We start from the raw sequence: 71647 nt of genomic DNA, 5'->3' as shown, positions 1-71647 counted from the left end.
TGCGCCCCAGCGACTCTGCGCCCCAGCGACTCTGCGCCCCAGCGACTCTGCGCCCCAGCGACTCTGCGCCCCAGCGACTCTGCGCCCCAGCGACTCTGCGCCCCAGCGACTCTGCGCCCCAGCGACTCTGCGCCCCAGCGACTCTGCGCCCCAGCGACTCTGCGCCCCAGCGACTCTGCGCCCCAGCGACTCTGCGCCCCAGCGACTCTGCGCCCCAGCGACTCTGCGCCCCAGCGACTCTGCGCCCCAGCGACTCTGCGCCCCAGCGACTCTGCGCCCCAGCGACTCTGCGCCCCAGCGACTCTGCGCCCCAGCGACTCTGCGCCCCAGCGACTCTGCGCCCCAGCGACTCTGCGCCCCAGCGACTCTGCGCCCCAGCGACTCTGCGCCCCAGCGACTCTGCGCCCCAGCGACTCTGCGCCCCAGCGACTCTGCGCCCCAGCGACTCTGCGCCCCAGCGACTCTGCGCCCCAGCGACTCTGCGCCCCAGCGACTCTGCGCCCCAGCGACTCTGCGCCCCAGCGACTCTGCGCCCCAGCGACTCTGCGCCCCAGCGACTCTGCGCCCCAGCGACTCTGCGCCCCAGCGACTCTGCGCCCCAGCGACTCTGCGCCCCAGCGACTCTGCGCCCCAGCGACTCTGCGCCCCAGCGACTCTGCGCCCCAGCGACTCTGCGCCCCAGCGACTCTGCGCCCCAGCGACTCTGCGCCCCAGCGACTCTGCGCCCCAGCGACCTCAGTGCTTTGAATGGAGCCTAGAACCCACATAAGTAATTTCACGGAAAACCGACAAGGTGAAGGAAGTACTCAAACTCCTCAACAGTAACAACCACAGAACCCAGGAACACTTACCTGTAGTCTTCTGAACTCGAGTCACTTCCAAAGCGCTTCGCTGTGAAATGCTGCCATCAGGGTTTTACTGAAGAAGGCACCACCAATGTAACTGGCTCATAGAGTCTCTAAAACTCTTTCACAGAGAGGGCAGAAAACATGAAGGAAAAGCAGCCTACTGGGGAATGCTGAGCCCAATTCACCACAATAGAAAAACACGCTAGGCAGCCCAAGCCACAGTTTCTCCTGGGGAGGCAATTCCCCCCACGCATCCTCAGGCTTCCTATATAGAAAAGGCAAAATGACCCACACCTGTCCAGTTTCACTTAACAAGGGTGGAGCCAAGAGACCTTGTGGAATAAGCTCGTCTACCTGGCTTCAAAGTTTTACGGTCAATTGCTCCTTATCACTAGTAGAAATAAGCTGACAAGGGGCTTAGTGGTTAGAGTTGACCTAATGAATTAACTACAAAATTTGTACGAAGCTCATATTTCTGTTAGTCATTCTGTGAGGAACATTAGTACAGAGCCTGTTAAATAAATAAATACAAATAAATAAAAGATATGAATAAAAAATAAAATGACCTTGAAGGCAAACTTGCCATCATAGATTTTCATCTGTCTAGTCATGACAGATTAAGAATTTAGCAATCAGAATTCCTTTTCTTGATATTAATGTTATTTACGTTTTCTTTTCTGAGATCCCTTCTTTATGCAGGACTTTTCTAAATCTAGCCCCATGACCTCTGACTGCACTATTTATAGAATCATAGAATATCCCGAGTTGGAAGGGACCCATAAGGATCATCAAGTCCAACTCCTGGCACCGCACAGGTCTACCCAAAAGTTTAGACCACGTGACTAAGTGCACAGTCCAATCGCTCCTTAAATTCAGACAGGCTTGGTGCAGTGACTAGTTCCCTGGGGAGCCTGTTCCAGCGTGCAACCACCCTCCTCTCGGTGAAGAACCTCTTCCTGACGTCCAGCCTAAACCTTCCCTGCCTCAGTTTAACACCATTCCTGTGGGTCCTATCACTGGTGGTTACAGAGAATAGGTCAGCACCTGCCTCTGCACTCCCCCTTGCGAGGAAGTTGTACGCTGCAATGAGGTCCCCCCTCAGCCTCCCCTTCTCCAGGCTGAACAGGCCCAGTGCCCTCAGCCGCTCCTCATACGTCTTCCCCTCTAGGCCCTTCACCATCTTCATCGCCCTCCTCTGGACGCTCTCCAGCAGTTTACTGTCCTTTTTGTACTGTGGTGCCCAGAACTGCACGCAGTACTCGAAGTGAGGCTGCACCAGCGCAGAGTAGAGCGGGACAATCACCTCCCTTGATTGACTAGCAATGCTGTGCTTGATGCACCCCAGGATACAGTTGGCCCTCCTGGCTGCCAGGGCACACTGCTGGCTCATGTTCAACTTGCTGTCAACCACCATGCCCGGATCCCTCTCTGCGGGGCTGCTCTCCAGCATCTCGTCACCCAGTCGGTACGTATAGCCAGGGTGGCCCCGTCCCAGGTGCAGGACCCGGCACTTGCTCTTGTTAATCTTCATGAGGTTGGTGATCGCCCAGCTCTCCAATCTGCCCAGATCTCTCTGCAAGGCCTTTCCACCCTCAGCCCCTCATCCGTGTCTACAACTCCTCCAAGTTTGGTGCCATCAGCAAACTCGCTCAAAACACCTTCTAGTCCTACATCTAAATCGTTTATAAAAACATTGAAGAGGACTGGCCCTAAAACGGAGCCTTGAGGGTTCCCACTAGTGACCGTGTGCCAGCCTGATGTGGCCCCATTTACCACAAGCCCTTGAGCCCTGCCTGTCAGCCAATTGCTCACCCCTGGCATGATGTTTTTGTTAGATTGTATGCTGGACATTTTGTCCAGTAGTATCCCACAGGAAATCATGTCAAAAGCTTTGCTCAAGTCCAAAAAGATCACGTCAGCTGGTTTCCCTTGATCAACCAGATGGGTGATCTTATCATAAAAGGAATTCAGATTTGTTAGGCAGGACCTACCCCTCATGAACCCATGTTGGCTGGGACCAATGACTGCATTGTCCCCCAGGTGCTCTTCAAGAACTTCAAGGATCATCTTCTCCATAATTTTACCAGGCCGCAGTCAAAGCGTTCCTCTAGATCTGGAAGTTTGAAGATGGTTGGAAAAGCCATCTGAGTGGTTAGAAAGCTGCCTGGCAGAGAAGGACCTGGGAGTACTGGTGGCTAGTCGACTGAATATGAGCCAGCAGTGTGCTCAGGTGGCCAAGAAGGCCAACAGCATCCTGACTCGTATAAGAAACAGCGTGGCCAGCAGGACTAAGGAAGCGATTGTCCCCCTGTACTTGGCTCTGGTGAGGCCGCAGCCCAAGTACTGTGTTGAGGTCAACTGCATGAAGTTCAACAAGGCCAAGTGCCGGGTCCTACACCTGGGATGCAATAACCCCAAGCAGAGCTACAGGCTGGGAGATGAGTGGTTGGAGAGCTGCCAGGCAGAGAAGGACCTGGGAGTGATGGTGGACAGTCGGCTGAATATGAGCCAGCAGTGTGCTCAGGTGGCCAAGAAGGCCAACGGCATCCTGGCTTGTATCAGAAACACTGTGACCAGCAGGGCTAGGGAGGTGATCGTCCCCCTGTACTCGGCTCTGGTGAGGCCGCACCTCGAGTACTGTGTTCAGTTTTGGGCCCCTCGCTACAAGAAGGACATGGAGGTGCTTGAGCGGGTCCAGATAAGGGCGACGAAGCTGGTGAGGGGTCTGGAGAACAAGTCCTACGAGGAGCGGCTGAGGGAGCTGGGCTTGTTCAGCCTGGAGAAAAGGAGGCTCAGGGGTGACCTTATCGCTCTCTACAGGTACCTTAAAGGAGGCTGTAGTGAGGGGGGGGTTGGTCTATTCTCCCACGTGCCTGGTGACAGGATGAGGGGAATGGGCTTAAGTTGCGCCAGGGGAGGTTTAGGTTGGATGTTAGGAAGAACTTCTTTACTGAAAGGGTTGTGAGGCATTGGAACAGGCTGCCCAGGGAAGTGGTAGAGTCACCATCCCTGGAGGTCTTTAAAAGATGTTTAGATGTAGAGCTTAGGGATATGGTTTAGTGGGGACTGTTAGTGTTAGGTCAGAGGTTGGACTACGTGATGTTGGAGGTCTCTTCCAACCTAGGTGATTCTGTGTTGTGGTCTCCAAGCTGGGATACAACCACCTGTTAGTTCGGCATAACTGAATTTTGCGTTCCTTGCACTAGCTGTTCCTTTGCCTCCTCTTCAGAGACAAGGACATGCATCTCTTTCACGCTCCTTCATTAGTAAACAAACCAGGATAGATAAAGCCCCTTTCTTCACGTCAGTAAGATACCTGCCTTTGGTTTCAGTGAAAATTCAGGCCCTAGCACCTGAAGTTTCTTCTGGATGGTGTTTCTTCCTGTATAGGGTAATTTCATTTCCCTGTTGAAGACTTACAAGGATGTAGTAACAAAAGCAAAGGCATAAAACAGTCCAGGAGGCATAGGCTGCTTTTGAGCCTGCAGCAGACTATAGGTATGATATTATCATTTCAGACAAAACAGTCTACGTAACGTGAATGGTTCCAGCATGCTTTCAATCTGCCAAAAGCCAGAAAATGGGACCTTCATTTTATGACCAGATGGAAAAGAAAAACAACAACGAAAAAAATTAAGAGAAGGAACTTCTCCTTCACCTAAATTTTATTATTTTGCAACTCCTTCAGGTGTCCCCAAGGAATTATCAACACCCTCCTCTCCCCTCCCCAACCCTCCCCCCCAAAATAAATAAATAAATAAATACAGGGACATTGTGGCAGAGAGGTATAATTTCAGTTCACACCAGAAGACATTCTTCTCACTGAGGTACAGCTAAGCCCCACAAAGCGTCAAAACAAAACAAAAAAAAAAGAATGCCAACAAGGGATGTATCTACAAGTTAGTTTTACGTGCCGGCATTATTTCCTTGTCTGGTGTCGCATTCAGGGCAAGATCTATCTGGGGGGGAACGTGTAATGCCGTGCAAGGTTGTTTGGTGGTATGGCTGACAACATGACTTTAAAATTTTGAGCTGTTTGTATAGAAGCAAAGTACAGAAGAGTACACTATCCCCCAGGGCAACGTATAAACTACCTGTTGATTCTCAGGTTTAAAAGTTAAAAGGTGTAAGCAGCTGTTTGAGTACAATACTGACATATATACATGAACAGTTTCCTCTCCAATGTCCAAGTTGGTGCGCAACATTTTTCATCGTGCTCTCAGATCAGGATTCTGATTCTAACAATGGTTCCTAGTGCAAACTTCCAGAGAAGAGGGAAGCAAACCTGTCCCGACTGCTTTGAATGAGATGGAGAGAGCAAGCAAACGTAAATGAAGAAGATAAACCTGTAGGAATGTTTTCAGATAATTGCCACTGTCCAAAAGCTTTAAAGTGGTTGAATCCTTGAAAGTTAATTCCTGAAAACTCTGGCTGCATCACTGAATTTGAAGGAGTAAGATAGACTTGCACCATCGCAGAGCCTCACTCACAGTTTAAATGGGCACTGCCTCTAACTTCACAAGAATGAAAAAGGTCATCTTTCTACCTTGTCAGCTACTGGCAGACCTAGAGAAAGGAAAAAACAAGAGTTGTTAACATTAAGATGTAATTTTTTTTTTTTTAGGACTTCTCGCCAAAGGTGTAATATTGAGTAGAAAACTGACAACAAATGAAAGGGAAGATGAAAGAGTAGAAGGTACTTGCATGGCCTTAATTTACGTGGCAATTGACAACAACCACAATCCGCAATGATTTCTAAGTGCCTTACACCATTGACCCTTGAGGCACAAAAACGGGATTCCCATATTAGGTAAGGGGAGTACAATCCCTCTCAAAACACGGGAGTCTGGGGTACACGACTGAGTACTGGAAATCTTAAGACTACGATGTTCACATACCAGAAAGGAAACTCACATTTTAGCACTAAACAACTATCTGTAGAGACAGGCTGGGAACCGGTTCTTGTTAACCCAGGGTCCATTTCAGCATCTTCAAAGCTAAAGAAATGGTTGACTGCTCTGTTGAATTGTGTTCCAGGCAGAAAGACTCACGTTCCTATTAACATAAAGAGCTTAATACCTTGTGTAATAAATAGCTCAGTCTTCAAAATAGGACTATAATCAAAGTTTACAATTTATTAAAGGAATAGAGGTAAGCAAACCGCGCTGGGTGCAGCGGGAGTCTCTGCTCCACCAAGACGCACACCAGTTACATCAAGCAGCTGATTTTTATGCTCCTAGGCTAATACATATTCATTACTACTTCTAAAAAAAACAGGGTTATTATAATTAGATTCCGGAATCCAAACCCTCCTACTGGAGCATGCGTATCAGTCTCCGGTGGTCCCTCTGGGGGTCTCTCGTGCTGAAGGCTCCTGGTCTTCCTCCCTCTTGTCCAACTTGGCTGTATGTCAGAGATTTGTGCAACGCCCCCTGCAAGCTTTGTCTTTTAGTTGTTCTTCAGCTCTCCCCGTCTCCTTAATCTCCTGCCCAGATATCAGAGACTTGCATAGTGTCCCACGCAATAGTCATCATAGTTAGCAGTTATTCTGAAACCCCCCAGATACCAGAGACTTCAAGGAAAAGTCTACAAATACATTTCCCTTCAACTCTCTATTGACACGAATTGCTAAAACATTCCTTTGCAAGATACAAGAACTATATACATTAACCACTCTGTTTTTCTAAGACTTGTGGTTATACAAGGGTATGTAAGACAGAAGGTCACATTCATCATACAATGCGGCCCTAGCATTGTTCCATACTGACACAAGTCAGGTGAGCATATCTCACACTTGCTTCCGTCCTAAAGATGAGTTTTGGATTCAAATGTACCCCCTCCAAGATGAACAACTACCTTAACTTTGTGGGGTTGATATTCTGCATAAGACATTTGTAACGTCAAGCTTCACAGCTTCTCCTCTGGATGCAGGAAAGAGGTTACAGATGTATAAAAGGGCAAGACATCTTCTGTGTGGTGATTTTACCGTGCTGGGCAGCTAAACCCCACAACCGCTCTTTCACTCCCCCTCCTTTAGATGAGGAGGGGGAGAAGTAAAGCAAAGAACAACTCACGGGTTGAGATAAGGATAATTTAATTAAAGGGAAATTATAATAACAATTAAATAAAGATTATTATGAACTAAACTATTTAACTAAAGGGAAATAAAAAGGGAAAGGGGAAAAGAGAGGGGGAAAGGGAAAAAATAAAAAGGGAGGAAAACAAATAAAATAAATGAAGGCTATATGGAAGTGCAGAGGAAAGAAATTGCTCTCTACTTCCCACAAATGAGCGATGATTGACCGCGTCCTTGAAGCAGGGCCTCAACGCACGCAGCCGGTGTTCGAGAGGAGGACCAACGTCTTCTCAACAAGAGCCCACCACTCCCCTCTTCTTCCTGTTTCCACCTTTTATTGCTGAGTGTGACATCACATGGTATGGAATATCCCTTTGGTTGGTTTAGGTCAGCTGCCCTAGTGATGTTTCTCTCCTCACTTTTTGCCCACCCCCTAGGAGGGTTAGAGAAAGGCCCGATGCTGTGCCACTGCTGCTCAGCAGTAGACACAGAATCACAGAATCACAGAATCACAGAATTTCTAGGTACACGACACTGGTGTGATAACACTGCTGTTCCAGCTACAAGTACAGAGTACGGCACTGTATGGGCTGCTGCCGGGAAAGTTAACATTCCAGCCAGACCCAGAGAAGCGCCACAATTCTGCGCCACAATTCACAGAGTCACAGAATCACAGAATTTCTAGGTTGGAAGAGACCTCAAGATCATTGAGTCTAACCTCTGACCTAACACTAACAGTCCCCGCTAAACCATATCCCTAAGCTCTACATCTAAACATCTTTTAAAGACCTCCAGGGATGGTGACTCCACCACTTCCCTGGGCAGCCTGTTCCAATGCCTCACAACCCTTTCAGTAAAGAAGTTCTTCCTAACATCCAACCTAAACCTCCCCTGGCGCAACTTAAGCCCATTCCCCTCATCCTGTCACCAGGCACGTGGGAGAATAGACCAACCCCCCCCTCACTACAGCCTCCTTTAAGGTACCTGTAGAGAGCGATAAGGTCACCCCTGAGCCTCCTTTTCTCCAGGCTGAACAAGCCCAGCTCCCTCAGCCGCTCCTCGTAGGACTTGTTCTCCAGACCCCTCACCAGCTTCGTCGCCCTTATCTGGACCCGCTCAAGCACCTCCATGTCCTTCTTGTAGCGAGGGGCCCAAAACTGAACACAGTACTCGAGGTGCGGCCTCACCAGAGCCGAGTACAGGGGGACGATCACCTCCCTAGCCCTGCTGGTCACAGTGTTTCTGATACAAGCCAGGATGCCGTTGGCCTTCTTGGCCACCTGAGCACACTGCTGGCTCATATTCAGCCGACTGTCCACCATCACTCCCAGGTCCTTCTCTGCCTGGCAGCTCTCCAACCACTCATCTCCCAGCCTGTAGCTCTGCTTGGGGTTATTGCATCCCAGGTGTAGGACCCGGCACTTGGCCTTGTTGAACTTCATGCAGTTGACCTCAACACAGTACTTGGGCTGCGGCCTCACCAGAGCCAAGTACAGGGGGACAATCGCTTCCTTAGTCCTGCTGGCCACGCTGTTTCTTATACGAGTCAGGATGCTGTTGGCCTTCTTGGCCACCTGAGCACACTGCTGGCTCATATTCAGTCGACTAGCCACCAGTACTCCCAGGTCCTTCTCTGCCAGGCAGCTTTCTAACCACTCAGATGGCTTTTCCAACCATCTTCAAACTTCCAGATCTAGAGGAACGCTTTGACTGCGGCCTGGTAAAATTATGGAGAAGATGATCCTTGAAGTTCTTGAAGAGCACCTGGGGGACAATGCAGTCATTGGTCCCAGCCAACATGGGTTCATGAGGGGTAGGTCCTGCCTAACAAATCTGAATTCCTTTTATGATAAGATCACCCATCTGGTTGATCAAGGGAAACCAGCTGACGTGATCTTTTTGGACTTGAGCAAAGCTTTTGACATGATTTCCTGTGGGATACTACTGGACAAAATGTCCAGCATACAATCTAACAAAAACATCATGCCAGGGGTGAGCAATTGGCTGACAGGCAGGGCTCAAGGGCTTGTGGTAAATGGGGCCACATCAGGCTGGCACACGGTCACTAGTGGGAACCCTCAAGGCTCCGTTTTAGGGCCAGTCCTCTTCAATGTTTTTATAAACGATTTAGATGTAGGACTAGAAGGTGTTTTGAGCGAGTTTGCTGATGGCACCAAACTTGGAGGAGTTGTAGACACGGATGAGGGGCTGAGGGTGGAAAGGCCTTGCAGAGAGATCTGGGCAGATTGGAGAGCTGGGCGATCACCAACCTCATGAAGATTAACAAGAGCAAGTGCCGGGTCCTGCACCTGGGACGGGGCCACCCTGGCTATACGTACCGACTGGGTGACGAGATGCTGGAGAGCAGCCCCGCAGAGAGGGATCCGGGCATGGTGGTTGACAGCAAGTTGAACATGAGCCAGCAGTGTGCCCTGGCAGCCAGGAGGGCCAACTGTATCCTGGGGTGCATCAAGCACAGCATTGCTAGTCAATCAAGGGAGGTGATTGTCCCGCTCTACTCTGCGCTGGTGCAGCCTCACTTCGAGTACTGCGTGCAGTTCTGGGCACCACAGTACAAAAAGGACAGTAAACTGCTGGAGAGCGTCCAGAGGAGGGCGATGAAGATGGTGAAGGGCCTAGAGGGGAAGACGTATGAGGAGCGGCTGAGGGCACTGGGCCTGTTCAGCCTGGAGAAGGGGAGGCTGAGGGGGGACCTCATTGCAGCGTACAACTTCCTCGCAAGGGGGAGTGCAGAGGCAGGTGCTGACCTATTCTCTGTAACCACCAGTGATAGGACCCACAGGAATGGTGTTAAACTGAGGCAGGGAAGGTTTAGGCTGGACGTCAGGAAGAGGTTCTTCACCGAGAGGAGGGTGGTTGCACGCTGGAACAGGCTCCCCAGGGAACTAGTCACTGCACCAAGCCTGTCTGAATTTAAGGAGCGATTGGACTGTGCACTTAGTCACGTGGTCTAAACTTTTGGGTAGACCTGTGCGGTGCCAGGAGTTGGACTTGATGATCCTTATGGGTCCCTTCCAACTCGGGATATTCTATGATTCTATAAATAGTGCAGTCAGAGGTCATGGGGCTAGATTTAGAAAAGTCCTGCATAAAGAAGGGATCTCAGAAAAGAAAACGTAAATAACATTAATATCAAGAAAAGGAATTCTGATTGCTAAATTCTTAATCTGTCATGACTAGACAGATGAAAATCTATGATGGCAAGTTTGCCTTCAAGGTCATTTTATTTTTTATTCATATCTTTTATTTATTTGTATTTATTTATTTAACAGGCTCTGTACTAATGTTCCTCACAGAATGACTAACAGAAATATGAGCTTCGTACAAATTTTGTAGTTAATTCATTAGGTCAACTCTAACCACTAAGCCCCTTGTCAGCTTATTTCTACTAGTGATAAGGAGCAATTGACCGTAAAACTTTGAAGCCAGGTAGACGAGCTTATTCCACAAGGTCTCTTGGCTCCACCCTTGTTAAGTGAAACTGGACAGGTGTGGGTCATTTTGCCTTTTCTATATAGGAAGCCTGAGGATGCGTGGGGGGAATTGCCTCCCCAGGAGAAACTGTGGCTTGGGCTGCCTAGCGTGTTTTTCTATTGTGGTGAATTGGGCTCAGCATTCCCCAGTAGGCTGCTTTTCCTTCATGTTTTCTGCCCTCTCTGTGAAAGAGTTTTAGAGACTCTATGAGCCAGTTACATTGGTGGTGCCTTCTTCAGTAAAACCCTGATGGCAGCATTTCACAGCGAAGCGCTTTGGAAGTGACTCGAGTTCAGAAGACTACAGGTAAGTGTTCCTGGGTTCTGTGGTTGTTACTGTTGAGGAGTTTGAGTACTTCCTTCACCTTGTCTGTTTTCCGTGAAATTACTTATGTGGGTTCTAGGCTCCATTCAAAGCACTGAGGTCGCTGGGGCGCAGAGTCGCTGGGGCGCAGAGTCGCTGGGGCGCAGAGTCGCTGGGGCGCAGAGTCGCTGGGGCGCAGAGTCGCTGGGGCGCAGAGTCGCTGGGGCGCAGAGTCGCTGGGGCGCAGAGTCGCTGGGGCGCAGAGTCGCTGGGGCGCAGAGTCGCTGGGGCGCAGAGTCGCTGGGGCGCAGAGTCGCTGGGGCGCAGAGTCGCTGGGGCGCAGAGTCGCTGGGGCGCAGAGTCGCTGGGGCGCAGAGTCGCTGGGGCGCAGAGTCGCTGGGGCGCAGAGTCGCTGGGGCGCAGAGTCGCTGGGGCGCAGAGTCGCTGGGGCGCAGAGTCGCTGGGGCGCAGAGTCGCTGGGGCGCAGAGTCGCTGGGGCGCAGAGTCGCTGGGGCGCAGAGTCGCTGGGGCGCAGAGTCGCTGGGGCGCAGAGTCGCTGGGGCGCAGAGTCGCTGGGGCGCAGAGTCGCTGGGGCGCAGAGTCGCTGGGGCGCAGAGTCGCTGGGGCGCAGAGTCGCTGGGGCGCAGAGTCGCTGGGGCGCAGAGTCGCTGGGGCGCAGAGTCGCTGGGGCGCAGAGTCGCTGGGGCGCAGAGTCGCTGGGGCGCAGAGTCGCTGGGGCGCAGAGTCGCTGGGGCGCAGAGTCGCTGGGGCGCAGAGTCGCTGGGGCGCAGAGTCGCTGGGGCGCAGAGTCGCTGGGGCGCAGAGTCGCTGGGGCGCAGAGTCGCTGGGGCGCAGAGTCGCTGGGGCGCAGAGTCGCTGGGGCGCAGAGTCGCTGGGGCGCAGAGTCGCTGGGGCGCAGAGTCGCTGGGGCGCAGAGTCGCTGGGGCGCAGAGTCGCTGGGGCGCAGAGTCGCTGGGGCGCAGAGTCGCTGGGGCGCAGAGTCGCTGGGGCGCAGAGTCGCTGGGGCGCAGAGTCGCTGGGGCGCAGAGTCGCTGGGGCGCAGAGTCGCTGGGGCGCAGAGTCGCTGGGGCGCAGAGTCGCTGGGGCGCAGAGTCGCTGGGGCGCAGAGTCGCTGGGGCGCAGAGTCGCTGGGGCGCAGAGTCGCTGGGGCGCAGAGTCGCTGGGGCGCAGAGTCGCTGGGGCGCAGAGTCGCTGGGGCGCAGAGTCGCTGGGGCGCAGAGTCGCTGGGGCGCAGAGTCGCTGGGGCGCAGAGTCGCTGGGGCGCAGAGTCGCTGGGGCGCAGAGTCGCTGGGGCGCAGAGTCGCTGGGGCGCAGAGTCGCTGGGGCGCAGAGTCGCTGGGGCGCAGAGTCGCTGGGGCGCAGAGTCGCTGGGGCGCAGAGTCGCTGGGGCGCAGAGTCGCTGGGGCGCAGAGTCGCTGGGGCGCAGAGTCGCTGGGGCGCAGAGTCGCTGGGGCGCAGAGTCGCTGGGGCGCAGAGTCGCTGGGGCGCAGAGTCGCTGGGGCGCAGAGTCGCTGGGGCGCAGAGTCGCTGGGGCGCAGAGTCGCTGGGGCGCAGAGTCGCTGGGGCGCAGAGTCGCTGGGGCGCAGAGTCGCTGGGGCGCAGAGTCGCTGGGGCGCAGAGTCGCTGGGGCGCAGAGTCGCTGGGGCGCAGAGTCGCTGGGGCGCAGAGTCGCTGGGGCGCAGAGTCGCTGGGGCGCAGAGTCGCTGGGGCGCAGAGTCGCTGGGGCGCAGAGTCGCTGGGGCGCAGAGTCGCTGGGGCGCAGAGTCGCTGGGGCGCAGAGTCGCTGGGGCGCAGAGTCGCGTTTAGTTGTGTGGTTTTGTTTTTTTTTTTAATTTTTTTATTTTCTTTGGGGGAGTTTGGGGGGAGGGGCAAAATTTCTTGTGGACACCTGCAGGAGTTGCAAAATTATAAGAAACTTTAGGTGAAGGAAATCTTCCTTCTCTATTGTTGTTGTTTCTGTTTCCTTTTCGATCCAGTCTTAAAATGAAGGTGCCCTTTTCTGGCCTTTGGCAGAGCGTAAGCACGCCGGAACACTTCACATTACGTAGATTATATTTGTCTGCAATGATAATATCACACCTATAGTCTGCTGCCGGCTGCAAAGTAGCCTATGCCTCAGGTACTGCTTTCTGCCCTTGTAACTTTTGTTACGACACCCTCGTAAGTCTTCAAAAGGAAAATGAAGTTACCCTATTCAGAAAAAAAAAACACCACCCTGAAGAAACTTCGGTTGTTTTCAGGGCCTGAATTCTCACTGAAACCAAAGGCGGGTATAGAATCATAGATTATCCCAAGTTGGAAGGGCCCCACAAGGATCATCGAGTCCAATTCCTGGCACCACACAGGTGTACCCAAAAATTCAGACCGCGTGACCAAGTGCGCAGTCCAAATGCTTCTTAAACGCTGACAGGCTTAGTGCAGCGACTACTTCCCTGAGGAGCCTGTTCCAGTGTGCGACCAGCCTCTCAGTGAAGAACCTCTTCCTGATGTCCAGCCTAAACCTCCCCTGCCTCAGGCTGACACCATTGCTGTGGGTCCTATCAGTGGTGACTGAAGAGAATAGATCGGTACCTGCCCCTCCACTCCCCCTTGCAAGGAAGCTGTAGACTGCGACAAGGCCTCCCCTCAGCCGCCTCTTTTCCAGGCTGAACAGGCCCAGTGACCTCAGCTGCTCCTCGTACGACTTCCCCTCTAGGCCCTTTGCCATCTTTGTAGCCCAGTATCTTACTGACTTGAAGAAGGAGGCTTTAATCTCTCCTGCTTTGCTTATTAGCAACCACCCCTCACTGAGCATGCACTCTGAATTTCTCAGAGCCTATTACTTTAAACGGAGACGGGAGAACTTTTCACCAATCATAACTAAGATATGCTTGGCTAGAGCCACTCAAGCTCCACCAAAAAGAGAGAAAATAATATAAATCGGCCTAAGAAAGAGGGGATGTTAGGGAAGATACCACCATCAGGGGAGATACCACCCCGAGGGATTACAACATCCTTAGGACCCCCTGACTCCTGGGACCAGTCGATGGGCTGAGACTTTCTCTCCCCCCCCCCTCCACCCCCCCCCATTGGGATGCCTTTGGGTGAGATTTGAACACTTGGTTATTGTTATAAATGAGGTCTCAACTCAATCTGAATTTTGTAATATTTATAAAACAAATATTTCTAAAAGGTATAAAAGCTATAAAAGGCATAAAAGGCAAGTAAACAGTGCTGGGTGTGCAAGGAATCTACGCTCCACCAACACTCACACAAACATCAAACGTTCTAAATATACAGCGCATTGCTTTACAGACTAAACGCAAGTATGCCTCTACATACGTACAATCGGGAAAGGTAGCAAACAATCCTCTAAGTTCCATAACTTAATAAAAATCGAGTACGCCTATACATGTGCATGATCAGAAAAGGTAACAAACAATCCTTTAAGTTCCATGCCTTAACAGTCTCCATTTTCCATTCCTTTTGAGCGATGTGTCTCGCTTTAAGTCGTCAAGCAACTCGGTCTTCAGGCCTTCTGTATCCCGTTCTTCCCAGATCGAAGAAAAGCATATCCATCTCCTGGCGAAGGCCAATAGGCCTGGGTCAAAAGGCACGTTCAGGTCAGCAGGGAGCGCAACAGCAAAAGCCTTCGATGGCTGTAGCAGCAGAGGGGCCCATGACGTAGCAGTCGGATCAGTAAAGGAGCCTATTTTTTTTGCCTATTTGTCTGAAATGATAATATCATACCTTTAGTCTGCTGCCGGCTGAAAAGTAGCCTATGCCTCGGGTACTGTTTTCTGCCTTTGTCACTTTTGTTACTCCATCCTTGTAAGTCTTCAAAAGGGAAATGAAGTTATCCTATTCAGAAAAAAACACCATCCAGAAGAAACTTTGGTTGTTTTCAGGGCCTGAATTCTCACTGAAACCAAAGGCGGGTATAGAATCACAGATTATCACCAGGCATGTGGGAGAACAGGCCAACACCCACCTCACTACAGCCTCCTTTAAGGTATCTGTAGAGAGCGATAAGGTTGCCCCTGAGCCTCCTCTTCTCCAGGCTGAACAATCCTAGCTCCCTCAGCCGCTCCTCGTAAGACTTGTTCTCCAGATCACTCGCGAGCTTCGTCGCCCTTCTCTGGACCCGCTCAAGCACCTCCATGTCCTTCTTGTAGCGAGGGGCCCAGAACTGAACACAGCAATCGAGGTGCGGCCTCACCAGAGCCAAGTACAGGGGGACAATTGCTTCCCTAGCCCTGCTGGCCACACTGCTTCTGATACAAGCCAGGAGGCTGTTGGCCTTCTTGGCCACCTGAGCACACTGCTGGCTCATATTCAGCCGACTGTCCACCATCACTCCCAGGTCCTTCTCTGCCTGGCTGCTCTCCAACCACTCATCTCCCAGCCTGTAGCTCTGCTTGGGGTTATTGCATCCCAGGTGGAGGACCTGGCACTTGGCCTTGTTGAACTTCATGCAGTTGACCTCAGCCCATCGGTGCAGCCTATCCAGATCCTCCTGCAGAGTCTTCCTGCCCTGGAGCAGATCGACACACGCACCTAACTTGGTGTCATCTGCAAACTTACTGAGGCTGCACTCAATGCCCTCATCCAGATCATCGATAAAGATATTAAAGAGGACTGGCCCCAGCACCAAGCTCTGGGGGATGCCAACTGGATTTGACTCCATTCACCACAACTCTTTGGGCCCGGCTATCCAGCCAGTTTCTAACCCAACGAAGCGTACGCCAGTCCAAGCCACGAGCAGACAGTTTCTTGAGGAGATCCTCGAGTCCAACTCCTGTCACCACACAGGTGTACCCAAAACTTCAGACCACGTGACTAAGTGCACAGTCCAAATGCTTCGTAAACGCCGACAGGCTTGGTGCAGTGGCTGCTTCCCTGGTGTCCTGGTTTCAGTTAGAACAGAATTAATTTTCTTCCTAGTAGCTGGTGGAATGCTGTGTTTTGGCTTAGGATGAGAAGAGTGCTGATAACACCCCGATGCTTTAATTGTTGCAGAGCAGTGCTTACACCAAGCCAAGGACATCTCAGCCTTTTGCTCTGTCCTGCCAACGGGCAGGCTGGGGGTGCAGTAAGAGCTGGGAGGGGACAGACCCAGGACAGGTGACCCAAACTAGCCAAAGGGGTATTCCATACCATCTGACGTCATGCTAAACAATATATAGGGGTGGCTAGCCGGGGGGAGGGGGCCGGACTGCTCAGGGTTAGGCTGGGCATCGGTCAGCGAGTGGTGAGCAATTGCATTGTGCATCTCTTGTTTGTACATACTATTATTATTTTCCTATTATCACCATTGTGTTATTATTATTATTACTGTTATTATTATTATTGTTATTATTATTTTCCTGTCTTATTAAACTGTCTTTATCTCAACTCACAGGCTTCACTTTCCATTTCTCTCCCCCATCCCAGAGAGGGAGGGGGGAGGATGAGCGAACGGCTGCGTGGTGTTTAGCTGCCGGCCGGGTTAAACCACGACACCTGGGAAGCCTGTTCCAGTGTGCGACCAGCCTCTCAGTGAAGAACCTCTTCCTGATGTCTAGCCTAAACCTCCCCTGCCTCAGGCTGACACCATTCCGGTGGGTCCTATCACTGGTGACTGGAGAGAATAGATCGGTACCTGCCCCTCCACTCCCCCTCGTGACAAAGCTGTAGACTGCAACGAGGTCTCCCCTCAGCCGCCTCTTTTCCAGGCTGAACAGGCCCAGTGACCTCAGCCGCTCCTCATACGTCTTCCTCTCTAGGCCCTTTGCCATCTTTGTAGCCCAGTATCTTACTGACTTGAAGAAGGAGGCTTTAATCTCTCCTGCTTTGTTTACTAATGAAGGAGCACGAAAGAGATGCATGTCCTTGCCTCTGGAGAGGAGGTGAAAGAACAGCCAGTGCAAGGAACACAAAAATCAGTTGCACCAGACTAACATGCAGTTGTATCTGAGCTTGGGGACTGCAACCCTCTTCAGACTTCCAGAGAGGAACACTTTGGCTACAGCCTAAAAGCCACGTGTACAGGAGCTCCCCCAGGCCAGCCGATCTTCTTCCCATGACCTGCCAGGAAGCAGCAGTGTAGGCATGTACCCAAATCAAAGCCCAAACCTTCAGCCCAGTCCTTGACCTGAATAGTGAGTGAGGTTCCGGATCCTGGCCTTTGTACGTGATAGCTTATATGCAGCGGAAGTAAATAGTGTAGTCAGAGGTCACGGGGCTAGATTTTGGAAAGTCCTGCATCAAGAAGACATCTCAGAAAACCAGATTTAAATACCATTAATGCCAAGAAAAGTCATTCTGATTGCTATATTCTTTATCTGTCATGACTAGACAGATAAAACTCTGACAGCAATTTTGCCTTTAAGGTCATATTCTTTTTTCTTTTATTTCTTTTCTTTCATTTGTTTATTTATCTATTTATTTATTTTACCAGACTGTGTACTACTTTTCCTCACAGAATGACTGACAGAAATATGACCCTTGTGCAACTTTTGCAGTTCATTCATTAGGTCAACCCTAACCACTCAGCCCCTTGTCAGGTTATTTCTATGAGTGATAAGGAGCAATTGACCTTAAAAGACTGAAGCCAGGTAGATGAGCCTATTCCAGGAGGTCTCTTGGCTCCACCCTTGTGAAGTGAAACCTGCCAGGTGTGGATCATTTGACTTTTGCTATATAGGAAGCCTGAGGACTTGTGGGGAATTGCCTCCCTGGGGGGAGTTTGAGGCTCTAGGGTGCTTTTCTGCTGTTGTGGTGAAGTGGACTGAGTGTTCCCTGGTGGGCTGCTTTTTCTTTGTGTTTCCCCCCATCTCTGTGAAATAGTTTGAGTGACTCTATGAGCTAGCTGTGTTGTTGGTGCCTCCTCAGTACAGTGAGAGCCTGGTGGTGTGACTTCACTGTGAAGCCGTGTGGAAGTGACTTGAGTTCAGGAGCTGGCAGGTAAGTGTTCCTGGGTTCTACAGTACTTTAATGTTGAGGAGTTTGAGTACTTCCTTCACCTTCTCTGTTTTCAGTGGAATTACTTCTGTGGATTCTAAGCTCCCTTTCCAGGCCTTACACAAATAATAATAAAAATAAACCGCCACCAACTCAGAAGCTCAAGTGCTTACAGTTAAGCCTTACTTTGCAGAATGTTCCTAACTGCTTTTTAAGCTTGAACAACAGGCAGTGTGAGAAAGGTGCCTTAATGTGAACTGAAATTAAGCCCTGTGGTAAGTAGAAACAGGTTGGGATAGGTACCGGTGGCATTACTGTAACTTTCACTGAGTGGAAATAGCCAGACTGTGCTGTTCATAACAGAAATGCCATTTTCACAACATGTAAGTCAAAAGCAGTATGAAGAAAGCCTCTCCTCTTCCCTTCAGGCCTGCGTCTCGGCTGTGGATAAAGTTTTGGAAGAGGTCTGTCAACTGAAAGAACCTATCTGCCTCCCGCCTCCTCACCTGTTCAAACAGGAGTCTGAAGTATTGGGGAAAGCGTCCCTCTGTGAAAGGAAGATGACAGAGCGAGAACAAGGCCCGAGCAACCCAGTGGTTCTACCAACATGACCATGCAGAGGACGTGAAAGAAAAAGAAGGAAAACGGACGCTGATGTTAAAGGCATGGGTACTTGAGTTGTGAATAAAAACAATGGGGGGGGGGGGGGGAAGGGGTTCTCTGAGAAACCTGCTGCTCCAAAAGACCCAGATCTGGTCCCCAGATCAGGCAGCGCCAATTTAAACTGTGACTGAGGCTCTGCAACGGTGCGATTTTATCATATAACTTCTTATGTTGCAGCTTGACACCATTCCCACAGGTCCTATCACTTGTCACTAAACAGAGTAGTTTGGCGCCTGCTCCTCCACTCCCCTTGTGTGGAATCTGTACACCGCAGTGGGGTCTCCCCTCAGCCTCCTCTTTTCCAGGCTTAACAGGCCTAGTGACCTCAGCCGCTCCTCCCCTCTAGTCCCTTCACCATCTTTGTAGCCTTTCTCTGGACACCCCAGCAGTTCCACACCCTTTTTGTGCTGTGGTGCCCGGAACTGTGCTCAGCACTCGAGGTGAGGCCGCACCAGTGCAGCGTAGAGCGGGAAAATCACCCCTCTTGACCGACTAGCAATGCCGTGCTTGATGAACCCCAGGATACGGTTAGCCCTCCTGGCTGCCAGGGTACATTGCTGGCTTATATTCAGCTTGCTGTTACCCACAACCCCCAGACCTCTCTCTGTGTGGCTGCTCTCCAGCCTCTAGTCTCCCCATCTGTACATATAGCCAGGGTTGCCCCTTCCCAGGTGCAGGACTCAGCACTTGCTCTTGTTAAAGTTCATACGGTTGGTGATTGCCTGGTTCTCCAGTCTGTCCAGATCTTGCCAGAAAGGCAAGGCCTTTCCACCCTCAACAGAGTCAACAACTCCTCCCAGTTTAGTATCATCAGCAAATTTGCTCAAAACACCTTGTAGTCCTACATCCAAATCATTTATGAAAACATTGAAAAGAACTGGCCCTAAAACGGAGACCTGGGGGACCCCACTGGTGATTGGTCTGATGTAACCCCATTTACCACAACCCTTTGAGCCCTTGGATACCTATCCAACGATAAGTCCGGTAAGGACATATCAGCATAGACTAAGTTTCTCTTTTATCTTGTCCAACTCTGGCCAGGACATCTCTGTTTTCTTCTTTTTTTTTTTTTTTTTTGGATGAATTCCACTTCTAAATTAAGCTGATGTCAACATCTTCTTCCTCTAAGTGATTATATTTACGTTTCTTTAACATGGACTGAAAGAAATCCAGTGGCAAGTTTTGTGATCACTGGTTTACTGGTATAACGTCAGCAATATATTTCAACAGAAGTTAGATTACATTCACATACCTCAGCCCTAAAGCTACTGGTGTGACATAAAAGATAGAGAGGCACGTGTTTTTATAGCAATGTGGAAGGGAAAAGCAAAGGTGATTGGGCAGGCTTCATAAGGCATCAATCTTATTTAAGGCACAAACCTTTGTTATATAAGTTCCTTCCAGAGACTGTTGAATTGCTGCTAATGACATTTCAAGGGTGCCATACATACATATGTATTATAATAATAGTCTCCTTGGCTCAAGAAGTAATCCCTTTAGGAAGCTAGAAGCAGCATCCTTGAGAAATTTAATTCATTAGCTGTGATTCAGAGTATCAGAAAAACTAGGAATTGTTGCAAGCCATATTTTCTTCCATCTCTTAAACTCATTTGGACTTGTAAAACTTATCAACTTTAAACCAGTAAACTTGGGTATTCTTTCTCAATACCGTTGTATGAAAAGCATTCCTTTTGAGCAACCCAACATTATTATCTAAGGAAAAAGGATTTTGGTTTTATTAAACTCAGTTTACTGTTTAGAGCCTACATCCAGTCTCCACAGAAGACTTTAAGCAATTAATAGCTGAAAATTAAGTGTTTTGCTTTCTCATAAAAGGATCATGAAAATGTTTCACCTGTACTTGATCTAATAAAGAAAAATACTTCTGTATCTGCCTGTAGGTTGTTGATGGCAGCTGTAAATAATTAAAGTTGTGAAAGATAGAAAATAGGTCAGTATTTTGATTCACCATTGTATGAGATTTATTCTTCCTCCACAAACAAGGTAGGAACTTTTCTTCTTAAGAGGCACTATTAACTCAGTTGACTTTTATAGTACAAATTAGGTATAATGGAGATACTCTGTTATGTTTTTTTTATCTATTTGTTACAATTAACGAATTGTAACAAGAGTCTCAAATAAGTAAATAAATAACTAGAGAGTAAGTTCATAGAAATACACATATATAAATGTGTATATAGTTCTAGTCAGTACACATTGTGGCCATAAAGTACATACATTCAAGTATTGACACATTATATAAGTCTTGTGGTTAGTGCAAATGCCCAAATTTTACCTCACATTTAATACTGTGGGGGGAAAAAAACACACCACAGTTCCAGTAAGTATACACAGTGATCCTACTAGAACATAACAGCAGAGCTAAATCAGAAAAGAGTAGAAGTTATAGGTGTTGATGTGACAAGCACATCTCTAGTCTGATGCCTAGAATTTCTAGCCTGCTCAGTTCAATTGCTCCAGAAAGTTCTTACATCAGTCCTAAAAATAAACTCCATAAATCACAGAAATGATACATATGCTTTATAAGTGGCTGAAATTACATATTTTCATAAAGTTTCTACAGTAGTGAAATAATTGTCTTTCACAATTCATAGAAAACAAAAACAAAACTAGCTACTTTTTCCTTCAAAAGGAAAATTTTAACTTTTTAAATGTTTTCCATACTTTAAAGAAAGTAATTTGGTTGAGGTTAAAGTATATCAGCATAATTTACGCACAATACATTTCAAAATTAATGTGAATCTTGAGCATTCCTTTTTTAATAAAGTGCAACAATGAGAGAATTTCTCTTAAGTAAAAATAGCAAATATAGTTAAAAAATTAACCTAGTTACACAGTATTAATGCCTCTTTTTCGTGGCTTTGCACTTCTTGTATTTTTGGTCACACTCTCTTTGTTTCATTTGGTCATCTTCAGTACTAGTGTCACTGTCACAGCTTTGCTGTTCTCTCTTTCTTTTAGAAGTACTTTCATTCACCTGGTACACTTCACAATCACTTGAATGTGGCAAGGCCAATTCAAAGGAACTCTGTCCAGACTTAAAATTTGCAGCTTGATTCTGATAAGGAGGAACGGATAAATTTGAAGGCAGTGGCGGAGTCATCTGATAGTAAGGAAATTGTTGACCCACTGGGCTGTGAACTGTATACTGCTGTGCTAAAAAGTGGTTCATCTGGGGAAATAAGAACCTGAATTGTTAATACTGTTAAGGGGAAGTTCTGAAGAGCTTAATTTCACATACATTACAGTTTCTACAATGAAAATATTGACAGCAAATTATATATAGTAAATAAACATGAAATTTAAAGGCAAAACATTTATTTTATTAGATCAACTAGTGTAGTTGGAAAACATACGATCTTTCATGGTTGAGGTGGAACACACAATCTGATTTAAGATTAAACTGCCCATTAAGTCTTTTTGTAAGGTGATCAAACATAGCATTCTTTTCTTTTCTTCACCTATTCATTTTATAAATATTTGTAACTACAATACCACTTGTAAATATAAAGGCATACAGATCTGTTTTTTTTTCTTTTAATCTGGTTTGATTCAAATAATTTTGAAGTTAGGTATAGTGAACCCATAGATTAAAGCACTCAGAACACCACAGTAAGTGCATATCTTCTTGATACATTCTCTGAAGTATCCCAAGAGTATCTCTCATAAAAAATACACAGTCCAAATACAGAAATAGAATTACAAAGGTCAGAGGAGCAAGCATCTTTCTACTGACTGTCAGTAACCTGAAAAAGTATGGGAAGCATGTCTGAGTATCTCCTTGTGTGCAAAAGAGACTTCCAAGTAAGTCTGACACACCATATAAAGGTGAGGTAGATGCATGAAGGCATACATTCTGTTGAAGCTGCAACAAAGCAATCACTGGAGACATGCTGTGATACTGTCTATCTCTTCTAGCAAGTAGAAAATGGAATTAAGTTGTTGGTGTGTGCAGGTCTGCTGAGCGTTTGCTCTTTCAATCTTTGTGTACTGCATTGTTACTGAGAAATGGGCTTGACAGTGAGCACAGTGGGGGCAATGGTACCCTCCAAAGCATCCAACCACAACAGAGAGGATGGAAAAGTTTGTGCAGGCATCAGATCTTCTGAGGACTGAGCCTGGGAAGTGGGGAGGCAGGCCACCACCAGAAAGATCTGTGTGACAGCGAACAGACCCTCTCCACCTTCCTGCTTAGATTGCAGCTATCAGGTAGAATTTATCCAGAGTTCACCCCTTCTATGGTTACAACAGGCAGGGCCATTCCCTGGTCAGACTGGGTGACACTTGGACTGTCCACAGTCTGCACCTCAAGTTAAATGCTGGGTTTCTTCAGTCCTACCAACTCATCAGATTCAGAATTTCCATGATGTGCTTAATGAGTAAGTAGGGCATAGCCCATAGGTTACCATTTGAAGATACCAGTTCACTTGATTCAGAGAATATCTCAGAGATTAGGACACTAGACCAGTGCACCTGAGTTTGACAAAGAGAAAAGGAATATGATTCTCACTGTCTACTGCAATAAAGGAGAATTCAATGTGAGAACTGTAGAGGTATGAGAAGGTTCAGGCCAGAAACCCTTAAATTGCTGTTGCCTTAACTTAAACATTTCTCATAATGGCAGTGGTGGTTGTTGGAGGAGTTTTAGTTCAATTTTAGAACAGAACTACATTTCAAACTTCTGCTGGGCATATCTGAAGTAAGTAGAAGAGTTAAGTGACCACTGACTGAATTAGCCATATATGAAGAACCTATTGCTTTCATGGTTGTATTTTTACATATACATATTTTTACATTTACATTTTTATCTTGTCTCACCAAGGGGATTTGATTTGAAATGCAGTACAGCAATGAGCTCCTTCTATAGACTGACTTCTTAGCCTCCCTAAGCTATACCTTTAAGACATTCCTGCAGTAAGAAAACAGTTTGGTTAAGTAGATCCCTTAAGTGATACACAGACCTAATAGTCAAAGTTAGCAGCCTAAGCCAAATTTTGAGTCATTAAATAAGCACACTTGTTTGACAGAATGCAGAAAACCTTCAAGTTCAAAAAAAGTTAACATATTTATAACTTTTAACACAAACTCACCATCTTTTGAAAGACTGAGTATTCCTGAGGTAAACTACTGTTCATTGGAAAGGGAGTAACAGGAAATGGAGCATTTCCATAAGGTTCTTGATACCTAGGAATAACAAGCAAACACACAGAGACCAGACTTCCACCAAATACTGCCTAGTAGACTGCTGAGATGTAATTCTTAGGCTATAATGAGTATATCCAAGAGGAGAATGCAGATATTAACATCTGGGCTTACATGAAAGACTAGTAAAACAAGGAAAACAAAAGTAATCAACAAGTAATCCTGACATACTGAAGTGTAGACAGTCCTGGATTTTACCATGGGAATTCTGTCACACTTGTTGAAAAATGATGAATTTTAAATGTTAAAGACATTGAAACTTGGGTGTCCAGAGTTCCATTATAACAGATTTCTACCTGTGCAGTCATGTGTGTGACAGTTGCTTAAATATACACACACACAGAAAACTACAGATATAAACTCAATGGGGTTTGAAAGGATTATTTCCATTACCAGATTTTTTTTTCCCTAAGAACTGCAAACACTGCTAGTACAAACACCATACTTAAATAATTTTTTTCATGTGCCTGTATCTTGCAAAACCAAACTGGATTGGAAATTCAACTAACTGAATCTCTGGCAAGCTGAACAACCAAACATTAACTAAAACCCACTGTGAGTAAGGATGCAATTAAGTGTGTAACTGCTGATTGTTCTACCACATCAAGTCACTTTCTTAACAGGATTTCTTTTAATCATAATCATACAATTAATGTATAGATCTTTGTTACCTATATGAAGGTGAATATAAGTCAACATAGTTCTCGAAACCATGTGTCGGGCTGTTTAGTTCTGATGAGTGCGAACTCCCTGTAAACAAGACAATACTGTAATGACTATTCAGTTATGACTATTTGATTTACAAATTAAAGACACAGAAAGTGTTCTGTGTTATCTGTAGTGCACCAGTATATCAAAGTTAGCATATAATGGTGAGGTGTCAATTTATGGCTGACAACGTACAGCATCAATTTACTGCTTGAAAATATTTGTTTATCATTTAATACTCAGTCACTTACAGAAGTCAATCAGGATTGTTGAAGTAATCACAAATAAAATTGTTCCCATTGCTTCTGATTTTAGGAACCTCAGTCACTTTACATACAACCAGAAACTACTCTGTACAGCCTTCTAAGAGCAACACAGTGCATAGTGAATGCAAGTCCTTAATGTCTGGGTTGCAAATACTGCCTAATCATTAACATTCTAGAAGCTTTACTTTCATAAACATAAAATGAAGACTAAGACTTTGATTTGACTGTGTTTTTCTACCTACAATCTCTTCCACTTAAAACTAACAACTCTGTGTATAGAAGTCAAACAGCTTGAGTGTTGCTGCTCTTACTAAATGTAATGTGTCATGACAACTGTGGCCACACCAGAGTTGTTTCTGTATTCCATACAGTGTGGTCTTTGCTGGCTTGCAAGTTGTGTTGTTGTGAACCAACCCATTGTCTTTTCTTAGTAAACAAAAAATGGTGAACACTTTGCCATGCAAAAAACACAAAAAGATTTTGTTCCTTAAAAATACAGAAAAGACTGCAATAGATTCAACTATAAATTGTTATCTTTCTGAAAAACTGTAGGATTAAAAAAGTCATTTAGGAAAACAATTCAATTTTTACAAAGACTTATGTAATCATCATGACCAGTAAACCTACCAAAACGATACCGTACTTTAATTGGTCTTCCATATAAACGGATTCCATTCAGCAAAGCAATCGCGTAAGGCACAGATTCTTTGTGCTTAAAGCAGACAAATCCAAAAGACTTCGGCTTTCCTTCTTTGTCCTTACAAATTGTCACTTTGGTTAACGGTCCAGCCTGAAAGAAATTTACATTATTTTCTCACAGAACTTGTTTGTTTGTTTGTTTAATACTTATGTCATAATAATGTACATTTTGTCATAGTCAGAAACAGTGCAAGTTTCTCAGTATAAGATTCTCTACTTAATTTTAAAAATCTCTCCACATTCCCCATGCTCAAACTCTAAGCTTTCCCTATAAAACAAAAAATCATCTCTAAAAATATTAGAAGGAGAACAAACCATCACTCCATTGATGATGTTTAGTCTTTAATAATCCATTTTTAAAATTATTTTTAAAAAGCAGCAATGACAGACGCAAGGAACTTAGTAACTACTAAGTTACTGTATTCATAGCAAAGGTTACCTTATGCACGTACAGCTCCTAGTACAATTATTACAGAGCTTTTTTTGCACAACTAACACAACTGAACAAATTGATAATATCAGTTACATAACAGCTATGAAATCCGGTAATATATTTCTATTTTCCTTAAATTCCTAAAACAGGCAGCACCAAAACTGTAGGAAAGCACACCTTAATAGAGACTAGTGTTTCTGGAACCACCACGAAACACAGTTTTCTGTACTGTGTAACCTTCATCACAAATGCATGGCAAGGAATCAAGAGACTCTACCATCTCATCGGAGATAGCATACTGTTCCTGACCAAAAAAGAAACGAACCCCAAACCACACCCTTAGGTGCCTCCTGTTAGGAGTTGAACTTGGATGATCCTACTGGGTCCCTTCCAACTCAGGATATTCTGTATCTTCACTGAAAAGAAGTTACATCTCTGCCTACACTGTAATCCTTGCATAGTCCTTCTAGAGGAATCAAACTATGGCAGTGATGTTGCATGAAGACTGGTTCCACTTGCAAAGAAACTGTCATTTTCATAGTAGATATTAAATCTTCCCTATGCAAGGCTGAATGAGCATATCAGTCACGGAATTATCAATTTTTATTAAAACAAACTGTAAGGCTGATTTAGCAGAGTGGAAACAAATGGCCAACAAGTCTTCTGCCACAGATCTGGAATGTTAAGGATGGCAACAACTTATCTTTAAGAGGATATACTATCCAGGTATGAAATGAGGTGTCACTTTAAGTGACAAAAAAAATTCCATCAGATACAGTTACAAAAATTACCAAACGTTGTCTATGTTACTGTAGTAGATGGATAATTTATATTGTTCTGAATAAAAACAGCAGAACTGGCTTACACTCCTACTAGTGATATGATGCGTACTTTCCAGTAAAAGTCACTCAGAAGTCATCTGCAGCTTTAGGCAAGCACAAGTTAATTCGTTATAACAGCTTCACAGCAATTAAGTGTGCATAAACAGTTCAACATTCATAATAAACACACGGCATATGCTCAGATGAAGAAAATAAGCCATAGAAAGTGATCTACTTTATTATTCTGCACTTTCAATGATTATTGTCAAACAACAAATCTGCAATTTGTCTGCTGTGAGCATTCAGAGTGATGATTTGGAGCCATCTTCCTTATTATACCCTTTCTTATGTCAGACTGAGAATATTAAGGACTATCATCTGTGATAATAATGTCTGATTGCTGTATGCTTTTGCAAGCTGTCTATAAACTACTCGCTTAAGTAAGATGCTCTTGATGAAACATGAGTATTATTCTCCCTCTTCCCTCCCCAGCCCTCGTGAAAGCAGAAGAATCATACAGACAATAAATATTAAGGATCAAAAATAATGTACCAGTTTTTATTATTGGTGCAGAACGATGATCAGGCTATACAGCAATGGATACTACCTAGATTGTCCTGCGCAGGCAATCTTCAATATGTTGATTTTGTCTTTCCAAGTATCTTCAAGTATGGTGGCTTTATTTAATTATTTTTTTTTTTAAAGGGGATTTCAGTGAGATTCTGAACATGCTCATTTTTGCTTGAGTTGGCTTTTTAAGGCATTTTTTTGTTGCTGTCTGCACTACACTGCAGTTTTTCTAAAAACGGCATATATCCAGTCTTCTGATTGTTTGCCTAATGAGGAGAATCTGGTTCTTCAAGAACTAGAAGTAACATGCTCAAATGCTTTGCAGATCAGTCTTAATTCTGTAGTCTTCCTGTTCATAAATAAAAAAATATTAATAGTTTAGAAATAATTATAGATATTTTCTCGTAATTTGATGGGGAAAAGCTGCAGCTCAGGAGTGCATTTTTAGGGCTGTACCACTGCAGGCAGGTTGAACTATATGCTGCCTAAGAAAGGACAATACTGCAACAGGAAGCATGTGCTGTTGCAGCAAAGAGAGAAACTTGAATGAGAATACGATGAACAGAAGGAAAAAGTTAAGCAGGTATTAATTCAGATGATGTGAAAACCCAGACAGAAGTCAGCAGGTGCATGACTGAAGCAGATTATGCAGAAGATTCATACAAAACTGTATTCTGAGAACAACCACTTTTTTTCATCATTTTTATGCTGGGAATTGTGTGGCGTTACTCATACCCTCTGGTAAGACAAGCCTCGTAACTTAACTTTTGAAGTTACACAACAGAATGCTATTGGAAACAGGTAGGAATACTGTGTAGAAAATAAGAAATAAAGAAACAACTGTTTCTTAGATAATTTTAGCGAGAAGGTAGGAAGAATTGGAATCACCTAAACCACCACAAAGCTAGAACAAACCAAACAAAAATGCCTTTCAATGCACACAGAGTAGTGTGCTGATACCTTGCTTAGATGAACAAGATGAATATCAGATTAATCAGTGGAATAAAAACAGTGAGCAGAAGTAGTTCTAATTAGCAAATGGCATAGCAGAAGAACAGATTATTCTGCCCACCTCTATTTTTGTACTGTTGTGCGAAAACCCCTGAAGGAAGCAAGGTTCCTTCCGAGACCAGGTGTAATCAGTAGACTGGCAGACGCACATATATCACCGTGCTAGTGGCTGAACTGTCCAGGCTGAGCTTCATACATGCTGATTGTATCAGGCCTGGAGAAATGCCCCATTGTCACCGACTGCTGTCAATCCACCTTGCAATTAGATGCTTGCATTACTGATATGATGCTCCCTGCCTTTTCCTTACTCCTGTCAGGTTAATAAGCCTGGCTCAGCCACATTTGCTGTCTTTCAGCAAGCCCTCCACGTCCTGGGGAAAATGGCAAGAAATGGAGGCAGGGGGTGGTGACCCCACGGACAGAATCAGCATCTCCTCGAGCCTTAAAACACGAAACATTGCGTTATAAAGGTTATAAAGGTTATGTAGGTGGGAGACCCACAACCCACCACTCCTACTGCCTGTCCCACCACGTTAACTGCTGCAGCCGTACTGGACACATTGTCAGCTTTTGCACTGATTTTTCTTAATAAAATTCTTGATCAAAAAAAAAAAAAAATCTTAATCGATATAGAAAAACTATAAAAGATTTTTATTTTTTTTTTTTTAACCTGTTTAACTTCCTCACTATCTCGGGGCCCCTTTCCGGAGCGAAAGCTTGCACAAGCAGGGCAGAGGCGAGGAAAACCCTGGAGAAAAGCTGGAAAAGGGGGCAGGGAGCGGGGCGCAGCTCGGCCCGGCCGCAGCCCCCGGCGCCCCCCGCCCGCCAGCAGCAGACACGGAGCCACCCGCGGGGCCGCCGCCCCCCCCGCTCCCCACCGCCCGGGGCCCGCCGCCACCTGCAGGAAGAGCTCGTAGAGGATCTCCTCCCGCACTCGGCTCTCCAGGTTGCCCACGAACAGCGTCCTGTCCGCCTCCCCGGCCCGCCCCGGCCCCGCACACGGCCCCGGCCCCGACATGGCGGCCCCGGCCGCGGACACGGCGGCGTCGGGGCGGGCCCGGTGCCCCGGCAACGCGGCGGCTGCGGGAGGAGGCGCCTCTGGTCCAACCCCCCCGCCAGGCACAGCGCACTGCGCAGGGTGGCACCAGACGGGTTTTGGGTATCTCCAGGGAAGGGGATTCCGCGACCTGCCTGGGCAGCCTGTCCCAGCACTGTCACCCTCAGTGCAGAAGTGCCCCTCACATTGAGCCAGAACCTCCTCTGCTCCAGTGTGCCCCTTGCCTCTCCTCCTGCCGCCAGGCACCCGAAAAGTGACTGACTCCGTCCTCTTGACACCCTTCCCTTTAAAACCCTCAAGTATTGTAATAGTTACTAATAAAATTTACATGTGAAGAGTCAAAGGTTGTACTTTTCTCAAGAAGTGAAAAGAACTGGAAAATGACTGTTGTCTTTAAAGCTGTAGTTACACCTGCATGCCAGTCCACTGTTACGTGCTTACTACGTTCAGGTTTCAAGCACATACATACGCGTAACATTGAGTGTATATGTTTTAAAGTGTTATTTTACAAAGAGGCACATTTCTAGAAGTCAATGACAGAAATGTAAGGAATCTTTTCAAAGATTTATTTTTTTTTTTCCCCCAAGCATAGATAATGTGTTTTCCCTCTGCCCATTATTTTCTCATGAAGGCTTAGTTGCAGACCTGTCAAGTCTCTGCTAAAAATGAGTAAATAACTTTCTGTTTTTCTTGCACCTATTTAAAAATCAGTTTACAGGAATTACAAGTGTCAATGTACAACTAACAACGAAATGTAGTAGTTTTCCAGACACAGTCAGGGTGTTTCACTTTGTAATCTTCAGATTTTTTATTTTTTTATTTATTTTTTTTTCCATACTTAAACACAGTGCATTGCAGAACAGAGATTTGATTTTGTCTTGCCTGGAGGGAAGTAGAGTTCAAAAGCTAGCAGCTAGAGGGGAATCAGTAATTGTTCTGGAGAAGTGGCTTGATTCAAAAGAGAAATGAGAATTCTTATAAGAATGGGATTTTCCAAGATTAAGAAATCTTTGGGGTAGAGAGAAGATTAGAAGGGGAAATACGTGTGACCACAGATCAGGATATCAAGACTTGCATAAGAACTTGATCTTAATTTTGAAAAGCATGCAAGGGTTCTGTAGCATTTTTAACTGTTATTCTACCACAAACTTTTGGGCATAAAATGAAGTGTAAGACTGCCATTCTGATATCTGGAAATCATAATAATCTTGCACTGCAATAAAATGAAGGTTTTATATATTTTTTTACTTGAACACTTGGCCAGTCTTTTGGGTTTTTATAACAGCTGACAGACTGAGGGCTGTCCCAAATGCATTGTGGTTCGTTCAAGAGGTGCTACCCTTACATTTCTGAGCACTGCAAGTCACAGGGTACTTGAGAGGTACTGCAGTGATCCTCCAGTGGTTGCACAAGCCACTTCAGCAGCAGGTAACTGAATTTCAATGCAAGAAAAGTGTATCCTTCTGAGAAAACCATGGGACATAATATGCAGAGAAGAGGGACAGGTAATACCTGAAGTTTGAGGCTCTCATATCTGTTTGTGAGTGTGTATCTGAAACTCACAATCCCCTTGACGGATTTACCTGACACTGAGATGTCAGTGGAAACTACACTGTAAACAGGAACTGTAGTTAAGATTTATGAATTTCTAAGTGGCATGACACTGTTTGTGAATAATTCCCTTATGTGACAGTGGTGAGTCCCATGAGCACTCGTTCAACAAGCTGATTAACATCACAAAATTTTCTGGGTGTTCAGTTGGTGCTGGAAACCTTTTCTAATCCTGATTTCAGAGGGCTTAAATTTTTTTTTCTTTCATTTTTTTTTACACATGTTATTATATCAACATAGGTGATATATCATAGACTATATCAACATGGGCACAGTACTTACACATTAGTTGGGATTATTAGTTTTCACTTTAGAAGGAACTAAAAATTTCCTTTCTTTTCCTTGGTCATATGTAAAATAGCAAGTGTGAGCAATTTGTTTACAGCTAGTGTTATTAGGTATATGTATAGGTGCATATGTAAGATTTTCTTCTAAGATAAGTGACAGGTTCTTAGATAAATACAAGAGATGTTTTACTAGAGTTCATTACTGGTTCCAGTACTAGGCATTTTCAGTGGAGTTGAGCTCTCCGTGCTTTAACTTGTATATGAATAATCATGAAGTTTTTGTTGTAACATTGATCTATGTTAAAAAGTAGGGGAAAGGAACCAAATTTACACTACAGCATTACTTCTTATAAATAATATTTAATACCAGTAGGTCTGTGCTTTTATAATAATAGTTGGACAAAGTGTTAAAAATTTGCGATGAAGAGGAAGGCAAAGAAATAACGAGTTACCTTATTGAACATTCCTCAAAATAGACTGACAAAATTGAGAAATGGGAACAAAAATAATCAAAAGACACTGCTTAAGCTGGGTTGAATTTCAAATGAGCAGATGTACTGCATTGTCTTCTCCTTGTAGCTGAATTCAAAGGGGTAAAGACTTTGAAGAGTCTTCTTAAAGGCTATCAGCTGCAGAAAGAAGCTGTTAGCTTTTGTAGCACAGCTTTGTAGAGCTGTTCATGGTTGTAAAACCACCTGAAGAGACTTACTGCTTGAAAGCTAATACTGAATTCCCCCTGCTAACTGTTCTTGAAGAAAAATAATTATACCTAGAACACATGTTTAGAAGCACTGTGAAAGATATACTACACAGCAAACATTTCTGGGACATGTCTCACTCATATTTGGGTGGTTCTGACATCTTTCTATTTCCTACAGTGGAAATAATTGGGAGCTACATATAGACAAACTGAGCATCCAGACTTCTCATTCCAGTAATTCAGAGTCTATCTGCCTCTTTGCCTTACTGTGAAGTCCAAGAAAGTTAAGTTTGTCTTCTTACACCTACCCAGTGAAATGGTTTGTAAATAAATGAGCTTCATGTAGATGTTCATGGTAGATGTTCCTTCATTTGTTTTAGAGCAGGGGACACAGAGAGAATGATGTTCAGTGACATACCCCAAATACACAGCAACTCATTGTCTGTGTGAGATTCCTAAGCCCGGGGCTGTATGCTCCATCTCTCTCCTATAGAAATGCTGAATTAGAGATGGGCCAGTCATTGACTGCATGAAGTTCAACACAGAACCACAGAATCATCTAGGTTGGAAGAGACCTCCAAGATGACAAGGGAGAGCCATTTCTTCTCAGAAAGAGTAGTCAGGCATTGGAACACCCATAGAGGTGGTGGAGTCACCATCCCTGGGGGTGTTCAAGGCAAGGTTGGACGTGGTGCTTAGTGTCATGGTTTAGTGGGTGACATTGGTGGTAGGGGGACGGTTGGACCAGATGATCTTGGAGGTCTTTTCCAAACCTAATGATTCTGTGATTCTGTATGTATATTAATTATATACATGTATATATATTTAGTACTTGAAATTTATATATATGCATATATATATCAGAATGTGTGTATATATAATGAAGGTTATGACCCAAGGGACTCTGGAAAAGGCAGCTCTGGGACACGATGAAGAATTAACCCCAATTAAGACAGGCTGAGGGAGCAGCTGCCCCACAGCCAGTGGCTGGATGGGCAGCTCTCCCCATTCGTTCACCTTTTCCTCATGGGTCACCTGCCAGGGTGTGCCCAGAACCCTTTCCACCACCCATGAGGGGCTCCCTGGCAGTGACATGGCGGCCCAGGGCCACCCTCACAACGGGCACCCCAACCGCACCTCCCAACTGGATCCTGCTGGATTATGCACCTGGGAAAGGGCAACCTTGGACGTACATACAGATGTGGGGAAGAGAGGCTGGAGAGCAGCCCCACAGAAAGGGATCTGAGTGTTTTGGTAAACACCAACCTGAATGTGAGTCAGCAGCATGCCCTGGCAGCCTGCAGCTCCCTCACAAGGTGAGCGGAGGGGCAGGCGCTGAGCTCTGCTCTCTGGGGACAGCGACAGGACCCGAGGGAATGGCATGGAGCTGGGACAGGGGAGGGTCAGGCTGGGGTTTAGGGAAAGGCACTTCTCTGAAAGGGTGGTTGTGCACTGGAACAAGTTCCCCTTGGTCATGGCACCAAGCCCACCAGATTTCAAGAAGTGTTTGGACTACGCTCTCAGACACATGGTCTGATTTTGGGTGGTTCTGTGTGGAGCCAGGAGTTGGACTCAATGATCCCTGTGGGTCTCTTGCAACTCAGTATGTGTACTGTTCTATGATGCTATGATTATTTTCAAGTTCTTACATAAAACAACTTCTGTCACCCAAGTGACTTTTTGTTGCAAGTTTCTTTTGCCCATTTCAGTGCCTCTAATTACAATTAAATGACACACTTTAAAAAAAAAACAAACACACAACCACAGACACGGTGGATCTCTGAATATGATGTACACCTAGCTACTTTGCTTCCTAATGGAGTTCTCTGTAAAACATAATGTCAACTGCTTACGTGTAAACTTGGTGATAACCGAAGAGAGAGGGAAATAGATTAAAAAACAGTCCCAACCCTGAAGACCCAGAAATCACCCTACCTACTGAAGTCATTCAATAGGAGGAGTCATGAATTGCAGAAGCTTGAATAGAGTTTGCTTTCTGCTTCCTACTCTACATGTCACCTACTTCATCAGGGGCATTCAGTTAACTTAGAATTCTGGTATGCTATAAGGAAGCACTTAATTTGCTACTTGTGTGTAGATGTTTCGTATTACTTTTCTCCTTCTCTGTATGTTGAAATTGTGTTTCTTCATCTGTTTGGTATATGGGGTGAAATCAGGTAAGAACTATTTTTTTTTTTTTTTTTTTTTGTTCCTTTTGTGATATAGTCTCATGGCTTTATTAAAGTATATATAAAAAAAAAAAAACCAAAAACAAATATTTCTTTATGTAATTTGGCCAAAAGATTAAATCTTGTGAGAACTGTGCATAATGAAGCAGACGGTTAGTAAAGAGAATTTGATTGCTTTGAAACTGAGCCAAAGGTTCCCATTTTAAAGTAAATAGAACAAAGCCTGATACTTTATCTTTTGCTGTACTTTGGACAGAGACACACTCAGGTATGTGCACTTTGTACAAAGTAAAGAGGAAATTATAAGATAGTTTTAGTGTATTAAGCACTTAATTTTATAAGTTTGTAATTATATCTTGCTGATTTGATAGTTTGACAGCATTTCAAGTTATGTGTTATATTTTAAGTAGTATAATTTAGTTATGAAAAGGCAGTGTACACTTAAGATTTCCCTCTTTTTGACCACAGAAGACACTTATGATGCTTAGAGACATACACAGGAAAGTTGAGATTGTATATTAACTGAATTAAACTGCATATATAACTGCCCAACCCCTGTTTGTATTTTCTGACTGTATGGAACAGTGTACTTGAGTACTCTCACAAGTGCGCACAAAGGGCACCTGGACATTCCTTCCTTCCAGGTGTCAAAGAGAAAGAGGAGTATGAAGAAATTCTCCTTAATGATTCATTGTTCAACAACTTAAACTATTAAATCTACATATTTATTTCTAGGACTGATCTAATTTGACAAAGACTTTTTTTTCTATTTACTTTTCAGAGAACAATTCCGCTCTAATTTCATAGCCTTTAGTAAATTATTTTCATAGCCTTTAGTAAATTATTTTTTCTGTTTGATGTTTTGTAGCAAGTAAATAGGCTTCATCAGTTAAAATATATTCCTTGTGATAGTTTTCTCCCTTCAGTGGATCAGACTCTGTTTTATGTCAGTGTCATTCCATTGACTTTACAAAAATGAATTGTTATTTCTCCCAGTCAAATGATATGGTAAGGAATCAAAACATAAGAACACTTTTAGGCAAAAATAAAAGAGCTATGTTATAGCTCTGAATATAGAATCTGAACAGCAAAACTAATCAAGTGGCTGTTTCCACTAAATTCAAGAAAACTGCAGCTGAAAAATTCTTGATTTCTGAACTTCTTCTATAAGTCTCAGCAATGAAACTGAGTTGCCTTCCTGTATCAGTCATTAGTTAATAACCTGTCCAGTAATCACAATAAAAGTTACTTAAATTGTTCAATATCTAAATTATGAGAACTGTGACATTTATTTTGAAATACAAGTAATTTTAACTTTTCCCAGACACAATACTTGAAGTTATTGTAATTTATGATAAGGTAATGATAGGCATGAATTTTTTTTCTTTTTTTCAGTTGACAGGAAGTTTTAGACAATTTCTAACATGCTGTAACTTCAACTTTACTCTGGGTTGCAAATATCCATTATTTTTCCTGATATCCAGTCCGGTGCTGACTGCTCTAATCATTGTAGATACGTGGTTTGACCAAGAGATTATTGGTCTAGTTCCCTAAGCTAATTAGTGTTTTTACTTCATCTTTATTGCATCTTAAATTTTGCAGTTCACTTTGTTTGGCTTCATTTAGACCTCTGCTATGATATCAAACACATTTTTCAGATACCTTTTAACCCCATGCTTGCTATGCAAGCTTTTACAAACTGTAGAGGGTTCTTCGTCTTCCTCAGATTTGCAAATGTGGTGAATTTGGTTCTGCTTGCTAACCAGATGCTGGGAAAAGGAAAAGAGCTAGAACTGCCTCTTCTATAACTCAAAAGTACTGAGAAATTTCAGGTCACTTTTTTTTTTTTTTTTTTTTTTTTTAAAAAAAAAAAGGGAACTGAGTAGGCATTATTCCTCTTCCTAATTTTGCTTTCTAGAAGTTGATTGACTTTTGTTTTACAAAATTGTTATTGTAATGGCAGGAAAGTTGACACAAGTGCTATCAAATACTAAAAAAAAAAAAAAAATAAAATTAAAAAAAAAGATTCATGTAAAGTAGCCCACTAGAACCACTAGAAGTCAACAGATTGGCCCAAATATCTTTGCTCATGAAACACCTAAACCATAGAATCACAGAACTGTCTAGGTTGGAAGAGACCTCAAGATCATCAAGTTTAACCTCTGACCAATAGAGAAGGTGAACAGGTCATACAGAAAAACTATGACAGGCAAAAGAGTTATGCCTAGAATCCTGAAACCACATTCTACACATTATGATGTCAGTAGCCAAAGGTTACTTTTTAATTACTTACCTTTTGATGTTTGGGAAAAAACTAAGTCTTTGTAGACTCTTGGAAATTGCCATCCTCCTATTTATCCTGAGTGATCTAAAGCTTAACTTTGTTTAGTCCAACTACAGAAATGCTAAATATTGCAGGTTTTCTTGTGTCCTCTATATACAGCTAAGTTTTTGAAACTCAGGACAGTATCATTTTTTTCCTTGTTTCTTTGTTTCTTGATAATGCTGTCCTTATGGTGATCCAAAATTGGGTATGGATTCTGGATCATTCCCTAGTGTCAGATAACTGTTTCTTATTGCTAGATCGAACAATAAGGCATAAGGATTAGCAACTTTGACACCCTGGCTGAAAAGAGGAAGAACCAACCACAATGGTCTTCCTGTTTATACAACACACACTGGTTGTGAAAAAATTCTGAGAACCTAAGTTCGATGGTTAAGCGAACGATTTTATCAGCATTGGTTGCTAATTTTTATTTATTATGGAGAAAATATATGGTTCAGAAATAATTAGAAAGGTTAGTTTCATATTTGAATTATTCAAGGGATCACAGTAATATCTACAAAGTCATTAATTTAACTGTGGCTCCTACTCAGTCAGCACACCTTCTGGCACCTCATTCCAAAGGTCTGGAGTAAATAAAAGTCAGGTTCTTCACTTTCCATGGATAAATGTGGAAAGAAAAGTGAAGAGGTGATATTTTGTTTGGTCTGACTCATCAAATTACTGCCTAATAACATTTTCATCTTTTTCAGATGAGGAGAAAAAATGTCCTGAATTTACAGACCTTAATATAGGCAATGCTTTATCTGGAACAGAACTTGAAGTCCAGCTACTGCTATACACAAGGGAAAATCCAAATTGTTCTGAGAAACTCAATGAACATAATGTTACTGCATCTGAGTACCTTAATACCTCCAAGAAAACTGTCTTTGTTATTCATGGCTTCAGACCAACAGGGTCTCCACCAGCATGGCTAGGTGATATAAAGGAGCTCTTACTGTCTTCTGGGGATATTAATCTCATTATAGTTGACTGGAATCGTGGTGCAACAACTGTGATTTATACAACTGCTGTTGAAAACTGCAGAAAAGTTGCAGACAGACTGAAGAACTATGTTGACCAGATGCTGGTAAGGCAGAGAGTTGTATCTGTCCTGAACAAGCTTAAATAGCATAGTTCGGGTAGGAATGAATATTTAAAATATAGTTATGTCTAAAGAGGAGCCCCATGAGAATATCAAGTGATATTTCTTTAACAAAGTATTTCCTAATTTTGCATGCAGTAAACCTCACCTGAATTCTCATTTCCCTTTCACTGAAATATGTATAAGACTGCATCTCATTTCTTTAGCCAGATGGAAATTTTAAGTCTTCTGGAAAGAGTGAATGCACCAGTGGGGAAGAGAAGTAAGAGTTATTCAAATAGTATTCAGCAATAAATTAAAATATCACACTACTCTTTCCAATATTAAATTACTATAGTTACGGATCTTGAATAAAAAAGAAATCACCGACATACATAAATATTTGTCACAAATTTATATAAATTTCCTGATTCTACAGGTAGCTGCTAAAAGAGTTGCTGATGCCAGTATTCTTCACTGGACTGTAGATTTATATCCTTAATCAAATCAACAAAAAATGTAATTGTATCTTTTTTTTTTTTTCATTATTACCTGAGTTTTTATCACCTGAGTTTTCTTTTCTGCTCACTATTTCTTTTTCCAGATTTTCTCATGTTCCCAGCATTCCTAATGCTTTGTAGTAATAAAATGTTTTTGTGGATTTTGAGCTTTTTTTTTTTTTTTTTTTTTAAATACTATTAGCCTTGTAGAATAGGCCTGTTAAGACTTTCCTGCAGGTCTGCATCTGGCACCATTATTCACTATTATTCATTATTCTGTGGTTTGTTAATGGTATTATGGTTTTAATTTACTATACTGGAAAAATAAGGCATGAAGAGATTTCCCCTGCCCTCCTTGTTCATAGTTTTGTTTTGTCTTTTTTGTATCTGGTAAATGTCTTCCTCTTCCATCTCTATACTCTCCTTTTTCAAATAAACTGGTGTGATATTTTGGAAGAAGTGTGACTCAGGTTTCCTTTTTACATTTTTATAGTCAAATAATTTCATAATTACTACAACAGATAACTATTACAGAAAGTCAAACTGAAAATAAGTTTAGAATTTCCATTTGTTTTTAAAGTTACAGAATTACAATATATAGCCTGGAGTATTAACCTAGAACTAAACAATCTGCTGATGTCTGCTTAGTTAACTCTGTGTGTTTTGTTTTGTATTTTTTCTGATAGGCAGATGGAGCTTCTCTTGACTCTATGCACATGATTGGAGTCAGTCTTGGGGCTCATATTGCTGGTTTTGTTGGCCATAAGTATGATGGCAAACTTGGCAGAATTACAGGTAAGGCTTTTAATCCTGATACTTGTATTCTAGTGTACCCTGCTTTGTTGATAATGCTACAGATGACATAGATGCTGGTATTGAAATATCAACAAATAAGAACTGATTATTTAGAAGCATACAAGAGGCAAAATTAATCATTGATATAAGTTTAGAAAATTGCAAAATTATTCTTTGAGGACTTAAGTTACTGGTGAAATTTCCTATTTTTCCACTGCTTACCTCTAGTCTCTCAAATGAAAACTAAATGCTGCATCCAGATGCCACTTGAGTTAGGTGATGTACTATCTCAGTTTCAGTCTGGTGGTGAAGAAAATGAGGTCCCTCTTAAGGGAAGTTCAGAAGCTTTTGGTCAGAACACAGGAATTAGGCACAAGCATTTAATTTCACTTTGAATTATCTGAGCATGGTGCGGGCTTTACTATATTGGGCAACCTGCTACAGGAAGCTTAAATCAGGTGTGAAGCCTGTGTATGGATACTGCAGATTTTACCTAATATCTGTTGCAAATCATCGTCATCCATGGGAGTGGTGTATACAGTGAAAATTTGAATACCTGCATTTGGGTACATCCTTCAGGCACATGAGTTTTAAGAATCACTTTTCAATGCTAGTTCCTAGGGCAGAATCCACAGTGCTAATTTGGGCACACAGGCTCCTGATAATTCTTGTGCAAGAGCTAAATTCACTGCAGCTGGCATACTGAGGAGGAAGCTGATTTAACTAACTACTAGAAAAGATTGTAAGAAGGCTCTGTTACTTTCTAAGATTTAAGTGAGCAGCTATTTTCAGGCTGAAAGGAAGCACCTTGAGGAAGCACAGCTCCTAACCATCTCTTTGGGGTACTAAAGTGATTTGTTGTTTTGTTTTGTTTTTCCAAATGTAACAGAAGCCAGTAGCCAGTTTTATGAAAGGGAATTAGATACTCCTCCCCTTTTACTACAGTAATCTGAAAGCCATGGCCTTTTCTAAAAGTTTGATAAGCTATATTCCCTTGGTTAGAAGTATTCATTTCCACTTTACACAATTCCTTAGGGTTTTTTTTTTTTTTGCTTCATAGGTTGGGGACAATCTTGATGGCAATACCAGGCCAACAAGTCTGCCGCTTTTCTGACTTCTTATATTAACTGTGAGCTAGTAGATCTATGTCATTTCTGAATTCAGATGCTTAAGGGTAAATGGAATTGTATGAAACATTCCAATCACCTTCCTGTCATTTCAAATACAGATGAAGGCAAAGACTAGATAGTACAAACTCACAAGGCTCATAATCACTTGACTGTTTTGATGCTGTTTCTTTCCAACAAGTTGGGTGTAAAACTATAAGAAAGTGGCCCAAACTGGTGTTGGAAAAACTAGATTAAAAATAAATAAATAAATAAATCGAGGCTTTTGGAACATAAAACTGATTAATGGATGGAAACAATAAACTTTGTCACCTGGCATACTATGAATGTTTAATCTTGGCATTCCATGAGCCTCTGTGGTAGTTTGGATGTTGGTTATCTTGATCGTGAGAGAAAACCTTTCTAGACCAGTTCTTAAAGCACATCTGCCAGTTAAATCATAATACAAATCTGTTGGGTCTTCAATAAACTAAGGTCATATGCTAGACCCATCTCACAATTAGTGAGAATGAAATTAGGAGTCAAGTGCAAAGATACGTTTTGTCTTGACAATTAGTTATATTTTCCATCCTTGCTGCTTTTTTTGCCACCCTCTTCCCTTTGTCTCTGCTTTTGTTGTCAAGAAACTAGGAACAGAGCAAACCTCAACTAACGACTTTTCTTTCCTGCGAAGGACAGTAATTACTATCTTGAAAACTGTTAAGCTTCGTGGTTGCACAACAATAATTCTCTGTTGCTAAAAGGAAGGAGAATAAGAAATGCTTATGCTTCAAATACTTTACCACCCAAATTCTCTCCTCTTAGGTATCAAGTGCTTTTTGTGGATGTCAGCTGAAAATTCTTTTGTCATAGCTCAGTTGCGATTTGAGTATAATACTTCCAGACCTGCTTCCAGTGAAATTATGTAAAAAGATAGTATATCATTTATTTTCCTTTAAAAACTTTTTTCTATAATTAATTCCAACACCAACTGGTAAAATGATCAAGGCTTGTTTGAAATCATCTCCCATCCAAGATGACCCTATCCTGGGTTCTGGTGTTGAGAGCAGCTACATTTCATATTTTATTTTTATGAAGTAAATAATAGGAATCATATTTTCTGGGGGAAAAAAAGAAAATGAATTAACTTGATTTTATTCCTAATATAGTTGGCTTATAGTTGTTCTGGAGAATGTGGAGATGAGCACAACTTAACAGGAGAGAGATAAACTTAATAGGAGAGAGAGAAATTCAAACATGTGGCTTGGTCTTGTACTAGGAAACCTTGCTTTACTTAGCAAGTTGAAGAATAGAAACTTGTGAATAATTGTTTTGTTTTTATTCTTATTACCTCACGAAAAGGGGTAAGTCATTGATGAATAATGCTCACGTGTCAATCTTGTATATAACTGTAGATACAGACCCCAGGATTTGTAATGCTAATGTCTTTTTCATTCAGGTCTTGATCCAGCAGGCCCTTCATTCACTGGAGAACCACCAGAGGGCAGATTGGATCGTACTGATGCAAAATTCGTTGACGTAATTCATACAGATACTGATGGTAATGACATAGCTCTAACTTCCCTATTTCAGCTAAAGGAAAGGCAGAAAAGGGAAAGAGATGGGATAAGCTGTTTCGGGAACATGCATGTGGTGTTGCAGTAGTTTTAATGGGTGGATTGCTGTGCTGTTGCTTCCTAATAGTGTGCATACTTTTGAAAGCATGTTTTATGTAAGCTTGTTCATCAATAAATTGAAACTCAACTTTGATGATGATTTCAGCAATGATGACCTGTTTTTTTCTGTTCTGACATGAGTAGTCCTGTTATTGAATGAGTTAGCTTCATAACTGAACCTGAAAATACTGAAGCAGCTTTCATATCCAACAGCTAACTGAAGGCATATGTAGATAAACATAAAGATGAGTCCATTTAATGCCATGCAAATGTAATAATTTATGCTTTGTTTGTTATCGTATATTCTTTCTGAATACAAACCAAGAATTCTGCACATTGGATAAAACATGTCTATTGCATTTATTTCTGATACTATTCTTTGCAAAATAGTATCACGTAAACATTCTTTTACTGTGCTAGTGTGTATGAACACAGAGGTTGTAAGCATGTGAATATCACTGAATTAAAGCCTGTTCTCAGATAACCAGTCTCGGCTGTGACACATTAGTACGCTGTTCAGATCCACTGCCTAAAATTATGTATGGAAACACATTACTGTAAGGTTGAAGGACATTGTAGTCTGATTTCTTCATACTATAATCTGGTTTAATTTTCTTCTCAAAATATAAGGAAACCTTTTAAATCTACCACACGTGGCCCATTATTTGTGTAGTTTCATATCAGTTCCTTTAATGGTATTAAAATTTATTATTTTATTATACAATTTTATATGTGAAGTTGTAAAATACCAATGTTTGCAACATTCCCATTATGTGAATAAAGGTAAGGAAGGTAGAAAGGAAGGTAGGTCAGATTGAGTTAAATCTTAGTGAAATCAGTCATGTTTCTTTTATGGAACATGAGAAACAAAGATTTATTTTTTTAGTGTAGTTCAGAATCCAATGTCATATGCAAAAAAAAAAAAAAGGAAAATCTTATTCTAGTTAAACATTGGCAAATAATTGTCATTCATAGAGAAAACATGAATTTCATAAATTTATTCTTGCAAATAATGTTTCAGCTGCAGTACTAAAGAGTTGCTTCTGTTCTATCCTTTTTCTTTTGTAGAAATAAGAGTCATGCACACATTTGTAGATTGCAATTTACATTTTAACAACTTTTCTTAGAAAGAAAAAAAAATGTGAATTTTAACTCAACATGAATTCCACTTAAAGAACAAAAGAACAATATATTTGCAAATATTTTCTTTTAAAGATCCATGTTATTTTGTAGTGCAATCTAATGATAAATTATTCACTGGATAATTCTGCTTATGTCTTTGTTGTTATTGTTGTTTTTTAATTTGTGATGTCTTTAGTACTAGGTTTCAAGAAACCTTTAGGAACCATTGATTTCTATCCAAATGGAGGAATGGATCAGCCTGGTTGCCCACAAACAGTATTCAGTGGTAAATAAAAATGTGTTCAGTTAATGAGAAAAGAGTCTGAGATCAAATCAAAAATGACTAACCTGAATTCAGTGGGCACTTCCCATTCACAGTACTATTGGGTCTGAGGGCACTGTATTCTTTCTTTTCCCTTCTCATTCACCAAAAAGGAAAACCAAAGACATTGGGCATTTTGATTTTAATAAAAATCTTCCCTATGCATACATAGTCCATCGTACCATTATTACTGTCTATATAACATGCATGTAGTGATCATTATTTTCTTGTGTTTATATATGGTCATGTATGGGAAAAGATGTTGTAGGGGAAGATGTAAGTGATTTGGACATCACCACTAGCAAATGACAAGGCAAGGGTTTCAAGTCTCCACTATATATCTTAGGTTTCTACCTGATTGGCAGTGATGTACTAGGGTTTGAACAGGTCTTTTAGACCTGTTTTCTTCAGAAAGAAAACAGTTTTATTGCATGATCTTTTGCTGCAGAATTTTGCTTATTTCAGCCTCCATAAATTTTAGGCAAAGTTGCTACCCATTGTTTGATTGTTTGTTTGTTTTTTAAATAATTTTGAATATATGTTTTTTGGTATATTGTATTATTCTTTATACATTATATATACATATGGATTATATATATATATATATATGAAGTAGTGCTCACAATAGTGTTTCTACTTAAATATTACACCTGATCAATTGTGTCATTTGTGGCAACAAAGCCAATTGCAATACAGGCTCATGCCTGATAACAAAAATTGTCTAAATTTGATAGGACATAGTAGACAGACTATTTCTTGCGTATAAAAACCTGAATGTTTTTCTCTATACCTGTAATACTCAAAACAGTCTTTATTTTCTTCTTCTTGTGTGTGCATCCATTTTAGTGGTCAACGAAACAGGTGGTCCACATTCAGTGATCATCTAAACAGGGCATAAAGACATGGTTAACAAAGAATGATTTAGTTAAATGAGATTATTTGAGTAACATCTTTTCTTTCCTGAAGAAAAATTATGACATATTCTTTGTATATTTCATTTTTTCTTTCCTGAAGGATTGCAGTATTTTAAATGTGACCATCAGAGATCTGTCTTCCTCTTCTTATCATCTTTGAAAAGGAAGTGCAACATAATAGCATATCCTTGTGACTCTTACTCAGATTATAAGAGAGGAAAATGTGTTGATTGTGAAGCTTTCCAACCAATGTCATGTCCAGTAATGGGTAAGAGTTACCATATCTGGTCTGGGATGGGTTTTTCAGAAATTCAGACTTCTCCTTCTGGGCCTGCTCCAGGGATCTTGCTAAGGGATCTGATTAGATAGACTGAGGGTAGAGCTGCACACTGTTTTAAACAGTTCAAAGCTTAAGGCTTTGTCTGCTTTATAGTTAGCTCTCTAAGATAGGGTGCTGAATGTTCCCAATATTTGATTATTAGGCTTTCTAGTCTGAAACAGATTCCGAATGCATTTCCTCTATATAGAGAAATTGCTTCTGCTTAAGTGTGTCTGTCAAGTCTGCCACTTTGGGTAACTTGCTTTTATGTAATTGTACATGTGTTGGGATACATCTCTTTAGGCTTTCATAGTGTGTTATAATTCCTGGAGTACCTGTGGTTTTTGATTAAGAGTAATAATGTTTATAGCAACTTCATGGAGTCTCTGTCACTTCTTTTGGAATCAAGCTCATATTTGTAGAGATTGTTAGTTGTTTGGGCCTTTATTACTTTTAGAGAAGATCTAGGGACAGTCTGAAAGCAGCTTAAATAACGTGAGCATTTCCCAGTTGGCAAAGCAGGGTTTTCATAAAAAGGAAATATTTAGAATATTTAAATAGAAGTTAACTTTCAATTCATACCTTGTCTTCTGACGTATGTCCTTGAACAGTTATATTAGTTAGGTCTAGATTGAAGAAAAAACATAGATAGGTGTGTCTGTATATTATTTTATAATAAGAACCAACTATAACAGGACCTTAGTATAGGGCAGGAAGACTCAGGGACTAGAATGGTTATTAGTCATGCCTGATGCACTTAAGCAGAATGCCTGAGCTAGATGTGGAGAAATATATGATCAATCAGCTGCCCTCATTTTTAATTTTTATTTTAATACCCACAAGGAAAGGGTTTTTTAATTTTATTTTTAATACGTATAAAGAAATGGGAGGCAGCTGAAACTGGGAACTTGGAGGAGAAACAGCATCCTTCTGCTGCAAGCTTTCCCACCTGCTGTCTTGCAGTGCCAGCTCTGCAGCCTGGAACTAGCCCTCACTGTCTATTCTAGATAAAGAAGTCAAGAGGGACTGAATAGCATCAGCCACTTTAGAAACAAAGACTTTTATCAAGACCCAAAGACAAAAAGCATAATTACATTAATAATAATAATAATACATTGCACCCAAGAACTTAGGAGATTTAAAGAGCATCAAATGTTTTATTGACTCATATCCACAATTATAGAATACAGGATTTAAAAATGCTTACTGTAATGACTCAAGCAAGAAAGGAAGACACTTTACTAAATGTGAAGCTGTTCCGCAATTGTTCTCTGCAAATATGTTAGCTACTTTTTCGGTTTTGTTTTTATTACCTCTGCAGGATTTTGTTGGCACTAAACACATTCTTTATATCAATTATTATTTATATTAATTGTATCAATTGTTTGACAGTAATATATTAGAAAAATGAAATACATACATATGTTATGCTCTTCTGTTCTTGCATTTTCCAAGTCACTTACTTTCTAAGTGAATGTTTAAGAAAATTAAACTCAAGTCTGTCACTTTGAGTAACTTGCTTTTGGGTAACTGTATGTGTATTGTGATACTGCTATATGACTGAAATAAAATGTTTAATCTTTGAATTTCAGGTTATTATGCTGATGGCTGGAAAAAACATTTAATAATGAAGACTTCACCAACGAAAGCTTATTTTGATACTTCAGACAACGACCCATTCTGCAGTAAGTGAATGAACACACACATATACATAACAGACCCTTTATCACAGAATCACAGAATTTCTAGGTTGGAAGAGACCTCAAGATCATCGAGTCCAACCTCTAACCTAACACGAACAGTCCCCACTAAACCATATCCCTAAGCTCTACATCTAAACGTCTTTTGAAGACTTCCAGGGATGGTGACTCTACCACCTCCCTGGGCAGCCTGTTCCAATGCCTCACAACCCTTTCAGTAAAGAAGCTCTTCCTAACATCCAACCTAAAACTCCCCTGGCGCAACTTTAGCCCGTTCCCCCTCGTCCTGTCACCAGGCACGTGGGAGAACAGGCCAACCCCCACCTCTCTACAGCCTCCTTTAAGGTATCTATAGAGAGCGATAAGGTCGCCCCTCAGCCTCCTCTTCTCCAGGCTGAACAAGCCCAGCTCCCTCAGCCGCTCCTCGTAGGACTTGTTCTCCAGGCCCCTCACCAGCTTCGTCGCCCTTATCTGGACCCGCTCAAGCACCTCCATGTCCTTCTTGTAGCGAGGGGCCCAAAACTGAACACAGTACTCGAGGTGCGGCCTCACCAGAGCCGAGTACAGGGGGACGATCACCTCCCTAGCCCTGCTGGTCACAGTGTTTCTGATACAAGCCAGGATGCCGTTGGCCTTCTTGGCCACCTGAGCACACTGCTGGCTCATATTCAGCCGACTGTCCACCATCACTCCCAGGTCCTTCTCTGCCTGGCAGCTCTCCAACCACTCATCTACCAGCCTGTACATTTTATGAAATGTTATGATTCTTAATTTTTTGCTGACTTGAAAGGAACATGTGTTAAAAGTAGAAAGTTATTGTTAGCTGCAATAGAAAACGAACAAACCATGAGTGAAGTGTCAGTTTGCAGACTGGGTGGAAGGAGAAGAGTTAATATGGCAAAAGAGTAAGCAATATGTTAACTGATACAGAAATGTGACTTTAAAAGTAATGAAATCTCTTCCAACCTAGAAATTCTGTGATTCTGTGAAATGAACTGACTGCCAGAGTAAAAAGAAAGACAAAAAATGAGAATCAAGTGACAGGGAAAATGCTGAGAGAATCTGCTTAGATGGGATTGTTCTTGCCATTTTCAGAGAGTAAAAATTGGCAAGAGTTCCTTGGGTGGAGGAAGGAAAGGAAACACTTGTATGTTGTACCCCCAGGGTGGTTAGTGACCTACATTGAACTAAAGCTATTCCAGCTTTTAAAGATCCACGAGGAAAACAGAGAAGGAAAAACTGACTTTATCGGGGTTATGCTATATAGGGATGAACTCTTTTGGTGTGGACTTTAGCAACAACAACTTACCTCTCCATTTGGAGGTCTATCTTAGATTCTTATCCTATTTCTGATTTTATCTGTTTTTATCAAGAGACTCTTCTAATTAGTGATGTTACAAAATCTTTGGTTTGGGGTATAGGGATAGGCTTATATGGAATTCAAGTGAAATCAAGTTTTCCCATTGGCGTTTTCCATTTTCTCAGCAAACTTTGTGACCAGGGACTGAGTTACTTTTTGTTACTGTGGTAATTGTTCTTGCTTAAATCACTGTTTCTTCCAAAGGGCCCAGAAGAGGTTAACAAAGGTGTTACAGATTTTATATAACCTAGTGCTAAGGTTATCGGTGCAGCTGACTAACAAAATGAAGTGGTCTTGGTGTGCAGAGAAAAAGACTTGTGGAGCAAAGCCTAAGGCACAAATTTAAATTTGCTTACATATATGTATTCCATAGTGGCAGATGAAGGAGAATGAGCATATGGGTAGCTAACTGCATTTCAAGTATATTGATTTTAATGTTACAGTGCCTATTTGAGTGCCCTTTACACACTCCAGAGTTTTCCCAACCGTTTTTCTCTAACTGCCAAGTCAAATCTTCTTCCTCTCATCCTTCCTGACCCAGAGAAGAAAAATAGACCCGTCTCTTCCTGGTGTTATTTCCACTCAACACCTGCTACTGCTGCTCCTCTCCCTGTCAGGTCTGCTTGGACTTTGCTCTTTCATGCTTTCAAGGCTGCACAGGCTACTAGGTTTCCTCATTTCATTCCTCTTGGAGAAAAATATGGCTTTGCTTTCACTCTCACACATATTAAAGTCTATCAAAAATCCTGATTCTTTCAGGCAGAATCCTTATTCTTTCCTGGTGGAAGAAGTATGTAGAAGAATAAAAGATTATATAGAGTAGTCTGGGACAGGGGTGGTAGAAGAGAGAAAACAGAGGGATTATTACCAAACATAGGAGGAGATACATGGAAAGGAGTAAAAAGATCTGTAATGACAGGATGGAAAATACGCAAAGTCAAGAAGAAAAATAAGTCTAATAAAGCAGTCTGAAAAAGAGGGTGTTTATTAACTAAGCCTTATTTTAATTCACAGATGTTTGAAAACATGAGGAAATAGAGAGAAAAAAAAAAAAAAAAAAAAAAAAAAAAACTTGAACTAAATAAAACTATAAACCTGAGTAGGACCAGTTTTTCATTCAAGGTGAGGGTTTGCCTTTTAGGAGAGACTGTTAAAGAATAACATGTCAGAAAAAAAGACAAATGGGTTTGAATTGGCTTCCCAATTTTCAGAGTAGTAATGCTGTATTTCCTCTGGAAAGCCATAGCACAGTCACAGTATGTGTGGTGGTTGCAGAAGCGCAGCGGAAGGCCAGGTCAGTGCTTCACAGGGCATGGCAGAGTAGGCCCACTGCATGCTGTCCTCCCTCCACAAGTGGGCTGGTGCTCTGAGGGCACTAGTCCCCGGCAGTAGTGTGTTTTACTGAGGCAGTGAACCCTCCCAGGGAAGGTCAGAAGAGACTGGAGCATGGAAAAGCAGTCAGCCTCCTCTCCTCAGTCACCCCCACAGCTTTTCTAGTACCCATGTGGCCTATCCCCTTAAAAGCATGTTTGGGCATGTTGGCTTCCTGAGAGAAGGGTGCTCTGTGGACATGTACTGCTGCGATTACACAGGCTGGGCAATCAAGAACCAGAATGATGTCTCTCTTCAGCTGTTAGCTCCCGACTCATCTGCTCACCTAGCTAACTGCCTGGCTTGCCTATCCAGAAAACTTGCATGAATGCTGTTCCTCCCTCTTCCTGCCAACGTACTGCACCTATTTCTGGATGCGTTACTTTTGTGGGTAGCGTGATAGTTTGTTTCACCACAATAGTAGCTCAAATATCCCCACTTTGCAGAGCTTGCCAAGAACTGAAGGTGCCAGTTAGGAGTTAATTTTGCATTGTTTCCTTAGTAAGGTCAAACTCCTCATATTAACTCTGATGGCAGTTTTCTGATGCAAATTGTTTCCATGTAAGAACCGGAAAAAATTATACGTTAAGTACAGAGACCTCCAAACAGCCATTTTGTGAAAGCTGCTTTTTGACAATAGCCATTTTGTTCTGGCTTTAGCTGGTTACTCAGAAGTAAAGGGTTGCTATTATTACCATCACCAAGTGAATACTTTTAAAAGGGTGCTGATAATAACTGTATCCTGTTGAGGTTAATTCCTTAAATCTTACTATTTCCTATTTGTTTTTGCAGTGTATAACTACTTACTGTATATTACTACCTGGAATAAAAGCATTAGGAGAGGTTTCATTAAAGTTAAGATAACCGATTATGCTGGAAACACAATAGAATCAGAGGTGAATAGGTAGGTCATGCTTTGTCTGTAAATCTTTTTTTATCTCTGTGTAGAACTAATTTCCTGAGTTTCCTAAGCCTTGATTCAGACTTGTCAACTAAGTCAAGAGGTTGTTAAGTCTTGGCCACAGCTCCTTTTCCTGGATTTGATACGGCTCTGTGTCAGAGACAATGCTTCTCAACCTGAAATGATTTTCCCTTCCTTTCCAAACTAGCCCATGATTTTGTCTGGCACTCGCTTGAATTCAGTTCTCAGTGTCCTTGTTCTGAACGTTCTCAGCTGATCCATCTTGCAAGATTTCTGTTCTCAGTAATAACTCTTTGAAATCATGAATATTTCTCAGATAAAAAACCCTGACTATAAATCATATTTTTCTCTAGTGAAGTTGCAACATTTCAGCAATATAAGAGAGTCAAAATATTGACTGGATTTTACCGGGATTTTGACAAAATATCGAAAATTTCCTTGACCTTTTCTACGAAGACTTTAATAGGTCCAAAGTACAAGCTTAGGATTCTTCAGATGAGGCTGAAATCTCTTAATAACCCAGAAAGGTAAGTGTTTGTTATGCATCAAAGTTGTGTGTCAACTAAACTGCTCAGGATGTTTCCTCAGAAATTTGTACTTGCCTCTATTACTTTTTTATCACATATTCATAAATGCAGGAATATTCTTCTAATCCTATCTAGGATAAAATTAATCTTGTGGAAGAGCTGTTTTGTACATTAACACTTACTACACAGCACCCTCAAATGTACTCTTGTGCATGTAAAAGTCATACACGCTCCTTATTACAGCAGGCTGCTGCTACGGTCTGCTCTGAAGGAGCTCTCAAGGACCACTTATGTAGGTCAGCCTGACTTACACCTGCAGTGATTGCAGGGAGAAGTTCTCTTCCTGAAGATGAATGTTATGAAGTACTTTTCTGCTTTTAATTATGTGTCTGTACACAGCTTTTCTTAGACATGGAATGGAGTACTTCTATGACTGAAATAGGCTATTAGTCTTGTTGCTGATGGTGAAGACCCTCCAAGACCAAAACGTGCAGTCTGTGCTTTCCTACACTTAAAATGAAATAATCTACATTTATTATACCAAGTGCTGTTATTACACAGCATTATTTATTTATTTATTTATTTATTTATTTATTTATTTATTTATTGAAATACTTCAGCAGTGCTGCCATAAGTTCATTTTTTACATCTCCAAAGTTACCTCTACTATAGCATTAGCAATTAAATTATACGTTTTCATCTTGTGAAAATAACATTTTACATAGAAAAGTTAAGAAATACCCTGGAGTAGCAACAATACTTTATTTTAGAGTTATTACATATATTTGCTTCACATTCATAGCAGATTCAACAAAACATGATTTTAAAATAAAGTCTGCACCGGGGAAGGTTCATACTGGATATTAGGAAAAAAATCTTTACCATGCAGGTGGTTAAGCACTGGGACAGGCTTCCTAGCAAGGCTGTTTATGCCCCTTGTCTGTCAGTGTTCAAGAGACATTTGGACACTGCCCTAATTTACATGCTTTAACTTCTGGTTAGCCCTGAAGTGGTCAGGCAGTTTAACTTGATTATCTTTGTGGGTCCCTTCCAACTGTTCTGTTCTGTTCTGTTCTGTTCTGTTCTATTCTATTCTATTCTATTTCTTATAATGGTAATCAAATAACCGATGAGAGGGAATAATGATACAACATGAGTAAGTCTTAAGTCTGTATATTTTGTTAACTTAAAATGCAACATTTGGTATATGATAATAGTCCAGAAGGAATCAGGTATGATAATTTGTAACAATTAAGAAATCTTGTTAAATTAATCTGTTATTTCACATTTACTGAGAAAGAGGAGAAGACAGGTGGGAGAGACTTAGAAAGAAACAGAATTGTGGCAATCAAAATAATACCTCCAAATATGTATGCATTAAACTTTGTTAACTTGTTGAAGGCCATAAATTTCTAGCTCTCAGGTGAACTGGAATGATTTTATTTAAAAGCATTTGGTGATGAGAGATAGTCAAAGCTCTAAATCATGTTGCAATTTTTTTCCCAACTCAATGGTGATAAATCAAAAGATGCATTTCATGCAAGCCTATCGTTATTCAGAACTTTTTCAGATTAATAATCCAGCAAATGGTGACTGCTTTCAGTGAACAATCTTTATTGTTTTTGAGTTTTCATGCCTGTTACTCTGATGGTTGTTAGTTTTAAAGTAAGATGCACTTGATTTGTTTTAATATAGGATCCCCTAAAGTCCTTGTTACGGAATCTCATCAGATGGTAGTCATACAGGCACATTAGCTACTTGAAGATAGTGATGTAAAAAAGTGTGTTGAATCAGCATGTGAAGGTAATTTAAATGCAGATGTTACAGCACCATTGGTTGTTATAATTACATAATTGCTCATTGTAATTATGACTACCTATATTTACCTTATTTAGTTACATGTAATTACACCAATTACTTGAATACAGGATAATTAACTAGAAACTACTTTTAAATATTTAAATTATTCATATAACAAAATAATAGGTAAAAAACAGGAGACAGGTGCAGAGATAAAAGAGAGTCTTACTCTCCCCAGATTTGGGTTAATAGTGGACGGTGGGAGTCTGGGGAATATCACTGAAAGTTGTTTACTGACCCATTATTCACACAGCTGGTGTGGGAGTGTAGGAGTACTAAAGGGTACATATAATTTTCAGACTCTTCTGATCTCTAAGATAAATCACTCCGGCTCATGCATAAAACCAGAAAGCTTTCATAACTTGTGTTCATCTAGGTGCCACTTCTCCCAGAAAGCTTTTGAATCTGTCACTCAGCTCAGACTCAATTGATGAGGAAGGTAAATGTTTCAGAGATACTTAGTCCAGCCAACTTATTTATTTTTAACCAAAGCAAGAACAGTAAGAGTAAAAAAAAGAAGACCTTATTAATATCTCTGTTGAACAAGAAAGCATGGCATGCCCTTGGTTTTTAGTAAATGGAAGAGAAGCCACATGGGATGAAAGTTTATGATTGCCTCACTTCACAAAAAAAAAAAATCATTTGCCTTTTGCTACTTCCCAGTGAACTGGAGAACCCTCTCCTCTCTCAGGTCTACACTCCCAGGAGACATGACTGGTTCTTAATAATCACAAACTTAGATGGATTTCACTTCAAATGAGAGACAAATGTTTGAAAAGGTGTTTTTATTTCTAGTATTTATCATCATGTCTAACTGTTCTATCCCCTGTGATTAGACAGAATCCTTCCCAGGTGATTTCTTCTGTTGGAGAACAGGGTGTGCTAACATACGCTGCTGTTGCATTGCGATTACTTTTGCAAATGTGCAGAAATACAGCACTGTAAACTGAAAGTAAATTCAACAAATATATACATATAATAATCTTATATTGTTCTTTTTGCAAATTTGTCCTGTGAATTCTTTCAGTCTTTTGTGAGGATTTTTACAATGCTGTCAGTTTCCATGGTTTTCTCTCCCTCTACAAAAATAATGGAAAAGTAAACCATTACATTCAAATCAAAACAAATTGTGGATGAAGGACTGTGTTAAATTCTACGTTTTTCATTATACAAAATATACAGAATTTCTCCTGATCCTAGTGGTAAAATCTACTGTTTTAGCTTTTGTGGGGCCTTTGAAGAACCTCAAATTCTTATATAGGAATCTGTCAGTTCTTTCACATATAGGTAGGTGGATTCGTAACTGTTTGGAAATCTCACACTTATGACAACAAAGCTGCCTTGTGGGATGTTCCTTCTCAGCCCTTTATTTTCCCTTAGGTGTTTCACTGTACCTAATTCCCAGTCTCAGGTGAATTGTGTTGTTTAGACAGTTCAGAGCAATGTAGAAGATAAGTAACATAGTTTGTATGCCCTTAGAAGTGCCATCGGAGGAAAGGCTGTGTCAGTCACTTGTTTGTCCCATCCAGCTCTCACCATCTTCTATAGCACATAAAGGGCAGAGCTGTGACCTGTCTCGGCACTAAAAGCACACAGCTAGTTTATTTGTTGACGTCAAAAAGTAAAATTTTGTGTGTGAGAGGCTCCTTTTGTGACATCTGTATACATTCCTGTGATACTGTGCTGTTCTGAGTTTTCAAGGCATTTAGATGATAAATTACACTCCTGCATGGAACTTATACATGCTCTTGTTGCAGAATAAATAAATAGAGAGAAGTTATTAAGATGCAGTATTTTGCTTGTCTTTGGAATGAAAGAAGAGGAACTTTCCTACCTAGGAATTTAAAAATAAATTGTTAACAGGAATTGGGCTGCGCTTGGAACATTATTCTAAAGAACTAATTTTAATGCAGATTCAGCTTTAGTGGCTGCATTATAGCATCTTCATAGTTCAGACTAATGTGGTACTCTTCTTTCTCATGTCACTGTATGCCATCCATCTAATGACCTGGTTGTTTGCAGTCTGGCAAAACTACTCTAGTGATGCATAAAGTAGGGTGTAAACAGACGAGAAGACATCTGTTGTTGTCCTGAGTACTGTCTCTGAGAGGTAGTAAATACTGAAGGTTTAATAATTCAGATACTAAAACATTTTTCTATTGATTTTACATTTTCTGTTTTGCACATATATGTATATATTTTTATTTTGTTTCTACTTTCATAGGGTACAGCTGTGCAGATATGATTTTGTACTGATGGAGAACACTGAACTGACCTTCAAACCCATCCCCTGTCCAGAGAACAGTACATGAAGAGAGAGCTTCTGCTAACTTAATTTCTCTTATGGCAGTGACATTTGATTCTTCCTCAGGATAAAGACTGCAATGAGAAGGGAAATGAGATAACCTAGATTTATTTTCAAGAGTGTGTATGGTAATATCCATTACTTCCTCTGAGTGCCTTAGGGTGAAATTCATAGAAAAGTTCTGGTACCTATGTATTTAGGAAATTTGAATAAAATCAATGCATCATAGAGAACGTACAATGATCTATTAGTTATTATTTGTTAACAGTGAGGCAACTACTGAATTAAAGATGAATTATCTGCGTAATCTCAGCACATTATTAATCAAGTCATACATATATTTAATTATTTATTATTTATAATGGTTTTTACATTGAAATATAATTACCTGTCTACCAAGTGAATTTAATATACTGTACATGTGATCTACAGTTCTAATATATAGCAGTTTTGCTGTGCTATGTTCATTGGATAAATGAATTAATGTTTTCTCATTATGCAGTGTCTCAGTCTCTAAGAACTGGAACAATAAGTTTTGTGAACATGTATGTAACTGCTGTTTAAATTATCTGTAGTCTCATCTGAGATGAATACTATTGCACCCACTCAAATTTTTTCAGTTAAAGCTATGGACAGGGCAGTGATGTTTCAGATATGAAGTAATTCTAAAGACTGTTCTGAAGAGAATAATTTGAAGATGAAATATATGCATTTATATTGTGTTTCAGTTTGGGCCTCTTGCAATTGGAACTGCTGCTCATGTTGTACTTGATGACAGCTTTTCACTTAGTGGAATGTGAACAGGAATAAATCCTACATGAAAATTTCTTCCACCAGTTCAGAAAAGTTTTCCAATGCCAGATTGCCTTCCTGATGGTACTTATTGAAGAAAAGATATGTGCTTTATTTTTCTTTAAGCTTTTTTCTTTCTAATTCTTTTACTATGTATTTAACTGTTTTCTTGTGTGAATGAGTCCTATGCACATTATCCTTGTCCTTCCTTTCCCATGCCTACACTGTCCTTCCTCTTGATAGCAACAGGTGGTTGAACCTAGTGGCAAACTTCATGTGAATGTCAATGGTGTGGGATGTCCAAAACCTATGAACTCTAAGTTGTATTGAAAGTCAACAGCTGGGTTAGAAGGAATATGGGAGACAGTGCGGCCAGATGTATCTGTCTTTGCACACACTCCCCCTGACTTCATGAAGGACTGTGGGTTCATGCATGTAAAACCAAACTGGATCAATCTGCCCAACATTCATTCACAGAAGGAAGGGAAAACAACTTTTTTTTTTTTTTTTTTAAATTGCAGGGGTATTCAAATTAAGTTTTATGGTATTTGAGCCATGATGCATAAAGGACATCTAAATCTTTTAATTTCAGATTTCAGTAGCAACCACATTTTCACTTTACATGTACGTACAATCACACAGAACACATTTGAATTCTGAACTATCCAGCACTTTAAATGCCTTGAGTCTACGAACGGACCCCTTTTAATGAAAGCATCTTGCTTCATCAGGTCTATTACTGTGAAGGAAATGGCTGATGGGTTAAAAACATCATTCAGATACCATAGTGATTCACACAAAATATGAACCTAAACAGATAAGCAAACCATTTGTTTTGGCTGTCTGGAATTGAAGCTGTGTTAGGATATTCTAAGTTGTTGTTCTGTATTTTTTTATTTTATTTTTATTTTTCTGTTCTTACATGATACATCATCATGGCATTTTGTTTAGATTTAAAATTAGAAATAGTGATAGCAATTTGGTTTTGTTTTGTTTTGGTTGGGTAGGTTCTTGTTGTTACTGTTTTACTATTGTTGTAAGCCAAACACTGTATTTAGATCATAGGATATTTATATACAAGAGAAAATGATGGAAAAAAAAATGCTCTGTAGAGCTACCATCAAATTTTTGCTTTTTATTATTTTTTAAAGAATTTTGGACTTTTTCAGCCAAATAAAGAAGATGGTCTGTTATTCAAGTGTTTTAGTTTTTTGTTTGTTTGTTTGTTTGTTTGTTTTGTTTTGTTTTTTGTTTTTTGTTTTTTTTTTAATAATAATGGGTTAACCAAAGAAAATATGGGATGCTCACAAGCCAGAGTAGTTCGGAAGTTAAACAGAAGAAACAACTGAGTTTGGCTGTGGACAGACATGCTTAGGGACTTTTTTTTTCAAAAAAAAAAAAAAAGATAAAACATATATATTGTATATTCCACATTAGTATGCTTATGTACATGTATATGGAGGGAAGTGTGGGGTTTGTGTGTGTGTGTTTTTCTGTATTTCATCATCTCATCTCATTCTCCTTTTTTTTTTTTTAATTGACTGTCTATTCTGCTTGTTTTCATTCTGTAGGCTTTTGCCAAGCAGTGCTCTCACCACCCCTAGGTTTCCCTTTACAAGTCTCTGAGCTTCCTTTATTGCCTTACCTTCAAATACCTGTTCCTTATATCACTTAAAAGGAAGCATAGAGACCTGAGAGTAAATTTCAAATGTCTCAGAAAATAATCTTTCAATAGGTAACATAGATGTTCTGGCAGAGAAATGTATCAGATGGTCTCTTAAGTTTCCTTTTAAGGTTGCTTTTCTACAGTTACTCTGACATAAGGCATTTCAACTATTTATGTAGCATTTTATATTCTTGCCTTTTTTTTTTTTTTAATTATTATTTTTTGCTTTGGTTTTATGTCCTGCTGATAAGAACTGAAGTACTGAGTATGAATATAATTTTGACTATAAACCTCTATTTTGCTTGAGATAGTCATTTGCAAGTTACTACCTGGAAAAATTAATGAAATTGTATTGTCTCTATTGGTAGCATGAAGGGTGGATGTACTGCCCTTTCCAGTAATGACACTGAGTACTTGTTTACTACTACAGCTATTATTGACATAGTTGTCAAATAGTTGAGGATTTTTCCACTCTATTTTTTACATTGTTTAACCACATGAGCTTAATTTTCAACAGCTTACTCTATAAGACAAAGATACATAAAGATCTGCCTTTTCAGTATTTGCTGGGGTTGGCATTTTCACTATAAATCATATCCTTTGCTTTTAACTTGCTCTCCAAAGTAGGGTGGAACTCTGGTGTTGCAGCCCTTGGAAAGGAGAAGTTGCTTTTAGTCAGTAGTCATAACTCATATATAGAGCAGGGCTACTAGCCCCATGCATCCTTTATCTATCATATAAACATACTGGCAAAATGGTGCCTACACAAGCAGTCATGATATATTGAATTGTGAGGTAGCGCATAAGACATGAGCAGGAAAATATGAAGAATTGAAGACTGAGATACTTTTCTAGAATTTTCCCATTATGAATATATGGAATATATGGAATAAAGGTGCTGCTAAAGATGCAAGGAGACATACAAGTATGACTACTGGTGTTAAAGAGTGATACATTATAAAGGCAATTTTCACACATTTTAAACATACCTATATAAGGTATAGTGAGGACCATACCCATGTAAGTTTTGGTAAGAAAGAAACAGTGATTTGCTGCCTTGTTTGGGACAAGCTTTGGGTGAAGGGGAAAGGAGCAGTGGGGTTGATCAGGAGGTTCCAGTAATCCACATAAAACAAAGAAACACTTTTGTTTTTTCTTCTATCTTTCCAGTTTAGTTTTTAATTTCCATTTTGTTCCAGGCAGAGCATTTCCAGTGCATAATTGCCCTTCTCAAGTGGCTAAGCACTTGGACTCCATCCTTGTGTCTCCCAGCACCAGCAAAAATGTGCTGTAATTGTTCGGAAATGCATTGCTGTTTATGGCCCACTGCCACATGCTACTTTGTACTAATTCTGTCAGCTCTCTTATGCTCAGCAGAGTATGTCACAGTCAGGCAGAAAATGAAAATCTTCCGAGGTTTCCTGTTCTGAAGCAAGTGGTAATGATAACAGTTCCGCATCAGAGCAAAAGAGCAGTTGGATTGATTACAGTACTGTTTGAATTCTCTGTCAGATCACAAAATACCTACCAACACTTTCCACGTTAATATGAAAAAAGAAAAAAAGAAAAAAAAAAAGTGGACATATGTTTTCACAGAATAATGGAACGATTGAGGTTGGAAGGGAGCTCTGGAGATTATCTAGTCCAAATTCTCTGCTCAGGCAGGGTCCCCTAGAGCATATCACCCAGGACTGTCCAGACAGTTTTCAAATATCTCCAGAGAAGGGGACTCCACAACGTTTCTGGGTGATCTGTTCCAGTGCTCTGTCACCCCCACAGTAAAGAAGATTTTCCTCAAGTTCAGGTGGAATTTTCTGTGTTGCAGTTTGTGCCCATTGCCTTTTGTGCTATTGCTGGGCACCACAAAGAAAAGCTTGGCCCCATTTTATTGTCACCCTCCCTTCAGATACCGACGCACATTGACAAGATCCCCTCTCATCCTTCTCTTCTCCAGGCTGAACAGTCCAAGCTCCCTCAGCCTCTCCTCATATGAGAGATGCTCCAGCCCCTTAATCATCTTAGGAGCTCTGCATTGGACTTGCTCCAGTAGCTCCATGTCCCTCTTGTACCGGGAGCCCAGAACTGTACAAAGTACACCAGGTGAGGCCTCACCAGGGCTGAGTAGAGGGGGAGGATCACCTCCCTTGACCTGCTGGCAACACTCTTCTGAATGCACTGCAGGACACCAATGGACTTCTTGGCCACAGGGGCACACTGCTGGCTCATGGTCAAGCCTTTGTCTGCCAGGACTCCCAGGTCCTTCTCCATACAGCTATTCTCAGGCAGGTCAGCCCCCAGCCTGTGCTGGTGCTTGAGGTTATTCCTCTCCAAGTGCAGGGCCCTGCACTTGCCTTTGTTGAATTTCAAGAGGTTCCTCTCTGCCCATCTCTCTACCTGTCAAGGTCCTTCTGAATGGCAGCACAGTACTCTGGGGTATCGAACTTCTCTCCCAGTTTTGTATCATCAGCAAACTTGCTTTGTCCAAGCCATTAATGAATAAGTTAAACAATACTGGATGCTGTATTGACCCTTGGGGGATGTTTATTTCCATTCCAAACAAACAAACAACAACAACAAAACTTTCCAATTCATAAGATAAATTGTTAACTTTATCTTAGTAGTCTATTTGTAACTAGTGTTTTTAACCATAAAGAACAGTCTCTATACACATGAAGAACGATGTATCCCATGAGTAAACATAGGTTCTGTAATTAACAAGATCATTGTAGTAATACCAAAGGGATCTCACTAGTATATACTTGGAGTAATAAATTGTAAATTATTTCATTCAAATGCAACAAGTTTGGAACTTTTAATGTAATATTTTTATTTAATGCTAATTCACAGGAAGATAAAATTGTTGAGTGACAGGTTTATAAAGCTAATATAAGCATATTTTTTCCTGTGTTTGTCTAAAACTTGATTTGTATTTGATAAAACCATCCTTTCTTTTAACCATGCTATTTTGAGTGTCATGACAGTAAGGATATATCAAGAAATTCATTAAGTACTGGTAGGCACTGGAGTAAGCAGTAGCTTACTTAGAGGAAAAACAACATATAATGCAGATGTTTACTACATCGCTTATGTAATTCACAATAGGTTGAAATGGTCTAGATTCAAGATATGTAGACCAAGACCATTTGCCAGTTCAATTTGGAAAGCTTGTATTGATTTCAGTGATGCTATACACAGTTAAGGCTGTTTTTTTATGGTCTCTGCTTCTGGTAACTTAAGGTAGATTTCACATTGAGATTCCTTATTTGTACAAGGTAAAGTGCAGATGTATGTTGGTGGAATTACAGGCTAGGTTTATATACAGCAAAGTGGAAAGCAATTTAGTAAGGAGAGGCTGAAGGGAGTGCAGGTAACTATTTAGGAAGAAGAAAGGTCTGTAAAAATATCTGTTCTTTTTATGTGAATGTTGTAACTAGAGTTACGAGTTACTTCTAAAGGCGCATTTCAGGATAATTAACAATCACACAAGCCATTACTGTCTGGATGGCAAACGATGTGAGTGAGAAAAGAAGGAATCAGACATAGGGACCTAAAGAGGTACTTAATCAGGATTTATGCTAAATCCAGAGTTACCCTCTGCATTTGTCGGCTATCAGGATTCCTGTCTCTTTTTTCACGTTGACATTTGCAATATTTATTCTGAGCATATCCAGATTTGTGCATCAGTCTTAGTGCTGAACAGCTTGACACTGCCTCCTAGCTAATCAATATCTGAAGTCCAGGCATTCATACACCTCTCCCTTTGGTCTGGTGTGCATACCTGGTGCACATCTAATGCTTTGAAATGAAGTCCACACAAAATTTGAGACAGACTCTGCCTTCTGTTTAAAAAGGAAAATGATATGCTGCTGCTCCCTAGCATGTACAGTTCAGGGTTAAAAGAACATTTGGACTACAAGTTAGTTAACCATGGCATTCAGGAGATTTAGGCCTACATCTCTGGATTCCTAGGGGAGTGCTTTTGCCCTCATGCTGTAAGCTGTCCTGGGCTGGGAGCACTTACCCTCTCCTCTTGATGTTTCATTGGTATACAGGTAGGGACCATGATTAACTGGGCTAGAGAAAAGCAAAGGTACGCCCATCAAGGGGAGTACATGTATTCAGTGGAAGAAGGACTCTTGGGTCTGTCCTTATTTTAGGGGCTGTTAATACATATTTTTTTTTACATTAACTTATTGATGGGGTAAGCAGACTTACAGTTAGAAGTCTGTGTTTAGTTGTTCTGAATTCCAAATGAATTGTTTGTCCTTTCTCACAAGAAAGAAGTCTATATATCTACTGCTACAGAGCTCTGGATTCACTGCCACTGCCAAAGAGGCTCTGTACTGTGACATCAAATTCTCTTTTTAATTTCAACCTCTACATCCTTCTGTGTACTGCAGGAGAGAAACATTAATAAAGAGCTTTATGCCCTAAAAAAAGTAATGGTAGCTTTTAAATATGCTCACCCTTCAGGTCCCTCACTTGCTGCAACCTCAGTGCAGCTGGAGAGAGTGACTGTGGCCATTAACTACCATGGTCAATAAGGAGGGGATGGGTAGCAGCTGATGTGAGACTTGATTGCTCACCGTACCTTTGCTGTATGCTCAAGCTAGTCCTCAAACTCTCTTCTGGTTCCACTCACTGACTTGCCAGTACTAATCAGAGTGCTTTAGGTGTACTCCTGGAAGGCATCTTTCAGTTCAATTTCTTTTGAAAGCAACTCACTCTGTACTGAGATATGGCTCTGTGATGCAAATGAGACTGTGGTAAGTAGGGAAGGTTGTGTCAAAAGCACAGTCCTTGTTCAAACTCAAAGGCATAGGCAGATAGTGACCAAACACTGTATCCATACTGTGTATGCATCTAAAAATGAGAAGATGACACGTTTAAAAAGTGAAAGTGTGACATCTGTTAGTATTTCTTCCATGCCTTGGAACACCAGACATTCACATGCTTCCTGCCCACCTGCTTGAGTAATGGGGGGTGGAGGGAGGGGGCAGTGATTTTTATCATGTTTATCAATTGCATACTGTTTACACGTTAATTGCATAGTATATTTACTCTTCTTGTTTCTACATTTCTTACATTTTTCTGAATACAATTGTAAGGAATGGGATAATCATCCCACCAATACATTGTACAGGTAAACAAATGATAAAGTATAACTGGAGATGAGAAAAGGATACGAAGATTTTAGAAGAAACAAAAAAGTTGTCAGAAGAGGGCAGCCTTTTCACATAAACTGTAAGCTAGCAACAATACAGAAAACAAATTATTCCTTTCACTATAGCTAAGCATGCCAATGTGGGGGTAACCTTGTTGAGGAAACTGCAACGTGCACAGAACTTGATCACTTCAAGAATGCTTCTCTTTTGTGCTACCTAATCTTCAAAGGACAGAGGGTTAGCTTTGTAGTGGTAGCGGATTTTTTTATTTTGTTTTGTTTTGTTTTTCTGTTATGTTCAGACAATGGAGTTTGAAATGTTTTTAAGATGAGTCAGCAAAGGGAAATCTGATTTATTTATTTATTTTGGTAAAAGGCAACCAAACTTTGCCTTTGAATACTTCAGGTATTAAGGGCAAAGTGCACTTGCTCTAAATATTGTTGCAGAGATCTCATTATTTAGATTAAGAAATAAAAAAGCATAAGTAAATTAAATGGATTGCAATTTATTAATGTGTTCTTAAGCATATCAATCTGTCTGAGTATTTATGCAAATACAATATTTAGTCAAGAAGACTTTCGCATAGTGAAATTTATATCATAAACAATTGGCAGACTAAGCTGATTTTATACAAATCTTGTGGCAGTCAGTAAACTCCAGCTATAACTAGTCCATAACTATTCCAGTGAATATATCACTGCAGGGGAAAAAGAGAAACCCTAAAATTTCAATGAACATAATTTGTGATCTGATGCAAAATATTATGAAGATGTGTTTGTTTTAACTTCTGATTCCTGATTGAAAAGAGTAGCCTTGTAGCTGTGTCTTTGTGACTAATTTAGCTTCGAGAAGTTCAGGGCAATGGAACAGAAACTTTTGAACTCCCCAGGGAAGCTTTTAAGAAGATCATTGCTAATATTGGAAATCTGAGGCTAGGTACTTGGCTGAGTGAGTACTCAACTTTAGTTGAAGATATTTTTAGAGCTTGGGTCAGTAAAACACTTAAACTCCAGGTGATTTGAGTGACTGGTTAAGATGAGAATTAAGCAAGCACATAAAAAGGACCCTAAGCAACTAAGTACTTTTTGCTCAAAGACCAAAGATTTCTGTAGGGCTCAAAAGTATCATAAAAGATTTAGTTTGTGCATACTATGCAAAGATATGCTTTTGTTACCATTAAGAAAAACACAACAGAAGGAAGAAGCAAAGGGTGTCTAAAGGCTTTACCAGTCTTCTCTGTCTCAACCATCTACTCCATGCTTGTGGATGTTATTAATCTGTAGTTTCCACCCTTCAGGAAAACCTCAGGGGAAGGCAGGGAGTTAAGCATAGCATGGCATACTGCTCAACATGAGGTGCATGCATTGTCATGTATTGAATGCCAAGACACACCCCTATCCCTATAAGATATAGCAAGACGCCTTCACTGTGGATGCAGAGCAGATGGGGCTTTGGCTTTTGAGTTCTTATTCATAGAAATACTTTCAATTTAAAGCATTTCATTTTCAGTTGATTTTCCTTAAAGGAACAGAGGGCTGTATGAAACGCGTCAGGCTCTGTGCTTATGGTTTTGAAGGTGTTGTGGTATATATGATGCATATTATGGTATTTTAAGATAGCTAAATTTTGGATATTCCCCAATGTTTTGACTAGCAAAACACATGGGATCCTGGTAGGTCCACATTATTGAAGAGACACATATAAACTGGAAATTTTCCAGAAATGGTATGACTCTACTTGTCTGTCAAGATCTGTCTCCTCCTGAGTCTGGTTTAATTAGAGGTATTAGACTTGTGTACTTTACATATACATATGCAATAAAATCTTCAACCTTCATATAGGTTATTGTTAACTTACCCATAGGATCCCTAGAACAGTCACGATACTTGATACCTTGATCTAATAAAGATCTAATATAAACCCACATATTTTTTCCCATTTTCTCTATTTTGTTGTTGTTCCATTTTTCCTGAAATAAAAAGGAGAAAAACTGTTCTGGTCAGCAAAATTGTCAGATTTACTTTGAGGAAGTAGTGAGGAAAAAAATACTTCTACAAAATGTCTTAATTACAGAATTGTCTAGGTTGGAAGAGACCTCAAGATCATTGTGTCCAACCTCTGACCTAACACTAACAAGTCCTCCACTAAACCATATCACTAAGCTCTACATCTAAATGTCTTTTAAAGATCTCCAGGGAGGGTGACTCCACCACTTCCCTGGGCAGCCCATCCAAATGCCTTACAACCCTTTCAGTAAAGAAGTTTTTCTTAATATCCAATTGAAAACATCCCTGGCGCAACTTCAGCCCGTTCCCCCTCCTCCTATTACCAGACACGTGGGAGAATAGACCAACCCCCACCTCACTACAGCCTCCTTTAATGTACTTATAAAGAGCAATAAGGTCACCCATGAGCCTCCTTTTCTACAGGTTGAACAACCCCAGCAACCTCAGCCGCTCCTCGTAGGACTTGTTCTCCAGACCCCTCACCAGCTACGACACCCTTCTCTGAACTCTTTCAAGCACCTTCTTGAGGCGTGGGGCCCAAAACTGAACACAGTACTCGAGGTGTGGCCTCACCAGAGCCGAGTACAGGGGGACGATCACCTCCCTAGCCCTGCTGGTCACACTGTTTCTGATACAAGCCAGGATGCTGTTGGCCTTCTTGGCCGTCTGAGCACACTGCTGGCTCATATTCAGCCGACTGTCCACCATCACTCCCAGGTCCTTTCCTTCTCTGCCAGGCAGCTTTCCAACCACTCATCTCCCAGCCTGTAGCTCTGCTTGGGGTTCTTGTGCCCCAGGTGCAGGACCCGGCACTTGGCCTTGAACTTCATACAGTTGGCCTCAGCCCATTGGTCCAGCCTATCCAGATCCTCCTGCAGAGCCTTCCTACCCTCGAGCAGATTGACACACGCACCTAACTTGGTGTCATCTGCAAACTTACTGAGGGTGCACTCGATGTCCTTATCCAGATCACTGATAAAGATATTAAGGAGGACTGGTCCCAGTACCGAGCCCTGGGGAACGCCACTAGTGACCGGCCTCCAACTGGATTTGACTCCATTCACCACGACTCTTTGGGCCCGGCTATCCAGCCAGTTTCTAACCCAACAAAGCGTGCGCCAGTCCAAGCCACGAGCAGACAGCTTCTTGAGGAGAATGCTGTGGGAGACGGTGTCAAATGCCTTGCTGAAGTCAAGGTAGACCACAACCACAGCCTTTCCCTCATCCACCCAGTGCGTCACTTTGTCATAGAAGGAGATCAGGTTCGTCAAGCAGGACCTGCCTTTCATAAACCCATGCTGACTGGGCCTGATCGCCTGCGTGTCCTGCAAGTGCTGCGTGATGACTCTCAAGATAATCTGCTCCATGAGTTTCCCTGGCACTGAGGTCAAACTGACAGGCCTATAGTTCCCCAGGTCTAACCTCCGGCCCTTCTTGTAGATGGGCGTGATGTTTGCTAGCCGCCAGTCGACCGGGACCTCCCCCGATAGCCAGGACTGCTGATAAATGATGGAAAGCAGCTTGGCCAGATCCTCTGCCAGTTCTCTCAGTATCCTCGGGTGGATCCCATCTGGCCCAATCAATTTGCGCACATCCAAGTGCCTTAGCAGGTCACCAAACATTTCTTCATGGATAGTGAAGGCCACATTCTGCTCCCCATCCCCTTCTACCAGTTCAGGGTACTGGGTATCCAGAGAACAACCGGTATTGCCACCAAAGACTGAGGCAAAGAAGGCATTAAGCACCTCCGCCTTTTCCTCATCTTTTGTAACTAAGTTCCCCCCCTGCATCTAGTAATGGTTGGAGATTCTCCTTAGTCCTCCATTTTGCATTGATGTATTTGTAAAAACATTTTTTGTTGTCTTTGACTGCAGTAGCCAGATTGAGCTCCAGATGAGCTTTGGCCTTTCTAATTTTGTCCCTGCACAGCCTCGCAACATCCTTATAGTCCTCCTCAGTGGCCTGCCCTCTTTTCCAAAGATTGTAAACTCTCTTTTTTCTCCTAAGCTCAAGCCACAATTTTCTGTTTAGCCAGGCTGGTCTTCTTCCCCGCCAGCTCGTCTTTGGGCACATGGGGACAGACCGTTCCTGCGCCATTAAGATTTCCCTCTTGAAGAGCACACAGCCTTCCTGGACTCCTCTGCCCTTCAGAACCGCCTCCCAAGGGACTCTACCAACCAGTGTCCTGAACAGTTCAAAGTCGGCCCTCCGGAAGTCCAATACAGCGGTTTTACTGGTCCCCTTCCTGGCTTCTCCAAGAACGGAGAACTCCACCATTTCGTGGTCACTCTGCCCGAGACAGTTTCCAACCACCACATCTCCCACCAGTCCTTCTCTGTTTGTGAAGAGAAGGTCTGGCGGGGCACCTCCCCCAGTAGGCTCACTAACCAGCTGCGTCAGGAAGCTATCTTCCACACTCTCCAGAAACCTCCTGGCCTGCTTCTCTGGGCTCTGTTGTGCTTCCAGGATATATCTGGGAAGTTGCAGGCCCCCACGAGAACAAGCGTTGATGATTTCGCAACTTTTGTCAGCTGCCTGTAGAACTCCTCATCAGCCTTCTCATCCTGGCTCGGTGGTCTATAACAGACCCCCACCAGGATGCTTGCCTTGTTGGCCTTCCCGCTGATCCTAACCCATAGGGACTCAACCTTATCATTCCCAGCCTCAAGATCCGCGACATCAAAACCCTCTCTGATATAGAGAGACACACCACCACACCTTCCATGCTGCCACTCCCTCCTGAAGAGCCTATAGCCAGACATTGCAGCACTCCAGTCATGAGACCGGTCCCACCACGTTTCCATGATGGCAACCAAGTCGTAGCCTGCCTGCTGCACTATGGCTTCCAGCTCCTCCTGTTTGTTGCCCATGCTGCTTGCATCAGTGTAGATGCACTCCAGCTGGGCCATTGCCTTCTCTCCCAGCCTTGCCATTGTTCCCAAAGCACAGCTCTAACAAGCCTTGTTTCAGCCCTGTCCCCCTTCTCACCAAGTTTAAAGCCCTCTCAATGAGCCCTGCCAGCTCCTGGCCCAGGATCCATTTTCCCCTTAGAGATAGGGATCTGTCTGCGGCCATCAGGCTGGGTGCCAAGTAAAGCGCCTCATGGTCAAAAAAACCAAAATTTCTGTGTTGGCACCAGCCTCTGAGCCACGTGTTTATCAGGTGGGCTTTCCGTGTCCTCTCTGCACCCCTCTGTGCCACCGTAGGGATGGATGAAAACACCACCTGTACTCCCGCTTCATCCACTAACCGTCCCAGCCCCCTAAAGTCCCATTTGATGGTCTTCAGGCTTCTCTCTTCAACATCATCACTGCCAGCCTGGACTATTAAAAGAGGATAATAGTCAGAGGGGCGAACCAGGTTGGGAAGCTTCTTGGCAACGTCCCTGACCCTGGCCCCAGGGAGGCAGCAGACTTCCCTACGGGTAGGGTCAGGCCGACAAATAGGGCCCTCTGTTCCCCTGAGAAGGGAGTCGCCCACAACAATCACCCTTCTTTCTGTCCTGGTGGAGGCAGTCCTGAGGCGTGGAGTTGACTTCCTCACCCTAGGCATCCTCCTGGGCAGACTTTCTACCTCTTCCTCAAGCTCCAAGGCCTCAAACCTGTTGCATAAGGGCACCTGGGAAGGTGGGGCCAGTGGGGAGGGGCATCACCTGCGATGTCGAGCAGGGACCTGTCTCCATTCCTCCTCAACTCCTAGGTCCCCTCCCTCTGCCTGACAGCAACAGGGCAGGGGCTCCACCCCCATTTGGGGGGTCTCTCCCTGGCACCTTCAGGTCGCACAGGGAGTAGGTCCAGAAGTCTATCTCGCGCTCACACTCCCTGATATCCCTCAACCTCTCGACCTCCTCCTTGAGCTCTGCCACCAGGTGGACCAGGTCGTCCACCTGCTCGCACCTCACGCACACAGTCTCTTTGCCCGCCGCAGGAGGTAGCAACAGGCACAGTTTTGAGCGGGCAGTCGGTCTGGGTGCGTACAGACTTCCAGGAGAGCACTGTGCCTGGTGTACACCATTGCAGCCTAGCTAGGGCAGGCTGCCATTAGCGGAGGTGTTGGTATGGGCGAGGGGAACGCTCTGCCCTGCCCGCGCCAACTGCCGCGCCTCTCCCTCCTGAGGCGCCACGCGCTGTGTGCCCGTCCTGGTCGCCGCGCTCCCTAGGGGCAGCTTTTGACGGCCGGGGAGGGGGCGCTGCTGGCTCCGCTACGCCTCGTTCTCGCCTCGTTCGCCTCCCTCGCGATGGCTGCCGGGTCCTGGCGGCTCCCTCGAGTGGGCTCTGTGCTGGAAAAATCAGCCCTGCCTGCCCGATCCCCTGCTCCGCTGCAGAACGCATCTGCCCAGGAGCTGATTGCCTCGGCATGTGACTAAACTAGAACCAATTTTTAAACAAATGTAATAACAGGTCAGGTTGTCAGATGGTATAGTGTTTAGCTCTATCAAGTGAAGCGCTTGTGCTGACTTATGCAGTATCTCGTCCATCTGCCCTGTCTTCTGCCATCAGAGTAGATTATATATATATATATATATTCTGAATCTAACTTATTTTTTCCTTGTTCTTACTATCTGTGTTATGAACTGAGGAAAGAAAAGGAGTGTCACTGGATGAAATGAAGCCCAAGTTACTGCTGATCAAGTATTTCCACCAGCTCTTTAGCAGTCCACACAAAACAATTGTGGGTTGTTGGTTTTCTTTTTTATTTTTGTGAGTGGTGGCTATTCTTGGAGAGTTCAGTGGGAGCTAAACCTCTTTACTGGAAATAACAAAGGCTTTACCCAATATGCTCAAGTAGGTGTTAAGACTTGAAGAGAAGCGGACCTACTGAAGTATTTCCCTGAGGACTGATAGAGGAAATGGAGAAAAATGTGGACAATGCACATACAGTCACTGAGAAAGATGGCAGATATCTGCTGGTAACTCTTCAGCCTTTTGCCTTTCCTAAAAATATAACTGCTACCCAGTCTACCTCAGTGTACTTTCTTAGTGAAGACATACTGTTTAAATTGCTCCAGCTAAACTGTGTGTGTCATCTTTAATGGGATAGGTTAGGAAGCCTGTAGATTTGAGGGCATTGTAATATTCAGCAAGAGTGGTGAACAGTCTCAAAGAATGGAGCCAGAAAAAAAGGAATGTAAATATTCAGCCTGATCAACAATGTGAAGTGACAATTAAAATAAAATAAAAATTCAGAAGGAGAGAAAGCTAGAATAATGACAAAAAAAAAAAAAAAAAGTTATGGAACAAGCTGAGTAACAATGGGAGAGATTTTAGGGGGCAGTGTTATCTAGAAGAACTTTGAATTGTTAAGAAAGCACCAAGGTGGGGCTTTGTTCATAGACATAGCTGCATCCGGTGATGAGATGAGCCATGAGCCAGATGGGCTCAGCTCCAGTTCAGATGATTGGGTTTTAAAGTTAGAGCTTGATTCTGAACTGTCTGTCAGTTGGAGAAATGCTGCCTCCAGTAAGCTCTGCTTTCTACCGTGGTACACTCTTTACTGGGAGCCATGCCACCCAAAACTTGGCTTAGTGGCCAGCTCCTCCTCCTGCCCACTCAAGCACAGAACAAGAAGTCCCCATCCCTGGAACTGGTTGTGAGCCTGGCAGCTCACCCATTCCTACTCCTCCCTCCAGGAGCAATTTTTCTTCCTTACAAAAACAACTCACAGGACCGCATATGCTACTTAACTGCTTGGTTCTTAGGGGTGGTGCACAGTGACAGAATAAATTTCCTGCTTAAAAAATACAAGTGCCCATCTCACAAAAACAGTCCCAATGAACAGTAACACTATCGACATTCTCCAAAAGGCAGACTGAAGGGAGAAAAAAATGAATCATTACAAAATCTATTCACAAATGGCTTTCAGGTCACAACTGAAGGTTGGACGTTGTCATAAGCTAGCTCCAATACTTCTCAATCTGTGCCTTGTCTGCATATTATACTGAAGGCTCCAAGTCTTTTAGGTTGCAAAGTACTGTACTTTTTTCTGCTAAATAGGTCTTGAAGTATTCACCAGAGTCAATGGAAATAACCCTGCTGATCCAGTGGGTTTGGATGAACCCTCCTCCTCCTCCTCCTCCTCCTTCCTCCTCCTCACCAAAAAAAAAAAAAGAGAGAGAGAGAGATACTGACATCAAATCAAATCTAAAGCAAATAAAGGGAAAAAATTGACAAGCACTTACATACTTCAGGTACCGTGTTAATGAAACTTCGAATATTATATTCATTAAAAAAAATAAATATAACTAGGGTTCTTTAGTAGCTTTATCTCATTATGTACAGGGCCATAAACATTCCACTTCATTTTTGTCTCATGAAATACTTCGAAGAAGAGTCAGTGCTTTATAGCATACAAATCAGTTGAAAAAAAAAAAATAAATCCAAGATTGAATAAAATAAGCTTGAAATGATTCTCTAGATGGAGATGCAGCTTTTGCCTACAGCATTAATATATTACAGTTTGGCATCTCTAAAATATAGCTGTGAAGAATGCTGTGAACCTGCTAATTAATGAGACTCTTTTCCTTAGACATTTCATTAACCTAAACTTTTTAGTTTTCTGTAGATTGAATGCATGCATGCCTGTTTTTAACCTTTGTATGATGGCTCCTAATGTTATAATTAATTTATTCCCACTAGCAAGAGGAGAATATTGGGTTATAGAAGTAATTCAAAATGAGTCATGCATAATTTACACTGATCAATATTGTTGAGTATAATATTTTATTTTCTCTGATGGCTTTTAATTTTATAGAAACAATGTATTGTCAAAAATACAGAACTATAATATTTAATTTATCATTTAGTGTTAACCAACACAGAGGCAAAAAATTAGAAGGTTCCAGAAGGGACATGAATGTAAAGAATTAAAACCAATTTGCTTTCGAGGCAAGATCTCCTATTTCCCATACTATGTCCAGCATCTCACGTAGATGTCTTTTAATACTATAGCACAAAAATTGAGGTTTTGAAAAGTCTGGGTGTTTCTGCAGAGATCAATCCTGAATCTGTTGTTGTACCTGGAAAGTGAGGATCATCAGCTGAGAATATTATTCAGGAACTGGAGAAAGTTGCATCATATGCATGGCGAGGACAAAATTATAACTACACCCCTTTCCTTTTGGCCCTGACATTCATTCAGTGCCAAATGCTGGTTTCAGTCCTGTCTCTCCACCTGTTGGATCAGAAGAAGCTTGTGTTTCAGGATCTGCACTGACTGTTGTACTTTGGGGCAGACTGAAAGGGAGCAAGAGTGAAATTTTCCCTTCATGCATGTATGGGCAGGTGAAGTAAGTTAATTTGTTTTGCTTTGCTTTGCTTTTTTTCTCCAGCTGTATCTGCAATGAAATGGGAATTACAAGGGTTTGGTTATCTGAAAAACCAGGCTGGAAATGGGTTGGCAAGAACAGGAGAAGGGCATCAGAGTACCAATTCTCCTTGAGACTGGGGGGTAACAAATAACAGTCATCAGCTCTTCTTTCATTTGTAGCCAAGAAACCATTACTGTGTTGCCACCATGTCAGGGGGCTGATGAGCACCCTCCCAAACAGGATGGAGTGATCAAAGGAGGAGGAGTTCATGGCTGAGAAAGATTCCCAGATTTAGTGAAACCGCATCCTAATTAAAATACATCCTTTGCATCTTGTCCTTCTTACCTTTTCTGTATTTTCTTCCTTCTTGTCATTATTGTTGATGCCATCACTTTGCAGAGCTCTGGGAGGGAATTCGCTTGTTTTTTGCCTGCATCCACAGGCACCCAAAGGCTGTATGTCAAGTTGCAATTCTGATGCCAGATGAAACAGAAATACTGTTCCTCAAATACCTCATCTGTGAAAAGCCATCAGTTTATTCACACATTTTTTACTTCATGGTTAGGGTTTTGTTTCCTGTGACAGCTAGTGGGTTATATGGGTA

The 71647-nt window shown here is 42.0% G+C and overlaps 2 protein-coding genes and 1 long non-coding RNA gene across 3 annotated transcripts; 2 read left to right on the top strand and 1 right to left on the bottom strand.

Annotated features, from left to right (window-relative positions):
* Nucleotides 1–16624: 16624 nt before the first annotated feature.
* LOC139999104 (uncharacterized) lies at nucleotides 16625–18682 on the top strand. The gene is made up of 2 exons (XR_011804182.1): nucleotides 16625–17667; nucleotides 18093–18682. It is a non-coding gene; the product is annotated as an uncharacterized lncRNA (long non-coding RNA).
* A 2164-nt stretch (nucleotides 18683–20846) lies between these two features.
* Nucleotides 20847–29329, bottom strand: RBM11 (RNA binding motif protein 11). The gene is made up of 5 exons (XM_027449304.3): nucleotides 28957–29329; nucleotides 25152–25314; nucleotides 24222–24300; nucleotides 23439–23532; nucleotides 20847–21520 (listed from the first exon to the last, which is right to left on the bottom strand). The coding sequence occupies exons 1-5, from the start codon at nucleotides 29074–29076 to the stop codon at nucleotides 21188–21190; spliced, it is 789 nt and encodes a 262-aa protein (XP_027305105.1). The 5' UTR covers nucleotides 29077–29329; the 3' UTR covers nucleotides 20847–21187.
* Nucleotides 29330–33662: 4333 nt separating this feature from the next.
* On the top strand, nucleotides 33663–54941 carry LIPI (lipase I). Its single transcript, XM_005026039.6, has 10 exons — nucleotides 33663–33890; nucleotides 36939–37315; nucleotides 38496–38604; nucleotides 41170–41271; nucleotides 42705–42794; nucleotides 43845–44012; nucleotides 45656–45748; nucleotides 49287–49398; nucleotides 49770–49943; nucleotides 54028–54941. The coding sequence occupies exons 1-10, from the start codon at nucleotides 33812–33814 to the stop codon at nucleotides 54113–54115; spliced, it is 1392 nt and encodes a 463-aa protein (XP_005026096.3). The 5' UTR covers nucleotides 33663–33811; the 3' UTR covers nucleotides 54116–54941.
* Nucleotides 54942–71647: the final 16706 nt, after the last annotated feature.

This window comes from Anas platyrhynchos, chromosome 1 (genome assembly GCF_047663525.1).
Source record: "Anas platyrhynchos isolate ZD024472 breed Pekin duck chromosome 1, IASCAAS_PekinDuck_T2T, whole genome shotgun sequence".
Taxonomy (NCBI): Eukaryota; Metazoa; Chordata; class Aves; order Anseriformes; family Anatidae; genus Anas; species Anas platyrhynchos.
This window is presented reverse-complemented; position numbering and strand designations above follow the sequence as displayed.

Bases quoted from the DNA above. Each gene is read 5' to 3' on its own strand.
- RBM11 (XM_027449304.3), bottom strand. From the start codon at position 29,076: ATGTCGGGGCCGGGGCCGTGTGCGGGGCCGGGGCGGGCCGGGGAGGCG. The intron at 25,315-28,956 runs GTGGCGGCGGGC...AATTTCTTTCAG, and splicing joins TCTACGAGCTCTTCCTGCAG to GCTGGACCGTTAACCAAAGT. The intron at 21,521-23,438 runs GTGAGTTTGTGT...TTATTTCCCCAG, and splicing joins ACTCAGTCTTTCAAAAGATG to ATGAACCACTTTTTAGCACA.
- LIPI (XM_005026039.6), top strand. From the start codon at position 33,812: ATGTTTCGTATTACTTTTCTCCTTCTCTGTATGTTGAAATTGTGTTTC. The intron at 33,891-36,938 runs GTAAGAACTATT...CATCTTTTTCAG, and splicing joins GGTATATGGGGTGAAATCAG to ATGAGGAGAAAAAATGTCCT. The intron at 49,399-49,769 runs GTAGGTCATGCT...ATTTTTCTCTAG, and splicing joins ATAGAATCAGAGGTGAATAG to TGAAGTTGCAACATTTCAGC.